We start from the raw sequence: 72,089 nt of genomic DNA, 5'->3' as shown, positions 1-72,089 counted from the left end.
ACTGCTGTTCCCCAAACACTAAAGCACTAATAAGTGGACATAATAAGAAACTGCTAGAAAAACCACAAATAGAACCGAAGCTATGCAACTGCAGAAACAGAGAGCAATGTCCAGTAATGAATAAATGTAAATTAGAAAATGTTATATACGAAGCAATCGTCTCATCTGAGAAAAATAAGAGAATGTCATATATTGGATCCACCCGAAGAGCATTCAAAAACAGATTGTACGAACATAGAGTATCATTTCCAAAACCAAACAAGAAGAAACCCGCCAACTGTACACAACTCGCCAACTACATGTGGAAATTATATGAAAAAGGCGAGAAACCCACTATTGAATGGAAAATTCTCCGACAGACAAAAAGCAGATTTAAACCAAACTTCATGTGCTCGATATGTAACCTTGAAAGACTGTTTATAGCAAATGCTAACCAGAGAAAAATACTTAATAAAAGAAATGAACTAGTCACGCAATGTCCTCATTACCCTAAGGAATACTTTTAGTTTATTTTGTATCGCATTAACTTAGTTTATTTAGTTTATTTCATTCTATTTAATTATATTGTTACTTTGTATTTGTGTTTGTATTGTGTAAAGATTTTGTTTTAAAGTTACAACATTCCCGTAAAAAAAGACCATTTCTGTTTTCTAAAAATCCCCTACAAATCTTAGTATTTACATTTTTTCAAAATCCTAATATATTAAATGCTTAGTAAATAAATAAATTTTCTAAATATATAAAATCTATAGTTAATAAATTATTTAAACTAAACTTACCTATATTTCATTTTAATTTAACTTAACTTTAAAATTTAACTTTTGTAAACCACATATTATTTAAAACTCATATTTCAAATGTAAATATTATTTTCATTTATATATTATGTGTGTATTTTTATTTTCCAATTCATCGCCCTGTATACTTTTGTTTTCAGCTTTTTTTAGCGTCTGATGAACTGCTCTGCAGGGAAACGGCGTAACGCAATAAAAGTTTAACAATAAGTTTATATAACTTAACAACTATTTTAAGTAAACATTAAAACTTTTGAAAAAATATATATAACTGTTACATTAACTTAAATTACATTATTTAATCAGTACAGCCGTTGACAACCTTAAATTCAAATTCGACGAATTTAATTAAAATTTAATCGCGGGCATATTTTATTTAAAGTATTTTAAAACATTTATAAAGCGATTTTGGAAAATATGTTATTAAAATTACCTTTGTTACATGAATAATCTGCGTTAAAAACTTAGTGCTGTATTAAAAAGAATTTGTTCAAGAACTAAACACTGTCCTTGCCATTATCATAACTTCCACAGTTATACTTGAAATCTTGTTAAACTATGTAAAATTGTTCTTAAATGTTACCTAACTTTACCAAAGAAGCAAAATGTTTTCATATGTTGTACTTAAATATAGTTATAGTCTTTTTAAAATTACCTTTTTTACATGAATGATCTGCTATTAAACTTAGCGCTGTAACAAAAAGCATATATTTAAGAACTTAACACTTTTTTTCTAGGGTTCATAACTTCTATGTTTTTACGTGAAATCTTGTCAAACTTAGTAAAATTGTTTTTAAATGTTAACAAAACATCCCATTTAAACAAAATTTGTATATATATTGTACTTAAGTTGTAGTCTTTTTAAAATTACCTTTTTTACATGAATGATCTGCTATTAAACTTAGCGCTGTAACAAAAAGCATATATTTAAGAACTTAACACTTTTTTTCTTTCAGTATAAACATAGAAGTTATGAACCCTAGAAAAAAAGTGTTAAGTTCTTAAATATATGCTTTTTGTTACAGCGCTAAGTTTTAAACGCAGATCATTCACGTAAAAAAGGTAATTTTAAAATGACTATAACTTTTTAAGTACAATATATATATACAAATTTTGTTTAAATGGGATGTTTTGTTAACATTTAAAAACAATTTTACAAAATTTGACAAGATTTCAAGTAAAAACATAGAAGTTATGAACCCTAGAAAAAAAAGTGTTAAGTTCTTAAATATATGCTTTTTGTTACAGCGCTAAGTTTAATAGCAGATCATTCATGTAAAAAAGGTAATTTTAAAAAGACTATAACTTTTTAAGTACAATATATATACAAATTTTGTTTAAATGGGATGTTTTGTTAGCATTTAAAAACTATTTTACAAAGTTTGACAAGATTTCAAGTAAAAACATAGAAGTTATGAACCCTAGAAAAAAAGTGTTAAGTTCTTAAATATATGCTTTTTGTTACAGCGCTAAGTTTAATAGCAGATCATTCACGTAAAAAAGGTAATTTTAAAAAGACTATAACTATATTAAAGTACAATACATATACAAATTTTGTTCAAATGGGATGTTTTGTTAACATTTAAAAACAATTTTACAAAGTTTGACAAGATTTCAAGTAAAAACATAGAAGTTATGAACCCTAGAAAAAAAATGTTAAGTTCTTAAATATATGCTTTTTGTTACAGCGCTAAGTTTAATAGCAGATCATTCACGTAAAAAAGGTAATTTAAAAAAGACTATAACTTTTTAAGTACAATATATATATATATAAATTTTGTGTAAATGGGATGTTTTGTTAACATTTAAAAACAATTTTACAAAGTTTGACAAGATTTCAAGTAAAAACATAGAAGTTATGAACCCTAGAAAAAAAATGTTAAGTTCTTAAATATATGCTTTTTGTTACAGCGCTAAGTTTAATAGCAGATCATTCACGTAAAATAGGTAATTTTAAAAAGACTATAACTTTTTAAGTACAATACATATACAAATTTTGTTTAAATGGGATGTTTTGTTAACATTTAAAAACAATTTTACAAAGTTTGACAAGATTTCAAGTAAAAACATAGAAGTTATGAACCCTAGAAAAAAAGTGTTAAGTTCTTAAATATATGCTTTTTGTTACAGCGCTAAGTTTAATAGCAGATCATTCATGTAAAAAAGGTAATTTTAAAAAGACTATAACTTTTTAAGTACAATATATATACAAATTTTGTTTAAATGGGATGTTTTGTTAACATTTAAAAACAATTTTACAAAGTTTGACAAGATTTCAAGTAAAAACATAGAAGTTATGAACCCTAGAAAAAAAGTGTTAAGTTCTTAAATATATGCTTTTTGTTACAGCGCTAAGTTTAATAGCAGATCATTCATGTAAAAAAGGTAATTTTAAAATGACTATAACTTTTTAAGTACAATATATTTACAAATTTTGTTTAAATGGGATGTTTTGTTAACATTTAAATACTATTTTATTAAGTTTGACAAGATTTCACGTAAAAACATAGAAGTTATGAACCCTAGAAAAAAAGTGTTAAGTTCTTAAATATATGCTTTTTGTTACAGCGCTAAGTTTAATAGCAGATCATTCACGTAAAAAAGGTAATTTTAAAAAGACTATAACTTTTTAAGTACAATATATATACAAATTTTGTTTAAATGGGATGTTTTGTTAACATTTAAAAACAATTTTACTAAGTTTGACAAGATTTCAAGTAAAAACATAGAAGTTATGAACCCTAGAAAAAAAAGTGTTAAGTTCTTAAATATATGCTTTTTGTTACAGCGCTAAGTTTAATAGCAGATCATTCATTTAAAAAAGGTAATTTTAAAAAGACTATAACTATATTTAAGTACAACATATGAAAACATTTTGCTTCTTTGGTAAAGTTAGGTAACATTTAAGAACGATTTTACATAGTTTAACAAGATTTCAAGTATAACTGTGGAAGTTATGATAATGGCAAGGACAGTGTTTAGTTCTTGAACAAATTCTTTTTAATACAGCACTAAGTTTTTAACGCAGATTATTCATGTAACAAAGGTAATTTTAATAACATATTTTCCAAAATCGCTTTATAAATGTTTTAAAATACTTTAAATAAAATATGCCCGCGATTAAATTTTAATTAAATTCGTCGAATTTGAATTTAAGGTTGTCAACGGCTGTACTGATTAAATAATGTAATTTAAGTTAATGTAACAGTTATACATATTTTTTCAAAAGTTTTAATGTTTACTTGAAATAGTTGTTAAGTTGTTTAGAAACTAAATTATGTGTTCAGTTATACAAGATATAAAGAGATTTAAAACCTTAACTTATAAAAGTTAGGTAATAAACGTTTATATCAATCAAAGGACACAAGTATATGTAGCTTAATTAATAAAAAATGTCGTATAGAAACACAATATTTTTATTATTTTTACTTTGATATAATCAACCTATTAAATTTTAGAAAAAAATAACTTTATTATCTTAAAATAGTAGTTTGTATAAAGTTCTTACTTTTTAAACTCTACATGCAAGAACAGTTTTATGCTCTAAAACATATACTTTTACAGATATCGCGAAGTTTTAATATTAGATTTTTCATGTATAAGAGGTAATTTGTAAAGTACTTTACTTTTTTTAATACTATTTTAAAATTCATCAATAGTGTATGACTCGATTGCCTAATATGCAAGGTTCTTAAAACAATTACTTAAAACAAAGGTACTTCGTAAAATACTTTACTTTTTTTATTACTATTTTTAAAATCGTCAATAGTGATATGACTTTTCTCAAAGCTTTTTTTAGTTTAATAAATAATAACCATCAACAGTATTTATATTTTATAAGGTTTAAAAACTTAAGTTTTTTTGTTTAGACTTTTTTTTAAATTGTTATGATTTAATTTTTTTAGTTCGAGTTTTAAATTAGTTAAAACTGAGTTTTTTTATTTATGTTTTTTGCTTTAATTTTTTCATCAGTTTGTAAGCCTTTTTATTGTTACTTTAGCTTTTTATTAATTTTTTTGAATCTTAACCAGAAAAAAATCTTAGCCAAGTTTTTACTTTAGATAACTTTTACTTTAGCCAACATTAGCCAGTTTTTACTTTAGCCAACATTATCCGCGATGAAGTTATTTAAGCAGAACGTTTTCAGTCTTTTTTTGAATCTTAGCCAGAAAAAATCTTAGCCAGAAAAAATCTTAGCCGATTAAGATCTCAATCAATGAATGTTTACATGCATTGTGTGATGACTGAATTTATGATATTGTGAAATATAGACCGAATAAATTTGAAGACTGAATTTATAAAAACTGTACGCATGAACGGTTTTTGCCTAACATTGCTTAAAATTATACCAGCAAACATGAATGAAATTTGTAATAATTATTAATAACTTAAAATTATTGTTATATGTAATCTTTAAAAAGTTACAAAGATGAAAAAGAGAAAGAAGGTATTGACATTGTATTTTAAATTGAAACTTTCTAACATGTATACTGATTATTGATTAAAACTTAATTGTTTACAAATTAATAAAACAGTTAGACAAATATTTGATAATTGTAAATTTTTACCTGCCTACAAGCATATATACCAAGAAATTAAAGACATAATTTAAGACACTATTTAAAAATACACGATGCTCTTACAGTATCATGATTATACTATATACTATACTTATAGTGACATTACCAATTTTTCACTTTTATTTAGTGTTTTATTTTTTGTGGATGCTATTTTAAAAAGGGCGACAAGAAAATGTGAATGTAAATTAACATAAAAATAAAAATCTAGGGGAGGAGGCGGTGTGGAAACCTTGGTAGACTGTGGTTAAAAAACAGTTATGGTTAAAAAAATATTGACAGTAATAGGTCAGATAATGGTGCTTACAATATTTTTTTTATTATCAAAAAAATAAAAAAAAACAATGTATCTATAATTACTTTTAAAATTTTTAAAATTATTGTTTTAAGTTAGCCTGAAGAATTAATTACAAGCAAATGGTGCATAGTTCAATGACCAGTAGGTCTTTCTCCACTCCAATATATTGACCTTAGTTGTGAGTGTTACTTCCTGCATAATTGAATTTTTATTTGAACAGCCTCTGCCAACTTTTTACTTTTATTTTATTTTTATATATAAACTAGTTTTCAGTTAAATAGTTAAACAGCTTACAAGGTTAAACTTTAAATACCTTAAATTAAGTTTAATACAATTTTTTATTTTTGTTTTTCACCACAATAATTATAACTTAAAAATCATTGTTCAACTTTGATTTCAATGTATTTTTTACTGAAAATTTTTTCTGATTGAGGCTAATGTAATTGTTGATGGGTTACTCTAGTGGCAGTGATTATATCGTTGTTTATTGAACAACAAAAAAAGACACTCAAAGTATTTGGTCTTAGGACCAGGTGCACAAAGAAGTATTAGTATTATCAAGTTGCACACCACAAATATCTTTTAACTTCTTGTCCATGGGGTTGACAATATGACAATTAACATGATTATGATCAATTAACATGTGGATTGTTGTTGTGATTTTTTTATAGCACTTGCTTGGGGATTTGAGCATCAAGATTTTCTCACACTTTATGTTTTTTGTTTTAGTAATATTTTTTTTAGTTTATGCAAGGAAAGCCAAAAAACCTGAACTTAGATAAATCAGGATAAAAAAGCTAGAATTTGAAAAAAAAAACTGAAATTTTACCTGGAATTTTTAACAATTTAAACATATTAAGTAGTAAAGTTTCAAGTTGACTCAAAAATCTATAATATAGATTACATTTCATGTCATCATTAAATTTTTTTATTATTAACAGGTTTGCCACTTTACCTGGAAACCTGGAAAACCCTGGAATTTGACAATTTAGGCTAAAATAACCTGAAAAACCTGGAATTTGAGAAGTTTTGAAAAAACCTGGAAAAACATGGAATTTTGTTTGAAAAACCTGAAATTTTTAATAATTTTAACATTTTCAGTTGTAAAATTTTGATTTGACACAAAAAGCTATCATATAATTAAGATTTTTTGTCATCGTCAAAAAATTTTTTATTAAAAAACACATTTAAAGTAACTTTACAGTATCTTTTTAATATTTTTATACTATTTAACACAGTTTCCTAAAAAGAAATTAACTTAAAACTAAAAACAGACCCAAAAATGTGTACTTTTAAAAACCTGGAAAAAAAATTGAAAAAACGAGTGGCAACCCTGTATTGAAAAACCCATTCAAAGTAGCTTTAGAGTACCTTTTCTATGTTTTTATACTTTATAGCGCAATTTCTTATCTTAAACTTAACTTTAAACTAAAAATAGACGCAATAATGTGTATAATTAAAAACATGTAGACAATTTGCAAAGAACATTTGAAAACCCTGTTAAAAGTCAAATATTAATAGGTCAGTTAAATTAACACATGATGTAACACACTTGCTTTCCCAAGAAAACATTTATCATTGCAAGGAGTAAAGTTGGAAAGTGATGTATTTTTTATCTTAAAAATAGTTTATTGCAGTGTTGCTTTGCACTCAGACTTCCTAGATAGTTCTGGTTTGAACTTTTTTTTTAACTCAGGCTAGTTTTGATATACTTTATAAATTTCAGACTTTATGACTTTAAATTTATTTTCTTAAAGGTAATTTTTTCTATGAAGTACTGATTTGTTCAAAGAAAAAGTATACAAGTCCTTTGGTTATTATTTTGGTATTATAAGGTATATATTTTTTTGTTAGATTTTGTCTCAATACAACTTTTTATTTTAGTTTTTCATAGACTCTAGCTAATGTAAGCTAGTTTAATGTAACTTTCGATAAATTTTGGTCATTTATGCTTATTTTTTTGCCTCAAAAAGATTGGCAACCCTGGTTAAAAATATTGCTTAGTTTTAAGACCTTGAGGATTCCTACAAGAAATGTTCCTTGTAATATTTAAAACAGTTTCTTTGAAATTTTTTATCAATTTTTTTTTTTTTGAAAAATATTTGTTTCATGTTTGATAACTGAATTCCCAATTTTTCAAAATTTGTATATTTGACTGAAATACTTTTAAATCTTTTGCATTAAAACTCTATAAAAAGATATATTTTTAATAAAATAATCCTTTAAAACTTGTGCTTTCCATAATAAACAAATCTCCAAAACTTATTGCTTATTTCTCAAACTTACTTTTAAATTATTTAAAGCTCTATGAACAAACTGATGGATTAGTTATATGTGTAAAAAATCAGAAAACCAGTACATAATCTATAAGAATATTCACGATAAACTATAAGTTAGCTATTTTTACCACAATTATAGTTTAATTAGTTTTTTTACACTTTTATCCCCATCTACTAAAACCCTAAACTTATATTAGATTTAAGGTGCTGGCGAAATAGCTTAGGATAAGAGGTGATAAAAAAAGGTAGTTTTATTAAGAAATTAAGTTTTAATTAATATCAAAGAAAATAAATAGTTTTACCAGTACAATATACTTCCAGTTATTTTTTGTTCATGTAGTAAGTAAGTAAATTTCATACAGTTTAAACTTAAATAACTATTAACTTGAAGTTTTAGCTTTATAAAAAGTATTTAATTAAATAAATTAGTATCATTTTGTCCCTGGTCAAAAGTATGCGTTAAAAGTCTCAGTGAAACTGCTATTTTTCTATCTAAAAATGAGCTTTGTTTAATGAAGACCTAAAATTGTAAAATTTAAAAGTATTCAATAGAAAAGTAAGGAAGTATACTTTTTTACCTATTAAAAGTAGTGTAATAACTTTTTTATTACTAAATTATAATCAATTTTTAAAACAAAATATTTTAAATGTATAGCAACTTTTTATAAAAAACAAACTTTAAACTTGAAAAATGTTTTATATGTTTTATTTACTAAAGATACATTTCATAAAAAATGATTACCCTCTTTCATTTTAAGCTCACAAAACAACAATAAAATTGAATAAAGTTATATAATAATTAAATCAGTTAAAACGTATGTATCTCAGAATAGTTTTTAATTTATTACTTTTTAAAAGGAAGTTTTAAATTTATGTCTATTTTTAATTTATAAAATGAGAATTTATTGCACTTTAATTTGATTTTATGCATACCATATATCTGCATATAAATTAGAAACAAGTTTTTATTTTGAGTGATAAAGTTTAATTTTTTTTTGAATTTTGCAATAAACAAGAGTAGTTTTGTACACATATAAATAATATTAGTCATGAACTTTAAATGTTTGAAAAACAATACAACATAAAAATATAATATTACAGGATATAACAAAAATATATTTTTGTAACTGAACACTTGTTTGACAGTAAATGATAATGCATTTCGAACAGTACTTACAATTGTGAGTTACTAACCATTTATTTAAAATTTATTATTAAAAAATAAAACTAAATTATAAAATTTCAACAGAAAAATAATTAAGTATGATAAACACTGTAAAGTTAATCTCTGGTTTATCTACACGTTTTCAAAAGTTGTCTTTCTCATCCACATCATACTGTTGCAGAAGATTCAACAGAAACAATAATTTTTCTACCAATAATAAGTGAGTACTTTATTATTATAATTTATTACTTTATTATACAAGGAAAACATTTTCAGCTGTTAAACTGAAATTCTTTTTCAGATGAATTTTAGTAATTTAAATGTTAAAAAAAACAACTTTTAAAAAACTTAACAGTAAACTTTTTTAGTTTTGAATATTAATTCTTAAAAAAGAGAAGAATTTTTTAGTATTGCTATATAGTTTTTAAAAAAAGTTTAAAATATTGTAATGTTTCTAAATTCAAGTATGGTTGCTAAAAGTTTTTGATTAGTCTGGAAATAACTTGTTACATGACAAACTGAACTTTTATCACAGTGCTCCCACTGACAAACCCATGGAAAGAAAGTTCACGTTCGTACAGATGAAGCAAATAAAACACATGTATTACGAAGACCCTGAAGCTTGGAACTATGATAATCTTGCAGCACAGTTTGACACTGATTCTGAGGTAATTTAATTTTTACTAAAAACAACATATTTTTTTTAATGATTTCATCAAAATTTAATAAAAAAACCTTATAGTATCCTTGTCCATAAACTTTTTAAATGCGTCATTTTCAAAATATATAATTTACTTAAAAACTGTTGACCTAATTTAAAATTATCATTATCAATTTAGATTCAATTTTAATCGGCAATACAATAGAATTAACAGAAAAGCCTGCTTAACTTTGAATAACTAAATATAGTTATTTAATTTACTGATTTTTTGTCATAGTTTATAACTAGACCAAATTAGTATGCTTGGTCTGAAAAATAAAGTGCAAAGTTACCTACTATGAGAAAAAATTAAATTCAAATAATTAAAGTTGTATTAGCTTTCTTGTTTATGAATAAGTTTTATCTCACAATATAACTTTTGCAATTTAAGTAGAAATTAAAAGTAATATTAATTTATTATATAGAAACAATTATTTTAGTAAAAGCTCATAAAAACTTTTTATTTATTTGATTTTTCATTTATAAGAGCTGAGTTTTGAAAGTAAAATATTTTGAAACTATCATTACTTTGTAAATATAAGACAATAAGGAGAACAGTTTAAAACTATTATATAGTTTATAACTTATTATTTTAGTTAATTCAGACAATCAGGAGGATAGTTAAAACTTAAATATAGTTTATAACTTATTATTTTAGTTAATTCAGACAATCAGGGGGATAATTAAAACTATTATATAGTCTATAACTTATTATTTTAACTAATTCAGACACTCAGGAGGATAGTTAAAACTATTATATAGTTTATAACTAGTGATGTACCCGACTCACTATCCGGGTCCGGCCGGATATTGCCATTTTTTGTCTGATATCTGGATCCGGCCAGCTCTAGATATGAAAAAAAATAATTTGGATCCAGTTCCGGTCAGATTCTAATTTAAATAAAAAGTCCAGATCCAGGTCAGGCCGGATCCTAACAGAGATCCGGCCAATTTGGATCTAGTTAGTCAAAAAGAGCATACAGAAAAGTATTTTTTCAAAAAAAAACTTTGTGTAAATTAAAAAGAGTCATTCTTGTCAGAATATACGTTAGAAAATTAAACACCTACGGTGATTGGCTCATTTTGTACATGTGACTAATTTACATTTATTTACGTTTAAACTATGAAACAAACATTTAAGAAATGCAACTCTTTACCTATGTTGTAAAATTAAAAACTTTACTACCAGGTTGTCAACCTTATGGCTAGCTGTTCTACTGATTATTAGATTCAAGTAATTTTAGACTCAGACTAGTTTATACTCACTCTAGCTAGTTTTTTTTTTGACTTAAACAGTGGCAACCCTGCTAGTTTGAAAATATTTGGGAATTTTTGAAAATCTAAGGCTGCATCAGGCTAGTTTAGTTTTTTATAAAAACTCAATCTAGTTTTAAGATTTTTTGAAAAACTCAGGCTAGTTTTCTTTTAGATTTTGAATGATTTTGAGATGATCTAGTTTTCAATATTTTCTGATTTTCTAGTTAGTTTTGTTCAAGAACTTGATTTTAATTGATTTTAGATTGGTAAGGCTATAGGGGGGTCCACCTTGATTTTTACAAGTTGATTTTATTTGAGTTACCAGCTATTCTTAGCTACCAGATACTTTTTACAGCATAACAAAACTCAAAGTAGTTTTCGAGATACAAGGGGTCAAAGCCGGCCAGCTCAATAGCTTCTTAATAGAAGGTGCAAACTAAAAAGGCAAAAAAAACCATTTCATTAAAAATCTATATCCTCCTACAGTTTTTAAGCAACTTTATTCAAATTTTCACAGTTTACTCTTTACTAAATTTTAAATCATTTGAGTTTAGGAAATTTTTTTATTTTGAGAAAAAGTCCCCTTTTTTCAAAAAAAGGTGTTTTTTTGAATTTTAGACCTTAAATTTGTAAATTTCAATTATTTGAAATTCCAACACTCAAAAGCTTTTAAACTATGTAAGGAATATTTTTTTGAAAATTTGAGGTACCTAGCTTAAAAAACCTAGGAGGAAATAGATTTTTAGTTAAAAGGATATTTCTGCGTTTTTAGCTTGCGCCTTCCGTTAGGTCCCTATAGAACTCTCCAGCTTTGACCACTTATATCTCAAAAACTACTTTGAATTTTGTAGAGCTATAAAAAGCATCTGGTAGCTAAGATAGTATTCTATTAAATAAGATCAACTTGTAAAAAAAGTGTTTAACCCCATTATAGCCTTAATTGTAAACATTACTTAAAATGTTCAACCTTGTGGCTAGCTGTTCTACTGATTATCAGCTTAAGTAATTAATTTTTTGGTTTTTCAAAACCTCATTCTGACTCAGGAAAGTTTATAATCACTCAGGTTAGTTTTTTGAATCAAAGAGTGGCAACCCTGATATTAGCTAAAATTAGGTGATATTCTGGTTGTCAAAAATCATGGAAAGTTTATTAGTTTAGCAAAAAAGATATTTTAGTGTTTTTTATTGTTCTTTCAATTTGAAGTTTTTTTTACTGTTCTTTCAATTTCAAGTTTTTCTTTTGTTCTTTCAATTTGAATAAAATTTAAAAAGTAAATATTGTTCAGAAAATTAGCAAACATACCAGCTCCTATTTTTAACTGTTAATATTAACATATAATAAACTTTCTTATTTTTTAATTATTTTATCAGGACATTAATATTTTTTAGTCTAAATTTTTTTAAACTATAATTTTTCAAAATTCAAAAGTATATAGTTTGATATAACACATAAAAGATAAACTTCACACAATTTTACTTAGTTAGTAGTTAGTTATATAAAATTGCATTATTGTACATCGTAGTTTTTATGCTACTTACATTACAAATAACTTAGAGTATTAAGAATCCGGTTCCGGCCGGATCTTGATATAAAAAAAAATCCAGATCCGAACTGGCCGGATTCTAATTTGAAAAAATAGCTCGGATCCTGGTCCGGTACATCACTATTTCTAACTTAATATTTTAATTAATTCAGACAATCAGTAGAATAGTCAAAACTATTATGTAGTTAAAAACATTTTATTTTAATTAATTCATCAGACGATCAGGAGGATAGTAAAGAAGAAGAACATTCCGAGCATCAACGTTCAGAGGGAACTGGACTCGCAAGTTCTCGGAGCTAAGAGGGTGAGGAGTCTGGAGGAAAACCTGGCAGAAGCCGGTTACTACAAGAAGGAGGTGGTGCCTGTTGAACCAATGGAGACTTCATCGCAGTCTGCCGGTTTGTTTATTTAAATTTATATTAAAGTTGTTTATTTAACCTGGTGCATCCTGCTAGTCCTATTAATAACTTAAAGTATATTTTGAAGTGTTTGTGCATTGTTATATTTTAATGGGTGGAAAAATTAGTTACTTTAAATTTAGTTGTAATTTTAAAATTTAACAATTGAAAACAAATTAAGTTTTAATTGTTTAAATAAGAACACTAAGTCGCATATAAAATCTAGTAATGCCAAAAGTATTATTTTATGTTACAATTTTTTAATTTACATAAAAGAATTGTTATTTACTTGATTGTTTAAATCTTTTGAAACATGTTTTGCTTAATTTACTTCTTTGCTTGTAAACTGAATTATTTAATTATTTTTAGTAAAACACATAATATTTTGTTAAACCTTAATTTCATCTGAGTAGACTTGCAGTGTATTTTTTTACATGGTGTATTAAATAACTTGCATTTATTATAAATTATTTGTATAATTATTGGTTTGTAAATTTTAGTAGCTTAAAATGATCTTTTTAATTATTTCAGGGTTGCCACTAAACTTTGAAGCCTGGAATTTGAGAAGTAAAAAAAAAAAACTGGAAAAACCTAGAATTTTAAACAATTTTTACATGTTAAGAAGAAAAATTTTGATTTGACACAAAAAATTATAGATGAAAAAAATTTGTCATCATCAAATTGTTTTTTTATTAAAATGCACATTTGTAGTAGCTTTACAGTATCTTTTCAATGTTTCAATACTATTAACACAGTTTTTTATCTTAAACTTAACCTTAAATTAAAATAGACCCAAAAATGTGTTCTTTTACAAACCTGGAGTAAATTTTGAAAAATTGAAGAAATTTTGCCAAAAACATTTGGTTTACCCTGTTGTTTATAAAGTTATTTTTAATTAGAACTTTGAGCAATTTCGAACATTGTTTAAAAGTAAAGATGCAACAAATAATCAATAAAATTTTTAGTAAAGTTTTAAAAAAAGAAAGTTAAAATGTAAAGCATTGATTTATACAAGCTGTTGGTAATTTTTTAATCAATATTTTTTTATTATCTAACATGTTAAAATTGTTTTTTAATTATTAGTAAAAGTGTAGAAGGTAGACAAACAAATAAAATTAAAAAAATATTTTACTACTGTTTTATAAAAAAGTTCTGTCATTCTTGTGTCTTTTCAGTTGTGATGACTAAGGAACTTATTAACAACAGGCGAATTCAAAGCCAACTGGTTCAGCAACTACACAAAATCGCCACACGATGGCGGCAACAAGCCGAAATACAAATCAGTCGAGGAGTTTACCACCTTGGAGGAGTACCTGCCCGATCAGGAGCTTGAAGCCGACGAGATATTCGGTGAGGACGACCACCACGAGTTGTTTGTGGATGAGGAAGAACTGGACGAAGAATTAGATGAAGATCTGATCGAAGAATTTGAAGACAAGGAGCTTGATGAGGATGAAAAAGAGTTTTACCGCCAAAACTTGATGGAGCTTGATGAGGAAGAGCAAAAACTTTACCGCCGAAACGAAGGTTTTGAAGAAGGGGAAATTCCTGAAATAGAACTTGATGATGAGGATGATGTAACAAGGGAAAGTCAGGCTTTCAGGACAGTGACTCAGGATGGTTTTAATTATTACGATGAGCAAGGAAGGTTCCTGTATAAAATTGCATGAAAGATTTAAATTTACACGCTGACTCAAATTGTAAGTTGAACTGTGAGATGTAAACTGATTGATAAATTTTTTAATGACTTTTAAGTATAGGTAATTAATTTTTACTGATAAACTTTAGTTTGATATCGTATTTTTGCTTTCTCAAACTTGTGTTAATTGTACGTGGGTGTTTGAAGATTCTAAGGAAAGGTGTTCAGAACTTTTAGTGACTCACTGATGTAAGTGTATACAGTGCCAAAAAATTTGGCACTAAAAGATTGTTTAAAACCAAGTTATCTTTATATATTAAGAGGTTAATAATTTTTTAAAATTTAAATTACAACATTTTGTTAGAAGTATTAACATAGAGTATATAAGTTAATTGATATGTTAATATTTTTAGAAAAATTGAAATTCATATAACTTGATAAAATAAATTTTTAGTGTTTAAATAGTTATGTATCAGTTTTGTTTTCTTTGAACTTTTAATTCTTAATTTACTGTAAAAGTTCATCAATTAAATTAAAACTATGCATAAGCCAAGTAATTATCACCATAAAGCAAATTAGAGATAAAATTATTTATGAAAACATATATCAAGTAATAAAAAATAGCAATTGGCTACATATATGTTTTTTTTAAACTTCAAAGAGAATGTATTTATTATTTTTTTAATTTAAATATAACTATGATTTGATAATATTTCAAATGTATAGTAGTTTCTAAATCTTTTTATTATGCTTAATTGTTTATTTTACAAAAGCTGTTATAAATTTTTAGCATTAGGATATTTTTGCTTTATAACCTTCAATTCTTTTGTTTTATTTTTAAACTAAAGAATTTAGTAACTTCCTTGACCTTTATATATATTGTCTTAAAGCTCTGTAAAGTTTATCTTTTTTAGTAACAAAAGTTAGTAGATTTGTATTTTATAGTAGATAACTTTAAGTATAGATATTAAGTTTATTAGGCTTGAATTATTATTAGTTTTAAAAGTAGAGCAAAAGTAATTTTTTACTTTTTTTTTTGTTTCATTTATACAATTAAAAAGTTAAATATAAAAATACATAGAAACAAATAAAAAAGTTTTAACTGAATTTTGTTTGAAACATCTTAACTTTAATATAAGTAAGAAACTATTTCAATTATTGTTTCTATAAATAAATCTAATGTATATTTTTATTATAATCTTTGATAGTCTATTTAAACCTTTTTTTTTCATTATTTAACAATAATTTTATTTTCAGAATCTATAAATAGTATAAAATTTAAATAGAATCACATAATTTTCGAAAACAAAGGAAAACATCTACAAACAACGAGGTTATTTATGTTTTTAATTAAATAGTTTTTGTTTTACAAAATTAGTTTTTTATTATGAAAAAGCATATTAATTCAACAGTATATGTAATTTAAGTATTTTTTTACTTAAAGTAAAAGATCCTGTTCTACTTATTTAGTTAGAAAATTATTTATTAATAACATATAATAAATATCATAACAACATATTTATTAGAATTTTAAGCAAGTGTTTTTTTGGAATTCTGTAATATTTGCCAATCAGTAGCTCAGGCTGTTTTATTTTTATTTTGAGAAAAGATAAGTTTGTAGTAGTTTTCAAATGTTCAAATTGTTGAATATTACCGTCATGACAAGTGAATACAAATGTAGTTTCTTTTGATGTAAAAAACTACTCTTACAGTTTCTTTAGCGTATTATCTTCAGATTATGTTTCACTACTTTATTGTTCAAACTCTTGTTTATTTTTAAGAGTCTTTACATAAATTTTCAATGTATAATGATGAAGGTATTTAACATACTTTTTAAAATGTACTTAATTTTGTCAGTAGTTTATTCATCTTTAATTTTTTACTAATGGACAAAAATTTTAAGCATGTATGTTTACTCAATTTATAAAATTTAACATTGAATAATATGTGAAATAAGTATTAAAATTTTGAGTCTAATCTCTTCCTATAACTCTTATGACCTAACTACAATCCTTGAAACTAACCTATACTGTTTAAGTTCCTTATCGTTACAATTGAACACAAAGCAAAAATGTAATGACTAATAGCGGCAGTATATATAAATTGTCTTTTTATTCACCTCTTACGAGCTTAATAAATAAATTCTTAAGGATGTTTTGTATGCTATAAGAAAAAAAAAATATCAGGTTTACATGATGTGGTACTTTGTACAGATAAGTCTAACTTTACAAACTTACTCTTTCTAAACTTATTTGTAACTATAATTTTAAAAAAATTTTGCTCAAATCTTACTTCGAGACTAATATAAATTGACTCACTTAAACATTGTAATGAAAATTAAGATTAAATGTAAGAACCTACAAATGCTAGTTGAGAATGAAGAAGATTATTTATGGGTATTATTTATAATTTAAACGAAAATAAATATAACAGTTTATGTTAATTAAGTTTAAAAAAATCAGATACCGATGGAGGATGATGAAGAATACTTGTGGAGGAACCTCTCTGGAGCTTCGGACTACGAAGATTCGGACGAGATAGATTCCGAAACCGAGTACATGCTCTACTCGCAAATTCACTACGGCGACAACTCTGCTGTAAAAGATACTAACAAGGAAAAACCCCAGTTTGTCACGACCAAGAAAACCCCCCTGAGCAAAACCGACGTGATCGAGATATCCAGCGCCACCTCGGAAAAAACCCCCACGACCGACACCGAGCTGAGCTCCAACGTCATAGAGATCGTGTCGAGCTCGGACGACGAGATCCAGCCGTACCAGATAGTGGACCCGGTCGACGTGTTCAAAGCGGGGGAAGTCCGAAAGTCGAAACTGTCGAGGTTTTTCAGCGAGGACTCGGACAAGCAGTGCCGGAACTGCCGCAAGCTCGGGCACACTCAGAAGGTGAATTTTCTAATAAATTTAAATACAAATAACTAATACAGGTATAAAAAACAATGTTTCCTTGTTTTAATTAAAGTATGATAATTTTATACAATAACAAATTGATTTGTTCCACCTGTGTTAATAAATAGTAATTTTAATCTATTTTCTATTTTTAACTTAAGAAAATTTTGTATTGTTTTAATGGCATAAGTAAATCATTAGCTATAAACTTACATTTTAAAATCAACAGAACTGCCCGTAACTACGCTTTATAATTTTGTGCATACTTTCAATAAAAAATAGTAAATACAATTTAAATAACCAACAAAATTTACAGAACTGCCCGGAACCGATCAGAATGCCACCGTGCTACGCTTGCGCGTCAAGATCCCACCAGTACAGGTAAGTGAACATATTTCTTCTGTATAAAGTTTACAATCATTCTTATAAATCAACATAATAATATTAATGTTTTTCTATACTTTTGCACAATGCTTTTGACTTATATATATTCTAATGATCTCACCAGTACAAGTAAGTGAACATATTTCTTTAGTATTATGTTTACAATCATACTTATAAATTAACATAATAACATAATAATAGTGTAATATTAATGTTTTGGCATATTCACCAGTACAGGTAACTAAACTTCTTCTGTATTAAGTTTACAGTCATACTCATACAACCTGATTTAATATACAAAGTATGGCAACATTTTTTCACAACAGGGACTGTCCCTACAAGATAAACATGGGGAAGCCCCGTTGGAACATGGAGTGCGCCAGGTGCAGGAGGAGGGGTCACATGACGTCACAATGCCCAGATAGTTGGAGGCAGTTCAGGTATTTGATAATAAATTGTGTATGGAATATGTAGTAAGTATGCATTTTTGTATATGTTTGAGTTTGTTGAGGAACAGTTTGTTCTATGTTTTATACTTATATATATATATATATATAAATATATAAATTATACTTGAAAGTACACAATTCCCTGATTTTTGAGGCAATTCAAGTGAGATTTGTTGGTCTATATATACATATATTATATTATTATATATATATATATAAGTTGGTATATAAAATAAGGTTAATGTTTAAACTTAAACACTTTCAACTGAGCCCACTTGAAGGGCTTTTAAATAATTTATTGAAATGGCGATTTTAAAAATTCTGGAACATATGTTTCATAAAGCTTTAATTTTTCATAAAGCTTTAATCATCAGCCAGTTAAATTCAAAATAAAAAGCACTGTACTAAACAAAGATACAAAAGTTATGCAAAAAAACAAAAAACAGTATGACGTAATATTGTACATTACAAATATTCAGTACAAAAATCGATCTACCTTCTAACTAATCAAACAACTAAAATTAACGAAAAAAACAATTAATTGACTATAAAATGCTTCAAAATTTGTTGTGTTTTAAGAGAAGCTTTTTTATATGTCGACAAGACGATATAAATTCGCTCCTCTTATTTAAACAACCTTCCTTTTTTAACGCATACATAACGGCTGTTGATTCTTTTAAGCACAGCCTACAAACAGGGTTGTTACCATCTGCTATTGGCTGTGCTCTTTTTATCACCTCCTAAGTTAATTTAAAATCAATGTTTTTGCGCTTAAGGCCGCAAACATACTTGGAAAGCTCAGTTACATTTTCGTATACACCACCTTTAAAGGATTTTTTATGGTTGGCATACCGAAATCTGAATTGAGTGGAGCATAAGCCGATGTAGAACTTCTTTTCAAGGTCAGAGTTAACTGTTGCCTTGTAAATGATGTTCTCTGACCGGCAATTGCCCCCTTCAAATTGTATTTACAGCCACCGGCGCAATTACACTGATTTTTGATTGAATTACTTTTGTTTAAAATCCTTTGATTATGTGACTTAATTAATCTCTCCAAATTCGCCATACATGAATAACTGATTCGCATATTATGTTTGTTAAATATCTTTGATGATGGGTTTTTTTTGTTGAAATGTTTTTTTACTAGATTTATAAATTCTCTGCCGATGTTTGTTTTAAATGAAGTACAGAATGGGGGATTATACCAAATTATATTTCGCTTTCTTTTACTTTTATTGGTCGTTTTGTTTTTTTGCTCCGTTGTTTCAAAATTAAGTTTATCATTGTAACCGCATTTTTTCATTATTAGTTCGTAATCTTGTTTTGTCTTTAAAAAGTTTTCTTCGTTGCTTGATCTTTTATTTAAACGTTTATTAATTATTTTTGGTATTTGGTTTATAATATTTTTTGGGTGGCTAGAATATTTATTTATATACATAATTTTTGCGTTTTGCTTTTTATAAGGCATATAGGAGAGATCATGCAAGTTGAGCTTCACATCCAGGTAGTCAGTCGTCAACATTGGTGATTCAATAGTGACTCTTAACCCCATAGACTTGAAGAAGGCGTGCGTTTGTTTTTTTTAGCCTTTCAACTATAAAGCCAGAAGAATTGGGCACTATTGGGCCAGAGTCACTATTGAATCACCAATGTTGACGACTGACTACCTGGATGTGAAGCTCAACTTGCATGATCTCTCCTATACGCCTTATAAAAAGCAAAACGCAAAAATTATGTATATAAATAAATATTCTAGCCACCCAAAAAATATTATAAACCAAATACCAAAAATAATTAATAAACGTTTAAATAAAAGATCAAGCAACGAAGAAAACTTTTTAAAGACAAAACAAGATTACGAACTAATAATGAAAAAATGCGGTTACAATGATAAACTTAATTTTGAAACAACGGAGCAAAAAAACAAAACGACCAATAAAAGTAAAAGAAAGCGAAATATAATTTGGTATAATCCCCCATTCTGTACTTCAGTTAAAACAAACATCGGCAGAGAATTTATAAATCTAGTAAAAAAACATTTCAACAAAAATAACCCATTATCAAAGATATTTAACAAACATAATATGCGAATCAGTTATTCATGTATGGCGAATTTGGAGAGATTAATTAAGTCACATAATCAAAGGATTTTAAACAAAAGTATTTCAATCAAAAATCAGTGTAATTGCGCCGGTGGCTGTAAATACAATTTGAAGGGGGGCAATTGCCGGTCAGAGAACATCATTTACAAGGCAACAGTTAACTCTGACCTTGAAAAGAAGTTCTACATCGGCTTATGCTCCACTCAATTCAGATTTCGGTATGCCAACCATAAAAAATCCTTTAAAGGTGGTGTATACGAAAATGAAACTGAGCTTTCGAAGTATGTTTGCGGCCTTAAGCGCAAAAACATTGATTTTAAATTAACTTGGGAGGTGATAAAAAGAGCACAGCCAATAGCAGATGGTAACAACCCTGTTTGTAGGCTGTGCTTAAAAGAATCAACAGCCGTTATGTATGCGTTAAAAAAGGAAGGTTGTTTAAATAAGAGGAGCGAATTTATATCGTCTTGTCGACATATAAAAAAGCTTCTCTTAAAACACAACAAATTTTGAAGCATTTTATAGTCAATTAACTGTTGTTTTCGTTAATTTTAGTTGTTTGATTAGTTAGAAGGTAGATCGATTTTTGTACTGAATATTTGTAATGTACAATATTACGTCATACTGTTTTTTGTTTTTTTGCATAACTTTTGTATCGTTGTTTAGTACAGTGCTTTTTATTTTGAATTTTAATTGGCTGATGATTAAATCTTTATGAAAAATTAAAGCTTTATGAAACATATGTTCCACAATTTTTAAAATCGTTATTTCAATAAATTATAAGTAGATATATATATATATATATATATACAGAACATAAGTATTTGTTGCAGGGTTTATTGTTTTGGGTTGACCAATGTATTACATATTTACATGTATGTGTTAAAAATGTTGTTTTTCAAAGTGTGTACAGTTATTTTTAATGTTTTTATATAAACATGTTTCTTGAGTGTATAGTTAATTTTTATAAATGATAAGCAATCTGAAAGTAAATGAAACAAAAATAGCTTACACGAGCGTAATATTTAGTAGATACAGTTATGCCAAAGCTTATAAAGCTAACCAGTGCATTTCAAACAGTCAAAGAGATAGACAATCATACATGATTATAACTTTTGATAACCTCTTAGTATTGAATTTGATAAACTTTATATAAAACCTTGGATTTTGGACAAAAAACCTGCAGTTTTAAAAAACTTTTACAAGTTAGTAGTAAAACTTTGATTTGACACAAAAAAATTATCATTAAGATGAAAAAAGATTTGTGATCATCAAAATTTGATTAAATGATTTAAAATTTATACCAATTAATCTTTTTCACGATAGATGGACAACCACACCATTATTGATTGTAATACCAACAACCCAAACTAATATTAATAATTAAATACTTTAATTTAATATAAAAAATTATTTAATAACAACTACACGCCAGAACTGATGGTACCAACCAACATTTAATTAAATAATAAATATATGAATAGTACTAGATACATAAACATTTTTTACTTTTTTAAGTTATATAGTTATTTGTCTTAACTAAAAAAGATTGCTCAATTTACTAAAATGTAAAGAGCTTATCTAAATAAATAACAGTTTATGTTTTATTTTACTTGAAGAGGTCGCAATTTTTTGTCACCGAAACTTAGTTGAAATAAAATATTTAATTTGAACATATTTATATACTTGACTAAACTTTATAACTTTATAACTTTTTTCAATATTCAATAGATGGACAACTACCCCAGGACAAATGGTCATACCAACCACCAACATTGGTGATAATGAAAAAATATTTTAAACTTAATAAAAATATATTAATTTAATTTAGACGGACAACAACTTTAGCATTGATGGTGATGCTAATAACTATCACTCACGATAATAAATTATTTAGAATAAATATTCAACAGATGGACCACCACCCCAGGACAAATGGTCATCCCAACCACCAACACGCAACCACCCACTAATGAGAGGTGTTGCTGCAATTGCGGCAGGATGGGTCACCTCGCGCACGATTGCAGGCAGAGGACCATGTACAACAAGATCATCGCCAACCCGTTCGTCAGGACTTTTGACAAGCACACTGACGATGTTAGGGACTATGAGAGGCCACAAGGTATTTTTTTTTTTTAAATAATTTATTTAATATTATTTTGTAAAAACTTTTGATAAGCATACACATGATGTTAGGGACTATGAGAGGCCACAAGGTAGAAATTTTGACATGTTATATATGTTTTGATACTATTAGTTTGCCAAGACTGAAAAACCCTAATACTTGTATATATTTTAAATGTCTATTTTTAATATATTAGGTTGTCAGGAATTTTGATAAACATACTGACGGTGTTAGGGATTATGAGAGGCCACGAGGTGATATTTTGATATAATGTATAAGTTTATTATTTATACGTTTGTTTTTGATTTGTCAAAACTTTTGATAAACACACAAAAGATGTTAGGGATTATGAGGCCCCAGGGTTGCCACTCGGTCAGGAAAAGTCAGGAAAAATTTAAAAAATGACAAAAGTCAGGAAAAAATGGGGGGTTTTGAAAAAAAGTCAGGAAAAGTCAGGAAATTTGATAAAATTTAGAAAAAGGTCCGATTTTGTTAGTTTAAATTTACAAAATTCCTTGTTTTCCAAAGCCTTCAAATGGTAAAAGTTAGTTAAAAGTCCTTTAAAGTCAGAAAAAAATTCCAACATTTTCCTAGAAATTTGCAAAAATATATAATTTAATTTCCAATGACTTCACCTGGTATAAATTAGTAAAATATCCTTTATAACACTGCAAAAATTTTCTATTATCATATTGAACAAGCACCCTACTTTAACAAGCAGATTTTGTAAGCTTTTTAGTATTGATGATCTGTAGCAAGGATACTTCCATAGTGAAACTGATATATACTCAAAAGTTTGTTTAGCATAATTTTAGAATCAAAGTGTTTTTTGTTTAAATAATTGAGTTTTTTATAACTAAGCAGTTGTTTTAGTACTTGATGTAACAAGTTAATGTGTATACTTTACCTCTTTATAATTTTTTCAAAGTTGTTTAAATTTATGAATTAAGTTATAAGAGAGGTATATGCGCCAAGATTAAGTTTACTTATTGTTTGTATTTTTTGTAGAGTAACTTAAGTTTTTAAAGTAAATAAGAGTATATTTATTTGTTACAAATTGTATACTAAATGATAAGAGGAAATATTTTACACAACAGATATATAGTTTACTTTTTTATGTCTTTTTTTTACAGTAACTTGAGTATATTATTTTTTTAATTGAATTTTAATTTTTAGAATTTTATATTAAATAGTTTGGGTAGTATTTTATTAAACTAAGTGAACAATTTATATAAGTAAAACTAATTTAGAAAAGTCCGGAAAATTTTGGTAAAAAGTCAGGAAAAGTCACGAAATTTTCTCAGCATTATCAGTGGCAACCATGGAGGCCACAAGGTAAAAATTTTGTTGTAATATATATACATTTATTTATTTAATATTAGTTTGTCAAGACTATGAAAAACCCTAAGATTTGTAATACTTTATATTAATATGTTATTTTATATAAATATTTATTTACAATATATTGGTTTGTCAAGGTTTTGATAAACACATCGATGACTACGAGAAACCACAAAGTATTTTTTTTCTATTTAACAATAACTATAATAATTTGTTAAGTAAAAGTTGAAAATAATTAGTAAAAACTTTCGGTTATGATAAACCTCAAATTACAAAATTTTTTATTATGATAATTTTGAATTTATTACCTAGTAGTAATTTGTGTGGTATATTTATTTTAACTTATTTATTTCCACAGATCTGAGAAATGAACTCTCTTCTTCTGGAAGGAAGAATAAAAAAGGTATTATCATATTTGTAAACTCATTATATTAAAGTTAAATAAAATAATATGTACTTGCTACTAGAGCTGGCATATTTTGTATTCATTTTTATTGCATAATTTAATCAAAAAGGAAGCATAAAAAAGATACTATTATATTTGATAACTCTATTATATTAAAGTTAAAAAAATAATATGTACTTGCTACTAGAGCTGGTATATTTTTATTCAATTTTATTGCATTTGTAAATTATAAAGGAAGAATAAAAAAAATATTATTATATTTCTTAACTCTATGATCAATAAGTTGTGAATCAAAGCTTACTTTTTTTTTTATATATATTTGCCAAATAGACCTGGCATATATATTTTTTATTATATTGAACTTGTTAATTTTATATTTTGAAGACAAACACCAAAGGAAATTGTTTTATGCATTTCACTTTAATACTTTGTCTCTATAACAAAAATTATATTTAAAATTTAATAGCATTAGTTCATATGTTTTACCATTCAATTTTTATCTTACGTATTTGTTATTAAGTATTTTATTTTAGAAAATAAAAAGTTGAAGTAAAGTTAATATATATTGTAGACGTAATATTTATTTATGCAATATTTATGATGATTAAAATCGTTTTTAAAAACTTTTTTGAATTTTTTTTTTGCTGTAACAAATATATATCCTCACTAGTTTAATCAACATAATTTAACATATTTCGAGCAAAGTTTATTCACAAAACACTCAAAGTTTAATTTACTAAAATTAAACAGATCTTAGAAAGGAGATTTATCCTAGTAGTAAGAATGGAGAAGTCATAGGTTCGTTGTTTGTACTTGTTTATTTATCTGTTTTTAGTAAAAATTTTATTTGTATAACCTATGCAAAACTTCATTTTATCAGTAATTTTTGTTTTTTCATTTTGTTAAATAATTAGTAACTTTTTTTTGTAGTTAACTACCAGTTCAATTATAAATTAGTTTCATATATAAAGTAAAAACAGAAGTATAATTTAAGCGCAAGGTTGCCACAAAGTCTAGAAAAATGACAAAAGTCAGGAAAAAATTGGGGTTTTGGAAAAAGTATCAGGAATTTTTAAATAAACATGTTCTTATTATGAAAGTTTACTATTATATAAACTTTGCTAATGTCATGTAGAAAAAATAAATTGATTTTGCAATTACTAAATTTTTTAGGGTCAAATAGATTTTTTAGAATAAAGTAAAATATTCTATCATTTCATGTATTTACTATGTGGTAGATATACTATTATTTTCCTTATAGAGCTGTTTATTTAATATATATACGTCGATCATACACAATTGGTTTAAATAACGCAATGGAAGTTTTATGATTGAATCCAGGAAAAGAACTTTTATTTTAACTTGTTTAAAATTAAGATTAAAAACTTTAAGTAATATTTAAGTCTATGTTTATGTACTTTTGAATCGGTTTTGATTAAGAATTCGATCAAAAACTCAGGAAATTTTTTTCAGCTCGATCTGTGGCAACCCCGTAAGCGTTGCTTTCTAAGAAATACATATTTTCTAAACACCTTGTTTAGATATACACTAAATAAGTTTCTTTCATAACTTAATCAGGGTTGCCACTCGGTCAGGAAATCAGGAAAAGTCAGGAAAAATTTAAAAAAATGACAAAAGTCAGGAAAAAATGGGGGGTTTTGAAAAAAGTCAGGAAAAGTCAGGAAATTTCATAAAATTAAAAAAAAGTCAGATTTTGTCAGTTTAAATTTACAAAATTCCTTGTTTTCCAAAGCCTTCAAATGGTAAAAATTAATTAAAAGTCCTTTAAAGTCAGAAAAAAAATTCAAAGTTTACAAAAATATTTAGTATTTCCAATGCCTTCATCTGGTATAAATAAGTAAAATATCCTTTATAAAACTGCAAAAATTTTCTAACAACATATTGAACAAGTACCCTACTTGAACAAACAGGTTTTGTAAGCTTTTTAGTATAGATGATCTGTAGCAAGGACACTTCCAAAGTGAAACTGTGATATATACACAAAAGTTTATCTAGCATAATTTTAGAATTAAAGTGTTTTTTGTTTAAGTAAATAATTGAGTTCTTTATAACTAAGCAGTTAGTTTAGTATTTTATGTAACAAGTTAATGTGTATACTGAAGCGGAATTAAGACCAGATGAAGGAAACCATATCTTCATTAGATGAAGAGGTTGAAGTGCTAATAAAAAACGGAGAAAATAGATTTTAGTACATACATTTAAAAAAACAGTATTTGATTTAGTTCTTTTTTGTTTTAATGTTTTCACTGTAAAAGTTCGTTATTGTTTTAAGGTTTAAGTTGTGAAAGTTCCTTATTGATTTAAGGTTTTAATTGTAAAAGTTCCTTATATGTCGTTTGTTTATCTAGATACATTTATGCTAGGAAATGCTAAAGAATTGTGCCTATTTTCAGACAAGCTGTGTTTATAAGGTGATAATACAAGTATTTTTCTGATAGAGCTGTTTATTACAAACATCAATCATACACAGATGGTTTAAGTGATGTACTGAAAGTTTGATGATAGAATTCAGCAAAAAACTGTTGTTTTTAACCTGTATTAAAATTAGATTTAAAGCTTTATATAGTTTCAAGTGATAGGTTATGTATTTAAAATAAGTTTAATTTAAGAGTTTGATTTAGAAAAGTCAGGAAAATTTTTGTAAAAAGTCAGGAAAAAGTCAGGAAATTTTTATCAGCTTGATCAGTGGCAACCATGTTTAATACACTTTTTATATTTTTTCATATAACGAAAGTACAAGTTTATAAACTTACAGTTCTAAAAACCTATTTGAATATTGTTTTGTCCCATCAAAGTTGTTCTATTTATTAATTTGAAAAACTCCTCTAATTATTGTGTTAACAATTGTTTAAAATATTGTTTTACAAGCTTTTTATGTCATACAACAATTGTACAAGTTTTCACAATTTTACTTCAAAGTTTTTAGTTATTATGTATAAGCGTTCTACACTTAAGAGTCTTAATATATTATTTATCAACTTATTATTTTCACAGATCTCAGAGACGCGATAAGTCCCAAATCGAAGAAAAACAAACATCGTAACAGCGACATCACAGCCCAATTCAACAAGAAGTTCAACAAGGAAAAGAGCAAGATCCAGCAGAAGTCCAAGTTCAATTTCGCGCCTAAATCCAAGTACGATTTCGCGCCAAATGACGTCAAGAGGAGTTTCGCGCCAAAAGACGGTAAGGTTAAGAAGAAGAAGTTTAAGAACAGGAAGAGCAATGGTGGTAGTAATATGGATCAATTTTTCGGCGAGAACAGTTATCAGGGTTATCATGTTACTGACTTTTAATCTTACTACAAAACTCCTTTATATAAATTGTTTAAATGATTTAATTAAAATGCTGAAACAAAAACAAAATATTTCCCTATATAAGTTATTTATTTCCCTTTAAAAAAATTTACTTTTTCTAAAAAGTATGTACTAGTAGCATTTCGTTTTTGCTACGAAAATGTCCACTCTAACTGTTATTTGAACTATAATACTTTGAGTTTACTTATTTTTAGTTAAATATTTATAAGTTTTAAAAGGAACTAGATTGCTTTTGCTTTAGACCAATTTGATTATGTTTATTATAATTAAGTTGTTTGAATTATCAAAAAAAAAACTTTTTAAAATAAGGTTCTGCTAAATGCATCAGTGTTTATAAACATCCTTAAATTTTTGCATCCTTTATTTATATTGTACTTTCCTAAATATATCTATATAATTCTAAAACAATTAAGTACCTCTACTTTTACGTATTAGTTTTATTTAATTATTAGGTGAAGTTTAAACGTAGATAATTTTGTTTGTAAATTTATGTTTGTAAAAAGTTTAGGCAAAATTTATTGTAAATAGTAATAAATTATGCAAAAAACATTATTTTGTTAATTTATTTATTAACTTTATATTCATTTTACTTACTGCCACTGAAGGAATATGCAGCTTTTATTTTAACCTTAAATATTTTTACTGAAAGTTAATTAAACTTGAAAATTTAAAAGAAAACTTAGTTTCTGATACAAGTCAGTTGTTCTGAAAGTTTTTAAAATTATTTTAAGTTTAGCTCTTTTAGTCTGAGTAATATATTTTAGCTTAACCTTAAACATAGTTGTCTGATATCAGTCTAGTTTTTTGATCAAAAAACTCATGATATATTTTTTTTAAATATTAACAAGATTAAGTTGATTAAATGTTATCATACGGTGTACAGTTAAACTTATATTAATTCTGCAGTGTTTATAATTTTTTTCCCCAATACTTTCAGCCTTGCGGGTAGTTTTACAAAAAAAATATATGTGCTTAAAAATTAAGTTTATGATGATATTATAGTAGTTAGGTTTGAGTTAGATAAGTTGTTAGTATAAACAACAAAACCTCATGTATAAAGACAAGCTCTTTTTGATTTCGTAAAATAAATTTTGCAACAATGGCTAAAAATAATGTTAAGGTATGATAGTGTCAAAAAGAATAGTAAACCTAATTTTAACTGAATAAGTGTTTGTTTTGGTATAGTTTATATAAATTGAGTTTCTTAAAATAACAATAATAATGTAACCATCAAAAGATAAAATTGTTTAAAACTCGAAGAAAGTATAGAAATGGAACTGACTCAAGAGGAACTTTATTTTCAAAGTTTATAAAAACCATATCAATTTGTGGTGTATTTTTTATCTTTCAACAAAACTGAAAAGCTAAACTGTTTTTATAGGTTTCTATTAAAGCTAAGTTATAAGGTAAGATAGTAATTTTTCCTAAATATAAATGAATATAAATAATTTACTTTAAAGTTACCACCTGTAAGCTAAATAAAAACCAAAAGCCTTATACTACTCTTCTTACTTTACGCTTAGATTTAAGTTATACTCTAGATTATCAGTTGTTTACAAAATAGTTGTAACTAGTATAATTTTCATTTCAGTCTTATTTATGTACAGAATTTTAACAGGGTTGACACACACTTCGGCTAGTTTAAATTTCTTACACTAACTTTAGCTACTATTTTTTTTTCCTATATCTTAGTTTTTTTGACTGAAGTTTTTTTTCTTAAATTTATTTTTTTCTCATTTGGTTATTTTTATGATCTTTTTTAATATTTAAGGTTGATTACCAGTAAACTTTTATTTAGTTTCTAGCTCTTTTTACATTTGTTTTTAAACAAGCTAAGGCTTATCATTTTTTGCTTCTAAGAGTGGCAACTCCTTTTTAGTAAAAAATAAATCCAAACTGCTATGAGCGTGAAGAAAAATTATCAACAAAATTTTTTGTACTGTTTACAGATAATAAATTTTTGTGCAAATAGTCATAAGAGGATTTTAACACTTTTATGATTTTAGTTATTTCATAACTGGCGCGTTTTGCATAGAGATTTCGTTCTAATATTTCTATGTAGATTAAAACTATTATTAATCAACTTTTAATTTTTCATCATAATTTCATGACAACCGATACTATTCAAAAATTTTAAGGGACCATACCTCAAAAACTATTCTAAAACTTTAAAAGTATACATGAAGATCTTTCCATTAAAATAACGATATTAAATATTTGAAAAAAATTGTTGGAATAAAATTCAAAGTAACTCAAAGTTATTAGGATTTTAACTTTAAAACTTAAACTGTCGTGCTTCCCTTAATGATGTTTACTGGTGTGAGCACTTTATTTATTCTAGTTCACAAATAGTTGCTTACTAGTAGAAGTTTTAAAACTAGTATAACCTTTTATTTCAGTGAACTTACAAGTAAAAATGCTTAAGCGGCAAACTATAACAAATTTTTGAGTTTTTTGACTAAAAAATCTGAACTAGACGACTCAGTGTAACTATATTCGTTTGTTTAATAATAATGTATTATTTCATAAACTTGATTAACACGAGTTTAAACTTAATTAATATTCTAAACTAACACTTTTTATCAAGTTGTAGGAAGAAAGGTTCAAAAATATTTAAAAATAAGTTTGATAATTTTAAATAAATTGTTTTCGCTAGAGGTTAGATACAATGTTAAACGTTTGATATATCAAACACGCTCAATGATTATATTTATAAGCTTTATGATTTTCTTCTAAAGCTACAATCAATGCTGCAAATGTCTTTATTGCACTACTATCTTAGTAAAAATGTGCTATTTTTAATGCAATAATTGTTATATATTTATTTAATACTTATCATTAACAAAAATACGATAAAACTTGTATAACAACATGCTCTACTTTTTTTTTTGATCATTTGTTATTTTTTTGAGAAAATCAAGAAAGTGCCTTAATTTTTTCAAATCATCTGAATACGCATAGAATACGTTTTATGATTTTTATTACATATGCAAAACAATTCAGCTAAAAATTAAATTTGTAAGATCCCATACAAATTACATGGGGATGTTATAATAAAATGTAAATACCGCAATGGTGGTAAAAGCTAGAGAAGCTGTTTATTTTTGTTTAGTTTATCTATGTAATTTGCCACGCTAAAAAAATCAAACTAAGCTATTATCGTTTATTTTTTCATGGGCAACAGATCCACCCTATTGTGCATTACTGCTAAAATTTTTGAAATAACGCTTAAGAGTCTTTGAAAACTATTTTACAAATATTAGAATATATAATCTATAAAAGCTATCTTAAAAATTTTCTCTACTTCTACAACCCGGAAAAGCTAAAACTTTATTCAAGTTATTTTTCAAAAATATTTGTTTGTTGAACGACAAAAAAAATACGCTCTAAAGTTTGGTCCAACGACCTGGTGTACGAAAAAACCTTTCGGTTGTCTAGTCGCACACCATGGATACCTTTTAATGCCGTGTCCAGAACTAAATATAAAGGTAAAGGAATAAGCTAAAACTTAACATTTATGTACGTATTTATAAACTAAATCAAAAATATTTTGTATTTAAAATAAATTTATTAAACCTTTTAGTTGCTATAATTATCACAGTTTTGAATTATTTTTGAAACAAACATTTTATGAATTGTTATATCAAGTTTATATTAAGATAATAATATACGGCTACAGGCAATACATTTTTTTTTGCTAAATAAGTAGGAGGTAAAAGTAGAGTTAGTTCTATGTTAATATAAAAAGTCCTAATCTATTATCATATTTAAAGTTTTTAGTCTATTCTTGTGTTCTTAGAATACATTTTTTTCAGTAAAACTATTAGCTTTATAATACAAGTAAAAAAATGTTTTGTTTAAGTTAAGCACCAAACACTTTTCTGATATTTTTTTTAATTTTGGTTTAAAGTCACTATATTTTATTAAATTTAGCTTATAACTATACATTTTAAAAATAGTTACAACCTTAACTAATCAAACGAAGAAAAGAAAGACTACTTTTAGTAACAGCGAACATTTTTCTTAAAATATCTAATTTTTAGTTTTATAAAGTTATACGTGTTGTTCTAAGTTTAGTTTCAAGAACTATGTAAGTCAGATTTTTTATTTGTTAGGTACCAGCGAACTAATGAAAAAAAAACTAACTCATTTAAAAATATTTCTATAAAGAACAATGTTTTTATAAAGTAAAAAATAACTTAAACAGAAGTCCAGAAAGTTTAATCAACTAAAAAAACTTAAGTTCTACTTAAGTACATAATTACTATCAAGATTTATGTTTCATTTATTTTTTAATTTTAACTCAAGTTAAATCATATTAGTCTTGTGCTGCTGACAAAGCTTATATTAAATCTAGTTGTGAAGAAAAAAGTTTTACAGTTACTTTAAAATTTATAGTTAATGCATATTTTTTAAAACAAAACTAAAATAACTTACTTTATATTTATGATTAGAAAAATAGTTAAACTTTAATTTTTATACATTTAATGAGTATTTTCGGCAAACTTAATTGATATTTTTGGTGTGGTATTGAAAAGTTTGAAGTTTACTAAAAACCTTCAAAATTAACTCTATAATATTATTGTTAAAAAATTAATAACAAAGTTTTCGAGATTTAAAAAAATATCTTATATCATTAAACTTCTAGTAACTTAGAGCATGTTTCTGTTACGTCTTACAAACTAATCTTAGGAAGAAATTTGATAGTTAGTATTAACAAACATAGCTATTAAATACTTCTGGTAAATAGATATAAAACCGTAAGTAAAAAAAGTTCACAAAACTTGGAAAAAATAAACGATAATCTTTACTATGATTAGTTTATAAATTTTATAAACTATATATAAATACAAATATGCAAGGTTGATAATATAAAGACATATTAATGTCCTGGACATTACATTAAACTGTATCCTGGTGTATGATTCGATAACTAAAAGGTTTTTTATACTCCAGGTCTTTGGATCAAATTTTTGAGTGCTTTATTTTTGTTCAACAAACAATTTATTTACATACCCAAAATCTCCGACAAACAAGGTCTAACTATTTAATGAAAAGTATATATTTAAATTTATTGTATAGCATAAAATATCGACGGATAAAAATGTTTGAATTTTTAAGTGTTAGATATAATTTTGCCTAGAATAATACAGTTATGTCTGTTAACTTGTTTAAAACTATAAAGTATTTAAGATCATATTGTTTTATACTTTCGCAGCAAATACATCAAAGGATTTGTAATTCTACCTGAAAATATTGTTGAAATTTTTAGTAAAATTTTTGTAACAGTCTATATATTTTAAACACTATTCGATACAATCAAGACTGAAGTAATACCATAATCAAGATATTTATGCTCGTTTTTACTATAACTTGGTAAGAAAAGTTTATTTGAGCTGATGTTGAGTGGTTTTATTCCTTATTTACATTCTTAAAATAACTCTTGAAAACATAAACTAAAAAGCCATAACTATGCTTACACATAAAGACACCTAGGTCCTATTAAAACAAATTTAAAAAAATTAGTATACATTTTTTGGAGTTTAGTTTTTTTACACTGTTGTTATAATTTTTTTTTAATACTTCTAATAGCTTTATTATGAGTACAAAGACTTCATTAGTCTAGCTTTGTTTGCTCTGCCCCAGCAAAACAGACCATATCTATAAATTATAGTTTATCGAACGACAAACAAAAAACATACTTAAAATATTTTCTCGTAGATCTGGTGAAGGAAAAACCCTTTCGGTTATAAAGTCTCACACCACGGATACCTTTTAACTTCTTGTCCAGGATATCTAATGTGAGTTATAAGGAGTGACATTAAAGATAAGTACATAAACTTTTCACTTAAAAAGTATCTCATTTTATATAAAAGACTAAATGTTTTTGTTAACTTAGTTTTCAATATGTTTGCATCTTCTGTCCATTTAAGATTACTTATCACTATAAAAATAAAATATTTATAACTCTTTTACCTATCTTAATGTTGATATTTGTGTCTTATGTACTTGAACATATTTTTTTTTAAATGTATCCAATTCAAGTTAATTGCTAATTAAATATATTTATTAGTATTTAATACTTTATCATTTAATTTTTATTTTACATATTTAGTATAAAACCCACTTACAAAAATTATTTCATAATTTGTTTTGCGATTTCAGCCCCAATTTATATGATAACATATGTTTAACAACCGGTATTTGTAATTTAAAACAAATATTTAGTTATTCAAATCCTACTATTTGGTAAAGTATATAAAATTTAATTACTTCAATTTCAAAGTTGTGTTATATAGTTAGTGTGATTAGAAAAGTTTCAACCACTTTTCTTTTGTAATAATCGTAGTAATCGTCTTTAAATTGCGTTATTTTTCGGTCTAAATTACTTTTATATAATGTCAATAATTTCTAAATGTTCATTTATACGTTTTTAAAACTTACAAGGATGCATGACTTATTTCTAACTTAAAAAAATCTTTACAGTAATTAGCTACTTAAATTGGTACGAATAAACTTTTATCAGCTCTAAAAATAACATTTGGTTCGTCTACTACTTCAAACAATGTTATTAAAAAGTTGCCTTACAATAAATAAATCCTTATTTTTTTCAAAATACTATTTTACAAATAATGACTCACAAACTTTTAAAAGTGTAGATTGAATATTTTTGTACTAGTTGCAGATAATTTTTAAATATCATTTTCGTATGTTGTCAAAAATGACAAGTTCAAATTAATAACACATTTACCAGAAGACACTTTTTTCCCACAACCTTTTTTTTCAAAAAACTACATTATAGTGTCGTTTTATAAGTCACATATGCAACAAATAAAAAACTATTAAAACTTGTGAATTAAACTTAATGAACAAAATAAATAGAAAAAATAAATATTAACTGTTTTATTTCCTTGTTATATATAACCTGTTGTATTTATATGTTTTTACAACAATTATTTGTCTTTAAATAAACTCTGACAATGTTTTTTATTCAGTCTCTATTTATACTTAAAGTCGTAGTTATTAATTTCCGACTCCTAGTTTTTTGAAGTTTCTTTGCTATTGCAATTTAATTATTATGTAGCAAAAAGTTTGTATTACAATTAAAAACACACTTTAATTAAAGCATTATAAGACGTTAAAATATATCCAAATGGTGTACGACTTGATAACCGAAAGATTCTTCCTGCACCAGATCCTAGGACCAAGTATGTTAATTGTCATTTTTTGTTGTTCAATAAACTATAATAATATTTATGTAACAATTTACTAAATTAATGGCAAACTGATATCTAAAAAAGATATATTAAACAAAATTGCTTTTTTAAAGCTTAAATAGTTTAAAAGAAAAAGTTCTAATAAATTTCGATTTTTTACAAAATAATTATAACTACCCTAACTATTTTAAAATTGAAGATATTTTTTTTTAATGAACCATAGTCAAACAACCTATACTTTTATAAGAATACAAGTATGTATCAATCGAAGTTCAAAAAAGATATTTCAAAACTTTTATTGTTTGATATTTTCTTTTTTCTATCAAGTCTCCCGTATGATTTCATGAAACAAAAAGTTTTAAGGGTGTTGGTGAAATAGTTTGTAGACTTAATAGTTGAAAGATTAGAGCTTAAAGTTATGACTTAATTAAACACGAGCTTTTCAGTCTAATGTTTAGTATGGAAACGTTTTGAGAAATTGCTTAAGTGTATAATTGTTTCTTTATCATTCGACCTTAGTCTTCATAAATGTTTTTAATTTAATTGGACAGAAAAACGTCTTAAATTTTTTAAAGTAATTGAGACTGTTCTAATTTTCGTATTACACGCCTGATTAAAAAAGTTTAAACTAATGTATAATTTAGTTTATGGTTTACTGAAACCTTTTTTAAATACAAACTGTAATCAGGTTTCAACATTTGCTTTAAAAAAGTTTAGACTTCGTGTAGAAGTTGTCATTTCAACAAAGTATAAACAAGAAATTAGTAATTTAAGAAAAAGATTTGAAAAGAACATAGATTAAACTAAAAGAAAGTAGCTTTAAAACTCAAACTAATTTTAGAGCATGTTTTATTAACATAGAAAATAGTTTGTTATGGCTATCTTAAACATAAATGTTTAAATTGATCAAAAAAAATTTAAACGTTGTCAAGTCTATCATATCTTTATACTTGAGTAGCTGGTGATAATACACTTTAGTTTACAAAACACCTTCTTTGCCAGTATTTGCATTTTACAATACAATTATTTTTTATACCAAAGAATAAAATATCAATACAAACAAGTGCATAAATATAAGAATCAAGCTCTTATAACTTTCCTAACTCTTTGAAGAAGTTTCTTGTATAAAATTTAATTTAGGCAAAATTACAATTCACTTCTGTAAAAACTTATTTAAAAACGCAGAGTTGGTAATGAATAAAATAATACAAAATACACTTTTTTGTTTTACAGAATTAAATATAAGGATATAAAAGCACTTATTAATTAGTAATGTTATAGATATAAAATATTTATTTGTTGTAGATAAGAAAAGTAAGAAAAACAAAATGTAAGAGCTTATTCTGTTTATAAAAACGTTAGTAAATAGTTATTAAAAGTTTGAAAAGTTTTTTGTTCACAAAATTCTTTGTAAGTTTGTAGTAGATATTTTTGAATTAATTAAAATAAATGTATTTATATTTAAATAGTTTGTAAAAAATAGACTATTAATATAATATTTTTGTTAACAACAGTAAAATTGTTAAATTAATACTGCATGAAGTCTAGTTAACTCTTGAAAAGTTTTGTCTGCATACTAATTTTGTGATGAAGTCTTGAAAAAAATAAAATTATTTGAGTGAAATACTTACATATCTACTAAGAAAGTAACCTTGTTTTTAAATTCATGTGATTGAGTAAGTACTCTGTGTGTGGGTAAAATTTTTGTATTGTCATTTTTATTTTTTTTTTTTATATGACATAATATAAACAACGATGTTTTTACCTTGCACAATTTCCATGAAAAACTAATTTTAAATATCAGTTTTTTAAACTAGAAATAATATGCTGAAAAGTATTAACTTTTGCAGAGGTTACTAAGAGTATTTTGCAGGTTTTCTACATAACTTCAAGGTTTTTGAAAGTACAAGTTTTTTTGTCCACATTTCGTATAAAACCGAGTATAAGTTATAAAAATTGTACTAATTAGTAAAAAAATACTTAAAATGAACTGTGATGCTAATTAAAATGTGTTTTATATAAAAATAAAATTTTAACGATGCAAGCTTTTTTAGTATATGATAAATTTTTTGTACTCAATCAAAGTATTGTCAAGTATATAAATTTTAATTTGTTTTAAAATCCATTTTTTGAATGTCTTTTTTTATAATTTGGAGATTTTTAAAAATTTCTCAAATTACAGATTTATTGCCTTAGATATTTTATTTAAAATAATTAGTTTACTAACTTTAAAATATTACCAAGTTATTATGTTTGTTTATTTTTTGTCGTCTTAATATAAACCAGCTTTGGGTTTTGAAATCTTAATACTATATTAATATAATGAGATTCAAATGAAACTTAACATTTCCAAAAGTTTAAATATTTTTAATGTAATTAGAACAACGTATTTTATATCAATTTTAACTGAAAATATTTTTTAGATACAATTTCAATAAATTTTAATTGTTTGTTTCTTATTAAAAAAATCATATGACAAAAATATACACTTTTATATTTTCAAAGATTCGTATTATATTTTTTATTGTATTTATTTACTAAGAACAATGCTTTACACTCATTTTTACTTAAATGTTAGTTATTTGTTGTTATTATAAAACTTTTATATGAAAAATGAACAACTTCCTGAATTGTCATGGACTTCAATTAATACAATTAAAATTAAAGAAGCATAAAACACAGCTTGAAATACTGTTAGAAATTTGAATTATTTTGTAAAGTAAGCTTGTTTAGCTTGTGGAGTTAAATTCTTAAAAATAGAAAAAAAAGTGTTTATTAAACAAAAGTTGTCAAACAAAACATCTTTAATTACTTTTATATAAGGTTTTTTTCAGATAATTTGCATATAGAGTGATGTAGTAGTACAATGAAAAAATTTATTTATAACAACTACCGGTCCATTAAAAATCTTATAATTTACTAAGTTATTGCAAAAATTGCAATTTGTACAAAGTTAAAACGTATAGTTTGAGAATTAAAAAACAATTATGTCATACTTATTTAAAAGAATTTACAACAATATACAAAGATTCAGCTCAAAAAAAAAGTACAAAAATAATGTATCGTAATTAAATCAACACATAACATAAAAAAAGTTATAAAGGGACTTTATCATATGTTTATCACCAAGAAATGAAAATTAAAATCTAAAATTACTATAAAACTTTAATATTTTGATTTAGCCATTAGAAAAAAAAAGCTTTTTTGGTCGGTATTCAGGTTTCTTAAGTGTTGAAAGACATGCAAATCTAAACAATTCTATAGAAATTTTCAAGTAAATACCGATAAAAATTAAAAAATATCTGTGTATCGAAGTAAAAGTTTTGGAAAATTATAGCAAAAATTAAATAAAACTAAGCTTTTAGTATTTTATTGCACAGTAGTAATTAAATTAACTAAAGTTATCAAGCAAGTTATTTAAAGTAAAGTTAAGTCATTATAAAAAATTTAAATTAATTAGTATTCAACTTAAGAAACAACTAATATAACTATATAAGGCAGTAATGCAGATTTCTATAAAACCATAGTATCAACAAAAGACAGCAAAAATGTAAACGGACTTGAAAAGACTACAAAGTAATTTTTATTTTCATTGAAAAATATTTGGATTTCAAGATTCACTAAAAATTTGCTACTCGTACCGAAATGAAAGCAATTAAACTGCGCATACGAAGTTTTCTACGTAAAATAATCGATATAGTTACACTAAAAGTTATTTTTGTACAAATATAAATTTAACGATAAGTCTTATCTTCTTTTTGTTTAACTTTGTGTTTTTGAAAACACCTAAAGCTACTGATTTTTCAAATATGTCGTATACATATGCTAACTTTATTTAATTTTCAAATTAGCTAAAATAGCTAACATTTAATACTCCTAGCTTCTATAAAAACTTTTCTCACAATGACAAAAAACTTTCTAAATAGACAGCAAATAAAACTTATATACTTCAGATCCATATATGTTTTTTTAACCTATTCTTAATTAGTTTACAAAATTATACTTCACCTTAGCAAAGTATTTTTCCTTTGCTCACTAATACCGAGCAAAGACAGTTTTCAAACTAGGCAGCAGTAAATTTACGATTTTTTATCAAATTGTTTATATTAAACTTGTCATTTTATACTCGCTTGTGACCTGGTGAGGCGTGAACAATAAAACTCTCTCGGAGTCTCGACAGTTTTGTGAAAAAATGTTCACCATCTAATATTTTTCACACAGCTATCAAATGTTGCCCGTAATCAAGCTGGTCCTGGCCAAGCAAGTTCAGCCTGGTGAACAAATTGAAATACCTCACTAGAACGAACATCGCGACAACCAGAACCACTAAAAACAGTTGGGCCATCACAACCGGTCTCAAACTGTTCTGGGGTCTTGGGGTTTCTCTAGTGGGTTGCTGTGTTGATGTTGATGGGTTCAAAGTAGGACACCGCGTGGCAGAATCTTCATTGTCCCCCGTACTAGAACTCGTAGAAGGCACGTTAGGAGGATTATTTTGCTCCTCTCTGGCGCTGCTGGTGGAAGCACCCTCATTGTCGCCTCCGCCCTGGTGCCTCGGAGAAGGTCTGTTTTGCGGGTTTCCCCTATTTTGAAATACATTTTTATTAGATTTATAAAATACGTTACTTATTGTATTACTGATATGTACACATGATGGCTAGTATAGCATACTATTAATAAAGCAAAACATTATAAACTTAAAAAAAAACAGGGTGCAAAACTTACAAAACCTATCTAAAATTTAATTAACTTAATAATTAAATCTTACGTACGCACCACAGTTTTATAACGGTTTTATGAACAATGTGCAATCTAACATTTTTATCTAATATGTTTCAGTTTTAACGCTTACATAAACTTAACAATCACGCCTATTTCTGTCTCTTGTTCATTAACAAACCTGTTTCCCGAATTTCTACTATTTTGTTGTGGTTGCAGCAACCTCAACTGTCTCTGTATACTCGGTAATTCGTAGTGGTGTAGGAAGTAAATCATGCTGTGAAGTGTGAACAACCATGAAGCAAGTAGTGCAAGTTTGTTGAATCTGCCGCTGAAGCGATGGTGGTACAAGTAGAACGCAAAGTGGTACATGTAGAAGAATCTGATCCAATGGTGTTTGCTAACTGTGATTGAACATAAATATGTTATATTAAGATTATAATTATAAATGTAATATTATTTTTTCTATTTTTAATACGAGTTGAATGCGAAATGGTACATGTAGAAAAACCGGATTCAATGGTGCTTTAATACTGTTGATTGAATCATGTTAAAATTACATATAATACTATAATTAATTTATTTGTGTTTAATACTTATTACTAGTTTAACTTAATTTTGTGTTGTTTACACTACAACTTATAAAGGTTACATGACTATTTAAATTCGGACAACTTAAATTCCGACAACTCAAATTCTAAAAACATTTTTATAAAGATTACATCTCAGTAAAGAATATATAATTTGAAAATATAAAAAATACATATGTAGATCTTATTGATATCTACAAGCCATTTTTTCTTTTTTTCATAATCTAAAATACTTTTCAAGATATTTAAAAACTACTAAAAATAACCAGGATTTTTACTTTATTTAAATCATACCTCAAAAAATATTTAATGTCTTGCAAAAAGAAAAAATGGCTTACAGATATTAATATGACCTACATATGTATTTTTTATAATTGACAAATATACGTTGCTTTTTTATTTGTGGCTGTTTCAACTTATTTTAAAGAAATTGAATTGTCCGAATTTAAACAGTCGTGCACCCCGTATAAAAGAATCTAATCCAATGGTGTTTGCTAACTGTTGAAAATTTATAGTTATGGTAGTTAAATAAAAAATTCACAATTTAAACACAATGATTTCAACTATTATTATCACGTTATTATCATCATTACTAACTATAAAATATATATATAGAAACTGTTGTACTATTATGTTTTAAATGTGAAGTTTTGAAAGTTTAATTTTTAAATAAAGACTTTAAACAACAGTTAGTATATAGACACAAGCTTGAAAATATCATCAGTATAAATAATTTCAAAAACATTGAAGCACTTATCTATGCCAACTTAAGTAGAAAATGCTAAGCTAATATTTACATAAGCAAAAGATAGTGTTTTAAGTGTCACTTGAATAAACTAAAATACTATTTATACAAAAACTTCATTACTTTCGATTATTCTTTTTTTTAATTTCGATTGCACAACCAATAATAAAATATATTGCATATTTTTTCTAACTCGGTTAAATGATTTACCAATTAGTAGTGTTGGTAATCATACATTATAGTGGAATTTAAAGAAAATAAACTGAAAGTAAAATAAAAAGCTTAAATTACACCTTAAGAGTTTAATATACTTTTTAAGATTAATGTAATTGTTTTAGTATACTCAGTTGTAAAACTATTCATACAATATGCAGAACAACTTTTTATTTTTCAAATGCTGGCCATAGTAGTTATTTTAAAGGACCAAACATTAAACCTTTTTTTTGTTTAACTTTAACTACAAAATTTGATCATAATATTTCGAATTTCATACAGTTTATCAAAACTTAACTAGAATTTAACAAATATGTGGTTTTTATGCTTTAAAAAATAACATTTTCAAAAACAAAGTGAATAAATTTACATGTCAATATTTTTAAAATATTATCTTTTGACTCTTAATAATCATAGAATTTATTTTTCTAGACAAAACATAAAGCGTTAATTAGCCTGCTAAATTTAGTGATACAAAATAGAATTGTTTAGCAACTCAAACAACAATAGTAACTTAAAAATTTAATAAAATTAAATTGTAATAAAATAAATTTTCAACCTGCTGAATTCAAGCAAACAAGATCAAATTGGTCAGCAACCCATATAATTATTATAACATAGAATGCCACTGATGAATCTCTGAAAAATTCCAGCATTATTTCTTCCATACCGACTAGTGCTAGTATTATTGTGAATAGTGGACCTAAAAAATAAAGGTTGTTTTTACTAACAACTTGCAAACAACTTAATTACTTTTTCTACATATTAAACTTATCTTATGTTTCAATGGCATTGTAAAATGTGGTAAAAAATACTCCGAAAAACTTTTTTTTTTAAAGTCTCGTAAGCTTAAAACAGTAAAAATACTGATAGTTTAAAAAAAAATTGCAATAAATATAAGATTCTTTAACAACTTTTCTATATGAAATTATACTTTATTGTTTCATAAATCAAAAACTATATTACAATATAAATCAGTAAAAAAATTTAGCTATAATCTTATTTTTATTCAGGTTGTTTATTTATCTATAAAAACTAATATTTTACACGTTTATTTATTAGCACAAAAAATGTTTATTTATTAAATTGTTTAGAAAATTAGGATTGCCACTGGTTTTCTGAATTTCTTCCAGGTTTTTGAAACACACGTTTTTGGGTTTATTTTTAGTTTGAAATGAAGTATAAGGTTAAAAAATGTGTTAAATAGTATAAAAATGTTAAAAAGATACTTTATATCTTTTTTTAATTTTTTAGATGATGACAAAATTTTTTTAACCTATATGATAGATTTTTCATGTCAATTTAAAATTTGACTTCTTAACATGTAAATATTGTTTAAAATTCCGGTTTTTTTTCAAAATTTCTCAAACTCAAGGTTTTTAATCCAAAACTTCTCAAATTCCAGATTGTTTTAGCCCAATTTGTCAAATTCCCGTTTTTTCCAGAATTCCAAGTTCTGTGGCAACCCTGGCAAATTTACTATACCACAAATAACACCGGGTTTAAAACTTGGCAGCTATTTATATTATTATCTGTTCTTATCTAACATTCACAAACACTTACTTTTCACCAAATTTAGCAACAATGTACCTGGGCCGATGGGAAACACGAAATTGTGCTGGTTCTGGTCGACCATGCGCATAACCTCCACCATGGCAACGAATATCTGCCTGTACGCGTATCTTAGCAACATGGTTATGCCAACGGTGAACGCCACCATGGTGATGAAGCTTATCAGGGTTGATAAGTATTTGTTGTATGTCGGTTCGAATCTGTAAATATTTTTACTTCTGTTATTTTATGGTGATAAATGATATCAGGATTGTTTTTTGTAAGTTGGTTCAAATCTTTATATAAAAATTTTGTTTATTTATACAAGTATTTAGAAATACTTGTCAAGCGTTGGTTAAAATCCAAAATCAACAGTTAGGTTTATTTTCAAACAACATAATTATTGTCTAAATATGTTAGCTGGACTTTATTTAGTATGTTTTCAAATTTTATCACAATAACCTGAAATAATCCCCTGTTACGAGATTTCTGAGAAATCCATGGGTATTTCCCTTTTCTGCAAGTCTTTTGATGTTAGACATTATAAAGTCGTCGTAACCTGAATTGAAAACTTATAACTAATACTTTGTATGTTTTTTAGTTTAGAATATATTCTTAACATTTAAAAAAAACAGATTTATCCTTATTATTTTGGTCAATTTCATTTTAGTTGTTACTGGAAAGTACATAAAAACTAATGGGCAAAGGAAAAAATATTTTTTTTAACACTTTAAGTACAAAAATACTATAATATATGAATATAATTCTACATTCATATCACATACCGAGAAAACTATCTAGCAGCCACGCCTTCACACCGTTCCCGCCAAAACACTTGTTCTCGTTAACGTCCAGGTTGACCACCAAAGTGGGTATTTTCAATCTGGACCTGGCAGTCTGCGACAACCTCAAGTAACCGAACTCCAAACTGAACTCTACACCGTAGTAATTACGTAGCTCCGATACCTTTGAAAAATATATGATAACTTAAAAAGAATTAATATTGTTTGGTTGATGTTATAAATTTGTATATTTAATATTTTTTCACAATAAACCTTTGTTAGTATTTGGTGAAAGTTTAGTAAATCAATCTATTTAATCAATAAAAATAAACAGTTTTAGATTTTATTCGGTTACAGAGTAAACAATACAACCCCTTGAAACTACTTATAACAATGAAATTATGTAACAATTGTTTCGGGGTTGTCAAAGATTTTTTGAAACTTCTTCCAAGTTTTTTGGTCCAGTTTTAGTATAAAACTTAACTTAGGGTAAACAAACTGTCTTAAATAGTATAACAACATTAAAAAGATACTGTTAAGCTGCTTTAAATATGTTTTTTATGAAAAGAAAGTTAAAACATACATAAACATTTTTATTCTTATGAAAGATTTTTTGTACTTAATATTAATTGGTTTTATCTGATTGAAATTTTGTTACTTTACATGAAGAAATAACTGATTCCGGGTTTTTTTAGTTATTTCTGTTCGAAATCTCAAGCTTTTTTTGTTAATTTCAGGTTTTTTCAAGATTATAGGTTTTTTGGCAACCCTGTTGTCAAAACTATCAACAGTTCTATCAGGATGTAAACAAACCTCGAAATTAAGACTGCCACTGTTGGCTTCGTACTCGTAATACTGCTTGTTCAAATCAAAAAACTCGGGAATCCTGGATCTCTTGTCGTGCATCTGCACCGCGAAACTGTCCATGGATTCCATCATTCTCAGCTTGACCAGCTTCCTTATGTTTGCGCCGAACGCTGGCGTTTGGTTGGCGAACATGTGAAGCGACCATCTTGCAAATTGGTTTCTGTGGTTTAACAAAAAATTTTAAACAAATGCTTGTTTTATTTATTCCTTATATAGGTAGCAAGGTTTTCAGATGGTATAGTGTAAACCAAAGTTAAATATATATTATGATTTTGAATAAACAATAGGAGTGTTAGTTTGGTTTATTTATTACTTATAACTGGGAAGTCATATGGCATGCTGAAAAATTGTGTTAAACAAACAAGTTAGCGTTAAAAGTTTAGAACAGATAAATTTTAATAACTTTTTTTTTAAACTTAAAAATAACAGATAAATAAATAGAAATAGTATCAGTAACGAATAAAAACAAGCAAAATACCTGTCCTCAATTTTTACACAACTTTTTTTTTTAATAGTGACTAAAGCAAACAACAGCACATACTTGTCGTAGCGAGTAACTCCATCTTTTTCATTTTGAGGAGATTCCCACATTTTAATGAGATCTTTCAAGTTGTATGGCATGGAATGTTGGACCAGCAAGTCGCTTTTCGATTGCTCGTATTTGGTGTATGTTGTTTTGAATGGTTTCTCAGCGAAAAACATTCTGTTGTTGTGATTTTTATCATTTTTGACTTGATTTAACTAGGGTTAAACTTAAATTGAACAGCTTAACTTTTATTGCAAAAATTGTTCAGAACTTGTATATTTAGTTCACTAATTAAACACAGTACTCTACAATAGCATTAAGAGACCAGCTAAAAAATTATTTTATAACACTATAATACATATTAACGTTGTGAAGAAAGCAGTTCTTCTTAGGAGCTTAACGCTTAGTTACGTTACAAGAGTATATTTATATACAATATTATTTCTGAGACTGAACAATTTTTGATTACCTGTACTTAGGCAGGGTAGTGTTCCTCGTAACTTGAACCCTCAGAATACCGCTCTTGGGCCAAATACTCTCAACATTACCCAGACAGTAACTGTCCGTACTGACAAACGATTGGTGTATGTACACAAGCAGGAAGAACATCAACACTGCGTTCACAAGCACGAAGAACTCTATCAACCTGCGTATGTTGGGTTTGAAAAACCTCAGGTATTTCATCGCCATGTTGATGAACAAGTAGTGCATGAACATGCCTTCGTAACTGCCTAGGTTTCCACCTAGCAGATAAAAAATGTTTAAATTTCTAATAATTGTATATATATTAATAACCCCATTTGCTGAGTTGTATGAATTGTTTAAGACTATTACTCACATAGTGGTAAAATATTTTATAACATAATATTAATAAAAATGTTTATTAAAAAGTTAGTGCACGAACATGCCTTCATAAATACCTAGATTTCCACCTAGCGGATAAAATAATAACAACATTATAATGTTAATCTGTTTTTGAACTACACAGCAACAGTGATTCATCACAAATTTCAAAAAAAAACAGTACATTAAATTACTAGGGTTCTTGTTACTTGTACAAAATTTATAATTTGTAGTTAAGTATTTTTCTACCAGAATCAAGTAAGAAATTTTATACCTTTTTATGCATTTTTACAAAAGTTTGCTTAAACATTTCTTAAATACCTTCTGAAAAAATTAATATTAAAGCAAAACATTGAAGATTTAGTATGTACATTATAAGTAACATACCCAATTAATTTATTTACAATAACGCTTTGCCTTTCTTTTTAAATTTTTACTGTAAAAGCTTTTACTTATAAACGTTTTCAGTAAATATGAAAATCACAAACCAATTGGACCATTGTTATTCAGGTTGGCCAGCAAATTGAGCCTCTGATTCACCCTCTGATTTCCCGTGTTAAAACGTCTCCTTGGTTGCTGGGGTCTGTTGCTATTGGCAACCGGAGGGGAGTTTTGCTGAGGGGTATTTTCATTTTGATCTGTGGTTGGCTCGTTAGAGCTCATGTTAAAACTGCTGTGTTTTCATTTAACACTCTGTGGGATTATAAATAAAATGATGTACTCTTACACGTTAATTTATTTAAATAGAAAAAGTTGTTACAACGCTTTTGAAAGAAAAAAGTAAGTAATGTGTAAAATACAAGGAATTTTATTGAGAAACTAAAATAAGATGATGAAAGAATGTTCTGGAAAATAGTTAGTTATCTTTCAAAAAGCTGAAAATGTAGAGAAAAATAACATAAATTACTTTAAAACACCAATACTAATAAATATTCAATAAGGAAAATTAACTTAACAAAGATAAAGTGATAGACTACGGTCTAGGTACTTGTTTAAGCCTAATAAACAAAAAAGTCAACTGTTAAATCAAGTTTTTATACTTAAAAATAATTTAATTTGCTACATTAACCAATACGTATAAACGAAAACATAAAAAAATTATTAAATAAAAGCAACATCATTCAAAAATTTACAAAAATTGATCAGAAATAAACAAGAATGTCAGTGAAAAAAATAAAAATTGTCCACCAAGCTCAAATAATGTCCAAATTTACTGGGTTCAAATAAGAAGATAATTCTGGACAATTTGATTGCAGGACTGCTCATTTTTAACTCAAATAAAGTTATCTAACAGGTGTGAGAAGTTTTAATAAGTTTTTTTCTCTTCTTAACCAATAAACATCCATAAATTGGTATCAAAATGGTGTAAGTAGTAAGGGTAATGGTATTTTACTGGATGCTATCCGTTTTCTCAATAAGAATTTTCATCAACTGACTTAACAAGTATTGATATGAAGGTAAGACATAAATATTGCAGAGAACATCCAAACAACGGATATCAGAAAAAGAAGAATCCAAAACTCATTGTGACGTCACGATCTATTCCCTCACAATGCTGTCAATGCTCTCGTGAACCAATGGAATCAGTTGAAGATGGCGGCACTTGTAAGCCATGTTGTACTGGTTGCCCATTGGTGATGGGGTGACCTGTGAAAAAATTGATGAAAATTAGTAATTAAACGACTGTAAATTAAGTTTGTATTACAAAGGGAAAATTTTGAATGTTTTAGTTGAAAAAGTAGAGGACTTTCAGTAAAACTATTCTTTTAAGAGCAAATGAATATTTTTCTAATAATGCTACTTAAAAAAAATAAGGACGTGGGTCACCTTGAGTTCCATCAGTACCCACAGTTCCCTTGGCAACAGAAGACTCATGTAAACCATGTCCTTGTTTTCGACGTTCCTCTGAGCTATCACAAACACGTTGTTTCTGTGAAAATGTGATTGGCTAAATTAAGTTAGAAACAACATCATTAGTTGCTCCTGTGAAATATGATTAAATTTACTGATTATGCATTTTTTAACAGTAAAAACAATTTAGTGTTGAATTATTACCTCGAAACTACTTTAAGTGATCTAAATTGTAACATTTTAGAGAAATTTCAATTTAACGATTAAAACAGCAGTAACATTAAACAAAAATTAAATCATATAAGTCATTACTTATCAAAACAAAATTCAAACCTCTTAAACTTTTCAACGAGCGAGTCTGTAGTCGGGTTGTTAAGACCTTCCAGCGGAACGGATTTTTCGTGGGAACTCGGGATGTCCTTCCACGTTGACAGGAACATTCTCTTCTCCATCTCGCCGTTTGACAGGAACATCACTTTCATGGGAACCAGGCAGCTGAAGTAGTAAACACCCAACTGGTTCTTCACTGCCACCTGCGGTTCATTTAGCATTTTATTAAGTTATTTGACTGCTAAGTACAAATTGATGGTGTGTTTGGCTAATAAAAGTGTACAACATTTTAAACTTGTAGTTGGCAAAAAAAAAAGAACCTTTTGCCGTTTACATTAAAATGTTCATAAAAAAGTTCTAATTACAATACTTCAGAAATCAAAACAAGACTTGTAAGAATCATATTTATTTTGCCAACAACCAGACCTGTAATTAAATAAATGCACGAATATGTATGAACTGTTTAAAAATTTCAAACAACAAATACCTGCAAGTTGTTCAGAGGTTCCATCTTTTGCACCGCCCCGTCCAAGCTGAGCGGAAGCACGACCTCTTGCGACTGGTTGGGGCTCAACTGGGGCACGTTCAACGAGGTTTTGGGGGCCAGACCGAACGAGTTCTTGTTGAACTGGATGGCGAACCCGCTGAGGTTCTGCATGGTTCGGTTGGTGAACGTCAGTACCATCTGGACCTGAAGAATGATTAGTTTGTTGAGTTTATTTAGTTGAAAAAAAATTAAGATTTATTTGTATAAATTTGAATTTATAACGAGCTTTTCAAAGATCAACCTTTTGTTTAACTTGTTTAGTCAACTTGATCTCAAATGATTAGAGAATAACTCGTTGTTTAATTTCTTAAGCTTAATTGCAGATAACTGAATTCATAAGGAGATAATTGAGAATAATATTTGAGATTTGTACCTCGTTGTTATGGCGACGGAAGCCTCCCTTGAGTTCCATACCTCTCGCCTTGTCAGAAGTGAGGAATACTTGCTGAGCAGTTGTTACCTGAGGCTGGCTTGCAAATGATAAGTCGAGTCCTGTAAAATAACATAGATAATAAACAAACTTATGATAAAAGGTTTGAAAAAATAAATTAAAAGTTTAAGTTGATGATTTAAGGTGTTTAGTAAACTATGTAGCAGTTTATAAACTAATTAAAATGATAGTATATTATCTACAGGTAAAACCCTAAAAAGTAATAGCATTATTTGTCAATTTAACTTTACAATCAATTTATATAATTTCTTTGGTCGCTTTAATAATATCGAAACTTTGACAAATAATACATAAAAAACTTCACGTATTACAGCTCATCCTTGTGATATAACTGTTTGATTAGAAACTTATTAAAGCATACAAACCTAACAAATTGTCCATGGGGGCCTGTTGCACTTGTGGGGTGGGTTTGGCCAGCAAATCGTCAATATTTCCAATGTCCAACAAAGATGGTTGGTTCGACTGCATCAAGTCCTGACCGGTTGGCTGCACCAATGATGGACCCAAGTCGAGACCTGAGAAATAAAAACTAACTATTAATATAATATAACTTTTGAGTTTTAGCATCATTGTTGTTACAATCAAATCAAATGCACATCGTATACTTATTAAGAACTAAAAATTGAAAAGCTATAATTATGTACAAACATCAAGTATGAGTGTACATAAATATAAATCTAAACCAATTCCAACAAAACGCGAAATACCATTAGATGCAGTTAAACAAAAGTTTGAAAGAAAAAAATTGATTTATTTCATATCAAAAATTACTATTTCAAAAAATTAATTACACTAAATAAAAAATAATATTTACAATAAATACTTAAACACATTTAACAAACAAACTCACCCAACAGATCGTTGACAATCGCGTCCTGGGTCGGAATGACCTGAGCCACGGGTTCCTCCGCCTGGGGTGTTTCCCCTTTATCGGAACTTTCCTCTTTGCTGTCCAGCGTGTGCAGGGTCTTTCTCATCACCTGATAAAAAGGATGATTTTTTAATAAAACAAAATTTAAATGAAATTTCTAAGGATCTTTCTCACCATCTGCACCTTTTTTAAATGGGCTTTCTCAAAACTAACATTAAAATTCAAATGTGTTTGTTTAAAAACATAAAGTATAAGTTATTAGTACAAGTTAATTTACAGTAACACAAATAAAAACTTAAAAATTGTTGAGAAATTATTTAATTAAAAATTTGAAGTAAAATTATAAACCTGGGCGCCCTTTTCTCCTTCTATAAAGGAATTTGGAGGCTTGTGGTAAACCGAGGCCAGTGAAGCGATGTGACATATTAACTCGTCCAATAACGTAGGTTCTATCAAGTCTGTCTCCTCACTGAGATAAAAATAATTTCTTGAATTTATTAAAATCTTTAAATTATTTAGAATTTGTTGGTGAATTGATTTTTATTTTTATATCAAAAGAAAGAAAAAAGTGTTACAGGTAGTAAATAACAGAAAAACAACTAATTTGAAAGCAACTTTGTGCAATACAAGTGTAACTTTTTTTCAAAGTTTTATTTCAAACAACAAATACTATTCAAATTCGCAAAATTTTAAAGTCTTTTTAGTATTAACTACTTTTCTACCAACCTGATCAAGGGCTTTTCGGCCAACACGACGTCCTTTGCGGCGGCGGGGTCGGTCGATAGGAGGCGCCAGTAGATGTATCCGCGGTCCCTCAGATCGGGGTTGTCTGAATCCTGGGTTGCCAGGGACAGACAAGTTTGGACGAGGTCTTGGGTTTCCGTGGGCTTTTTGAGGAACAGCTTGACAATTGCCGTGAGGACCTATGGAATTTAGAATAAATAAAAGACTTGAAATTAGGTTTTTACTTTTAGTCGTTTTAGTTTTGATCAAATTATGTTTAGAAACACATTCTAAAAGCTTAACAATATCACTATAAAGATTTATTATAAGACTATCTAATTTGTATTAGGCGATATCTCATTGCAAAGACATGTTGCTAAATGCTGTTTCTAGCTTTTACAATCAAATAATCTAATGAACTTCTTTGAAACGTTTTTTTGTTAAAAATAAGTTGTTTATGTTATTAGTTTCAAATTAATAATAATAACAAACCAAAAAGCAGATTGGAACTTTACTTCAAACTTTTTCTATGAAATAATTTTATATTTAAATATCTAAACAACTACCAACTTGCAATTGTACTTGAGTGCTTTCATCTCTGAAACCATCCAAGAAACTTTCGAGTAATTCGTCGGCGTTATCTATTCTCTCAGCATACTCACCTGTACAATTTTTAAAACCAATCAAATCAATTTGTAATTATCAAGTTTATGTTAACAGACATTAAAATAGTTTAAAACACTTGTTCGATGCTTTATAAGTATTTTTCACCATACAAGTAAAGCTTTGTATCTGCATAAATATATCAAGTTCTAAAATAACTGTTATTGTATATCTTTTTATCCGGACTACACTAATAAGCAGTTTCGTCTTAACCATAAGATACAAATGAATGAAATGATATTCTTAAATTACGCTCAATTCTAAAAATATTTCATTCATACCAACCGATGATCCATATCATGGAAGCTCTAGCTTCGGGTTCATCCAGCGTGTTCAAGTTGTCACACAGATTAGCAATGATCGACTCGTACTTGTTGGGATATTTTCTGAAGATGTCCTTGATCACGACAATCGCTTCCTGCACAACGTAGTTCACCTTGGTCTGAATCAAGTCAAGAAGGGTTGATACGCATCTGTGAAAAAAAAATATCTTTTATTGCTGCTACTAAAACTATTTTTGTCACAATTTTTAGTGGAAGTTTTAAATGCATAGTTGTGGCACAAATTTAGTTAGAAAACAGTATATTTTTAATTTGCAAACTAAGAACTTAAAAAGTAAAACAAGTTTTTTTCTTAAGCGTGATGTAGTACTAGATATTATCTAGTCTAAAATATCTCTTTTAAAATATTGTTATACCAAAACACTTTGATCGGTTATGTTTTCTTATTAGTGAAAATTTTTAATTAATAGAAGCTGGAGACTTGCTTCAATTGTATTATACTATAGAAGAAATTCTAAAATTTAAAAAAGCAACAGCTTTCTAAAGGAAAAAAGCAATTATCAGGTTACTCTTAAAATGAAATGAGCACATCAAAGTTTTATTTCTTCCTACATAATTTTCACAGAAACCAACCTCTCCGAAGATTGTTCAACTTTGATGGTTTAAGTTAATTATTAATCTTAATAGCTTTAATCTTGATTAATTATTTTTCAACACCAGCTAAATCAATGAAAAAAATTATTTATTCTAGTATATTTTCCATGTGTACTAAGTATGACTTACACTGTTTAATGAAACTAAAATCTAATCAAAAAACTCAACCTTTCGCTGGATTGTTCAACTTTGATGGCGCACCTTCCAATAGCCCTCACCGATTTCCTGACGAAATCAACATCTACTTCCTGGGCGTATTCCTTCAGTTCGGCCAACACTTGAGCGATGTTGGACTGGCTGGCTAATCTGATCATTATGTCCAGTTTCTCCAGCTTCACGTAGATAGGATCGTTGTATTTCACGAAGAACACCTTGAAAAATAAAGGTTTTTTAAATAAATTGTCTAAATATACTTAAAATACAAGAAAAAACGTAAACTATTAAACAGCAGTTAGGATTATGTATGTAGTTTTTTACTTTTTCAAATCATATAAAACACATATTTTCAACAACATCTAAAATTTATAAAGTATATATGTCTTTTTTTTGGCTGTATAAAGTTTTTAAATTCTATAACCACAGAAAAATAATCAACGATAAATCTTCATTTCATGTGTCAGTAGTATACTGGATTAAAATGATTTAAATTAAAACTCTTCAAACAATGGTATCTTTTTTTGCTTTAAACATTAATAAAAATATTTTGATAATTACAAAAAAACTACCTTCATTTCGTGTTTGAGTATGCTGGGTCGCTTCTGCACGATCAGGTTGATGTTTCTCAACGCGACGTACTGAATTTCGGGTTCAGCACTCAGCAAAGTCACCAGTGGGGGAGCCATCTTCTTTTCCAAGTTCTCCTGTGCCGCCTTGTCGCTGTGAAGCATCTCCAAGATTTTCATGCATACCTGAGAAGATTTGGTGTATAACTTTATTGTTTTCTACAAGTTATTTTTAATACTGTTTAAAAAAAAATTATAACATAAATTTGCAAATGAAAGGTCTTTGATATTTCCATACAAACCTTGTAAACTTAAATTTAGAGTAAATTATTATATATCACTTAGCACTGTATAGTGCGTAAGATGTTACAAAATACTTTAGCTTACAGCATAACAATAATATAAGTGTTTAATAAAAGGAAAATAATTTTAAAAACCTCAGTGAAGATAGACACTAGTCAGATACAAACCTTCACAAAAACAATAAAGAGAACTTTACTATAAAGCAAAAAAATGATAACTAAGTTATATATTAATAGTGTTTAACAAAATTTCCAACATCAAATATTAGCTTATCACTTAAAAACTTTTATTTAGAGTAATTTATTGTTACTTTGCACTGTATAAAGCGTAAGTTGCTAGAAATAATTTTAGCTTACAGCTGAGAACATAACAATAGTATAAGTGTTTAACGACAGAAAAATATTATAAAAAACTATTAGATGCTAACATAGATAAAAGTCAGATAAAAAACCTTCAAAAACAGTAAGGAGAACTTTACTATAAGCAAAAAAGATAATTAAGTTTTATACTAAATGTGTTCATCAAAAATTCCAACATCAAGTATTAGCATATCATTTAAAAATTCATTAAGAAATAATAAAAAATCAAACCTTAACAGCAGACAGAACGACTGCACTGTTGGCGTGCTGCAGCCTGGGAGTCACTCTCTCGGCAATGCTCTGAGCTTCCCTCGCGTCCTCAGGCACGTAGTTGCTTATGGCGTCCAAGATGAATATCTGTCCCCACTCTGTGCACTCGTTCAGCGCTGTCAATAGTTTGTTCACGTTGGGAGAGTTCATAAAGTTGACCAGGTCGGCAGCGCGCGAGGAAGACTCGCCGATCTCGGATAAGGACTTCACTGCGTTTGCCACTACCTGGAAGTTGAGAATAATTTCATATAAATCAGTAATACTAGTAGAAAAAATAACTTTTTTTGTTATAAGTTACAGCTACAAGTTGCTACGAAAGCTATGTTTATAATTCTAATACTATTTTAATTAACTAAAATACTATCTGAGAAAGATTTTACTGCGTTTGCAACTACCTGAAAGTTGAGATTGAGTTATTAAAATCAATAATACAGAATCCATGATTAACTAAAATTGTCAAAATCTATAATTTACACATACATAAGTTAGTATTATAGCTATTCTTATAACTTTATTATTATTTATTATTTTGACCAATTAAAATATTTGTTTATACCAGATAAGGACTTTACTACGTTTGCTACCACCTACATAACAAAGTTATAAGTTTGTATAAAAAAATTATGATTATGTCAATATATCAATGATTGTTTATAAATTCTAAAAGATAGTGATTTAAAATTGAAAACTAGTCAAATATATAAACACAAGCTATAGCATTAAAAAAAGAGTAGTATTAAACAAATATAATTAAACTTGTTATAGTATAAAACTAACTTTACATTAATCTAAATATGTAAGAAAATAAATAATCGCAAACCATGGGATTAGAATCAGATAGCAGGTCTTTCAAAGCATCGAGGAAGCCTTGTTCTTCAACCAACGTGTTGTTAATATCGAACAATTTTGCCACACAAATAGCTGCCGTCTTCCTTACATAAGGATCCTCATCCTAATTGTATATCAAATAAAAATAATTAATCACAATACTAATAAAATAATAAATACAAAAATACAAACATAATCAAATACAAAAAAATAACAATTTTGTCGCACAAATAGCTGCTATCTTGTGTACATAGAATAAATCCTCATCCTAATAAATATAACAAATAAAAATAAATATTGTGATTACATGGGAATTATTTATTAAAATATAAGGGTCCTTACCCTAATAAGTTATATAAAAATAGATACTTAAAAAGAACTTATTCAGATAAGTAAATGCTTTATTTCATAATTAAGGGCCCTCATCCTAACAGATTATACAAAATTATTTCAGTAAGAAATTATGCACAGTGATTAAAACATAAACAACTTAAGGTTAATCTTAATGTTGTGAAGTAACAAGTTGTTCACTTTGTTAATTAACCAAAACTACAGAAAAACATATAACTTTATATTAATTTTATTAAGGTTCCAATGGTTTATTGAAAAAGAATTCTAAATCTGAAAACATTTTAAACTTATGTAATGTGCAATAAAAATTTGTACATTTTTCAAAACTATGATTTGATTTTTTTAATTATTGATGTTGAGAAAATTAACAAACAAAATATTGACTCTGTCCTAGACTGATTTAAGCATTTTTATACAAATCTTGTCTATTTATTTAAGATAGTTATTTATCAATAATTTGTCCAATTTTAGTGAAGTTTAAACTTTAAAAAAAAAGTTCATCATAGAAATACATTTGTATAACAAAATCATAAGAGTTGTATAAAAACTTAAGTTAGTTTTACATACATTACTAAAATTTTATTTAAATGTAGTTCAGTTTATCAAATTATATTTTTAAGTTTTATTAGCATTTTGTTTAACTTGAATGTTGTTTGCTTTTCGTCAAGACTAAATTTTTATATATAAAAACAGCTATATTTTAATACATAATGATAGCGACTAATTTTGATAGATATAGGTTTAATTTCTAGGTTTTCAAGTGAACAATATTCAAGTATTAATTCTACAGCTCAAAATTAGCCGTCTTAAATAATATTTAATTATTTATTTTTTTAAACGTTTTCTCACATTTGTACTAACAGTTGTTGTTTATAAAAATTTTAAGCTGAATAAGAAAATAATAAAATATCGATTTTTTTTTACTGACACAATCAATAATTTGTATAACGGCATTGTGTTTTAAAACTCAATTTACCGTAAACTATAAAAATAAACACAGAACAATTAAAAGATAAATTATGCATTGACAAGAAACCATTAAATTTTTACTAGAATCAATAACACAACTCAGATTAAAACATTTAAAAAATTACACATGTGTGAAAATCAATATTTTAAAAGGCCACTCTATACAATCTTGACATTATAAAACATTTTGATAATTTTAAAAACATATTATTTATAAAAACTTTTGTAATGAAAGTAACAAAGTTTTAAAATCATTAAACTACGATCTTTAAAACAATGTGTTATTAAAAATAATTTCAGTAAATGGTTATAAAGGAAATTTAATTGTTTTGAATAAATCAAAACTTCATAAATTTAAATAACTACGCTTTAAAGGGTTTCACAGGTACCATAGTTTTTAGATAAAAAAAAATACTAAGCAACTAAAAAATACATTGTATAGTGTTATAACTGTACTACTTTTAACAAAAAAGATAAAATACAATGTTACATGTATACAACTTGGTATATTAGTTACTTTATTAAGTATGAATAGTTTGATTATTTAACTATACATAATTTTTATTTTACGAAAACTACGACAACAACTTGGTATTGAAAACAATTTTTTTTACTTAAGTTCATTGAGAACCATGTATAATAAAATTAGTAAGTTTTTAAAATTATATAAGTTTATTATCAAATTAAACTAAGACATAAGATTGCACTAAAACAACTTATAAAAAAACATAATTTAATAACAAGTAAGAGCAGTTTGGTTTTAACTGTTATTATTACCAACAAAAATATTAAATATTTTTAATTATATTTTTATACAAACATTTAAACACTTTCTCAAGGGTTCAAAAAGAAATTGCGACTTTTATTATAAAACTTCATTAATTTCTATACAAACCTTTAAACTTTTTCACGAATATTAACTTTTTCAAGGAGGCTAATACAAATATTGCATAATTTTTTATATAAAATATTTTCAAATTTGAATACATACCAACCTTTAAACTTTTTTTCAGTGGTTCACAAAGGTATTTTGTAATTTATTTATATTAAAATATTAAACACAATACAAACACTCTCTCATTGATTCATACAAATCATCGATAATTTTCATTATAAAATGTAATACAACGATGTACTAATTCAACACAAACCTTTAAACACTTCCTCAATGGTTCGCACAAATATTCAGTAATTTTCTCAACTCTGATGCAGCCCATGGTTCTTACTGCGAGCGCCCTTATGAGCGGGTTAGGGTCATCACAATCCTGTGCAGAAATAAAGTCTATAAAACTCACAAGCAATTTAATAAATTTATAAAAAATTTAATCACAGTGTATATTAAGAGCAATTACAATAAAAAAACACTTTTGGTGCTCTAATATGTTGTTTGTCACAATTCTGTGAAAACATAAATAAAATATATTTTAAAACAAAACTATAAAATGTACAATATAGTAAGTTTGAGTTAGTATTATTACCGCATATGAGAGGTTTAGAAGTGAGTACAGATTGTAACAACCATAAAGTAAATGATAAAACTTCAGCTTAAAAGTTATTTCTCAAAACAAACCACAAACCTTGACTAAGGTGTTAACAGGTGATTGCCATATTATGTCTTAAATTAAACAAAACTAAAAACCAACTAAAACATTTCTCAATGTGACTTGTATTGGCAAAATATTTAAAAAACTTTAAAAATAAATTATATTTTTTTCAATTCCAGATATCACAAACCTTGACAAAGGTGTTAACTGCCATGATGGCCATGTCGGGTTGCGACTTGGCGTAGTTCATGAGGTACAAGTACACCAGCTTCTTCAGCTCCTGGTTGTCCGTTTGCATGCAGTTGATCACATCGGGGAACAACGACGAAACGTCCTTGCCCACCGTCATGCTGGCAATTACCTGTTGGAGGAGAATGATAAAATGTACAATAGATTTTATAACATTGCAATTAACTGTGGAAAGAACAATAAAAACGTATAACAATGTATATTAAATTTAAATTTGTATACTTAGCTTGATACACTTACCTGAAAAAAGCGTAAGTTGTAATTTTTAGTTTGGAAAAAAACATAAGAGTTAGTATAATGAACAAACCTAGTTATTAAAACTAAGTTTCTAGTTTAAATTTTGTAGGTTATGATGTGTAGTTTATATTAAGCTGGTTTAAAATATTGTACACAAAAATGTTCGAAATGAGACCATACAGGCCCTTTTTGTTTTCACAAGAACTTGTAGAGCTTCATTTTAGCTATTAGACATTTTTGCTACTTGAAAAACTTAAAGTGTGTAAAATAAATGTTTTGACCACCTAAATGCAATGTTAAAATTTATATTTGTTTATTTAAAAGATAAATTTGCTCATAACATTTTTTTACCTTACTTACTATAATAAATTATTCATGATTACATTAGTTCAACAAAAAAATATCTATACATTGTTATAGAAAAAATTAAGTATTCACTCACCTTTTTGACAGCTTCTTTTTTCTTATCTTTCTTGTCACTGTTCAAATCTGCTTTCAACTCAAATATTTCACCCTTTTTCTGGGTTGAAAAATATCTGGCATCAGTCATGGTGTTTTATTTATTTAAAATAGAAGAATTAAACTCTGCAATTGTTATAATTTGAAATTATATCTACATTACTACAATAAATATGTTTATCTTAAAAAATAACTTAGTTCAAACTACTTACTAAAAGATAAAAATGCAATGTTAAATACATACAAATAACAAAAACCAAAATATCTACAATACTTTGCAGATGTACCCTTTTATTTTAAAATTTTGCAAGAACTGAAAAAAATAAAACCGTTATCTTTGAGGTATTATAATAACTTTTTTACAGATGGTGTTAAATAAATCAAATAACAAATAGTTTTTAGCATGATTACAAACAGAGAACAAAACTAATAATTTTCAATTACTGCACATAAATAAATTATTATCAATTAAGTAACACAATTAATGAATATATGATTTGATTTAAATAGTTATCCTAAAATAATAATAAAAAACTACAATTAAAAACAATTTTAATCAATATTTACATGTTGTTAAAAATGCTGCAAATACTTCCAAATCTAGGCAGGCCATACTTGTGAAGAGAGTAAGCAGCGCCTGCAAGTGAAGCCACAATCAACACGCATGAAATCTTAACTTCATTGTTGATTCTCACTGCCAACGGGTCCTTCTTGAAAAAATCTTTCACGAGCGTGGCGTTCTTGTTCTTGTGAGGGAAAGGCGTGTCGGGCACTGGGAGGTTCAAAAACTTGCACAGAGGATCCCAACCTTGGTCGAGGCTGAACACGAGCAGCTGATCTTTGGGAGCGTTGTGCAACACATTAGCATTGTGCATCCTGTAAGCTTTCTTCAACAAATGCTCAGGGATGTCACCAGGTCCGAACCACGGCTCAACTATCTGCCAGCCTTCTATCACAACGTGCATCTTCCATGCGAAATCCAGCATTCCTTTCAAAGATGGCGACAGCATCTGCATGACTCTGAACTTTAAATTCTGCCTGGATTCCATCTGCTTCTTGTAACTCCACCACCAATCATCCTCACTTCTCATGCAGAAAACTATCTTTGCGTCAGGGAACGCTTTCAGTATCTCGTCCCAGAAGTAAAAGGAAGGCATGTCCGTGCAAGAGTCCACGCCCTTGTACATCTCTTGAAAGTCTTCTGCGGTGCCACCACTCTTGAATATTTTCAACCATCTGTCCTTCTGGTACCTGTAGTTCTCCTGAAAGTCGTAGTTGTTGTAGCCTAATAGTGTGAAGGCCTCTTTCATTGTCTTGGTGCCATTCTTTGAGTAGCCAGCAAATATCACTTTCATTTTTAACTTTTCTTAACTCTAAAAATATATCTAATTTTTTCTACTATGTAACATGATGGTTTAGATAAAAAACCAAATTGTCTAATAATTGGTTCATATCTAGCAAATATTACACTCATCTTGTGTTTTAAAAATGTCTAATTTTTTTTTGAATTTTTGATAATAGTTTTTAACAATTAAAATTTTAAAACTTTAAACCAAACTTTTACTATGTTCAGGGTTGTTTAAAAATGTGCTAATAAACTAATTTTAAATAGAAAAATAGTATACTTTTTAGTGTTAAAATTCTAATTCAATGTAAACATTAAAACATAAAAACAAACCTAGGAAACTTGACTATAATTTTATAAAGTAAGTTCTTGATAGTTTACTATTTGATTAACAAAAATCAAATAACATTTTAACAAGCATTAGCAGCAACAACAACAACACAAAAATCTTTTAGAAGTAGTAAGTCTATTGTAAACATATTAGAACTTATCTGCACTAAAATAATACCATATAATAATATCAGAAAACCTATTTTATGTAATTGATCAACTGTTGACAAATTGTATATGGCATAGAAGATTGTTTTAAAAGTTTTTGTTTTTGTTCTAGAAATGTCCTATCAAAACGATTACCTAACAAATGCTTTTCAAGAGAACACATAGTACTGTTTGAGATAAGAACTGACTTATGATTTATTGAAGATATAACACCTTTCTTAATTTCGAAACTTACTGACAAATCCTCACTGTTTTCTGAAGAAACTTTCACACTTAAATCAAACTTAGGCGTTCTCCCATACACCCAGTCCCAATCTAAATGATTTTCTTGCAACTTTGAGACTCCTGGCAGTAATTTCTCATCGCCAGTGTCAATTTCAAACACCTGAGATTCTTGATGAAGCTGGCTGTAATTGCTTGATATGCAGTCAATCACGTCTTCCACTGTGACATCACTAACCGCATCTGACAGGTTGGCAACAGGCGACACCACGCTGTTAGTTGCCTTGCAGGTGAGGTCTTCAATATTTTCGCGGTTGATGTACTCAAAAATGTCCCTTTTGTCGGAATTCACCAACAAAGTACAGTGGTGGTAGGCACACTCCCTGCCCAGTTTGGAAGAAGTTCCGGATATCTTGTGCTTTTTGTTCAAAATTATATCGTCTCTTTTGTTTATCTCAATGTCCAAGGAAGGCCACTTTTGCTTCAAGGCGTCAACAATGACATTCAAGTTGTGCTTTCTGTCATAAGACTGCTTGTCTGTGAAGAAGGTTATGTTCAAGTTTCCCATGTCGTGGTAGACAGTGCCACCACCGCTGCTCCTTCTGCACAGATTCACCCCGTTTTCCTTCAACTTTTCCACCCTGCACTCCTTCCATGGGTTTTGAAACTTGCCCATGACCATGGTGGGTTTGTTCTGCCATAGGAACAAGCAGTGGCGCTTTGAAAAGTTCACATTTTTGTACATCCAGTCTTCAAAGGCAAGGTTTTTATAAGGGCAGGTTGTTTTTGTTTTGTACACGTAACAAGACTTGGCTTGTCTCAAAAGCCTCAATGAAATGTGCATTATGAGAGTAAAGTTTTTTGATTTTACAAGCAAATTTCTACAAGTGTTAAAAAATTATAATGTTTGTACAAATTTTATTTTAATTTCATCTATTTTGTTAAATGATAAAGTGCATGCTTACAACAAGTTAACATAATAAAATTATGTAATTGAGATAAAATTCTTAAAGATATTCATTAAAGTTGTTTTATTCATGTATAATCAGGCCTTATAAAATATTTTGAAATGGAAAAGGTAAAACCAGATAACAGTAATAGAAAAAGTAATAATAAACTGATAGACACATTACAACTTGAAAAATAACAGACAAGATAACAAAAAAACACAAACAAAAGGAATCCTTACAAAAAAAATAAAATTTTCTAAAATCAATAAAAATCAAGTTCTTCAACTAAATTGATTTTGAAATAAGAAAATATTAAAACTAAATCAACTACACTTCATTTGAAGTTTAGAAAAAAATGGCCGGAGTCATCTTGAGTATTAAAAACTTCAACTTAAGGGCATAGGGGGGGAGTAAACACCTTTTTTGGTTTTTTATCTTATTTTATATAGTTTTTACTAAGCTACAAGATGCTTTTTACTGATTTTAAAAATTCAAAATAATTTTTGAGATATAGCCGGTCAAAGTCGGAGCCAACAATAGGTTCCTTATGGGAGGCGCAAACTAAAACGGCAAAAATAGACTATTTTACTAAAAATCTATCTTCTCCTACATTTTTTGAGATAACTACCTCAAACTTTCAGGAAATGTTCCTTGATATATTTAGAAAATTCTGTCAGAACAGAATTTAAAAAAAATAAAAAATAAAAATTTTATATAAAAAATAAACAAAAAAACAGTTTTTTTTTTGTTTTTTTGTTATAAAATTTTTTTTTTTAATTTTTTTAAATTCTGTTCCGACAGAATTTTTTAAATACTGCAAGGAACATTTCCTGAAAATTTGAGGTAGTTATCTCAAAAAACGTAGGAGGAGATAGATTTTTAGTGATTTCTAGTTATTTGTGGTTTTAGTTTGCGCCTCCCATAAGGATCCTATTGTTGCCTCCGACTTTGACCGGCTATATCTCAAAAAATATTTTGAATTTTTTAAATCTGTAAAAAGCATCTTGTAGCTTAGTAAAAACTATATAAAATAAGATCAAAAACCAAAAAAGGGTGTTTACCCCCCCCCCCCCCCCCTATGCCCTTAACCTAAGTTTTGAGTTTATAAACTTTTTATTGTCTAACTATTTCAATTACCATCATATTTTAAACTTATTTGAGACTATAGTAGATTCTTTACTTTCTTTCTGAACAATATGTTTTTTATATATGGTCTGATGAAATTTTAGACTTTACTAACATGTGGCTATTTTTAAAGATACAAATTATCTATTATGTTCTATTACCATACCAATCTTTGTTTATTGGACAATCAGATGCCTTCATTTGAAACTTTTATTTCCTATATTAAATTATTTTTTCATGATATGATTTCTTTAAAATATCTCGGGTATTTAAATTTTTGGTAATCAAATTATCCTGATTTGAACTGTTATACTTACTTTTATACCTAAGAAAGAGAAATAGGATTTTTAACTCTACTTTTATCTTTTTTTTTACCTATTTTTAACATGTTTTATTTCTAAAAAATCAGCAAATAAAATGTGGGATATAGGTTGGTTTTATTGTAAAACTTATACTAAAGAAATTATATCTCAGAAAACAATTAAAAGTTTTATGTTCTATAAAACTGACTTATAGCTCATACTTTTAACTTGCACTTAAAATAAACTTTAATGTTTAAAAAAAACTAGACAAAAATCTAGACTAAAGGGCTAAGGGTGGTCCAGAGTAATTGTTATTAAATTATCACAAGCTCTAATATGAAAGTTCTAAGTATAAACTACAAAACACTAAGTATAACTTAATTAAGGCCATAGGGGGGTCCACTTTGTTTTTTACAACTTGATCTTATTTTGTAGAATTTAATCTGAGCTATCAGACACTTTTAACCGCTTAAAAAAACTCAAAGTAACTTTTAAGATATAAGCAATCAAAGAAAGGGCGTTCAATAGGTTCCTTATGGAAGGCGAAAACTAAAAATGCGAAAAAAGACTATTTCACTGAAAATCTATCTCCTCCTTCATTTTTTGAATAATCTTTCTCAAATTTTTACAGAATGTGTATCATTAAACTTTAAAGAGATCTATTGAAGGATTTTTTTTTAATTTTAAGTAAAAAAAAAATTATTGTCAAAAAACTACCTTTTTTTTTAGTATTTTGTGGATAAAATTTTAATTTTTCAAAATTTCAAAAATTCCAACATTCAGATTCGTCAAAATATTAAAAGGAACATTTTCTGAAAATTTGAAGTCTCTAGGTCAAAAAATGAAGGGGAAGATAGATTTTTAGTGAATTTTAAAATTTCTGAGAAAATTGAACCCAAAAAATTTGCGGTCCATACGTTTGTATCGGAAACTTTTTAAAAAAAAAAAATATCTCAAAAGTTAAATGATATTTTTGAATTCTATAAAAACAGGCTTGTAGTTTGTATTTAAGGCTTTCATATAAAAGCCAAAGTCATTTTTTGTAAAAAAAAAAGTCGGACCCCCCCCCCTATGGCCTTAAATATATTATTAGAGATTATTAAAAACTTTGCTTAAAATTAAGTTAGAGCCAACTTTGTAAATGGTTTCCAATACAATTGTATAGACCACAATTTTTCAACATTATTTTTCAGTTAATTTCAAAAATTACAAAACTTTTTTTTTGAGCTAGAGATTTAAAACTTTGTGAATTTTTTTTTTGTAGTTTACAATAAAACTTGTTATCAAAATTAAAAAAAAAAAATTAATATTTCAAAAGAAAAAAATTATTTATTATAAATCTTTCATAATTTATTTTTTCTTTTATTTTTTAAGAAAGAACTGCAATTAATTGAAGGAAAACAATTGAAAATTACTGAGAAGATAGATTTTAAGTAAAATATATTTTTTAGTTTGGGCATTTTGAACATATTTTTAACTTGTTAATTTTGATACTCAATTTTAATATTCATTCTGAATAAGAGTAGAAAGTGTCTTATATAAAAACCTTAGTGGTGGACACTTTTATGTAATAAACAGAATTGCTACAGATCAAATAAAAATATCTATTGACTTTTCCTGACTTTTCTTTTTGACTTTACCTAATTTTAAGATCAAATTTTTAATAAAAGCCAATCCAAGAACACACAAACAAAGACTTAAAAGTATGTAAAGTTTTAAATCTTAATTACCTACAGGTTAAAACAACAGTTCTTTTGCTGCTGGATTCAGTAATATAACTTTCATTGCATTTCATTAAACCATCTGTGCATAATCGATGTATATGCAATAAACAGCTTTATAAACAAAATACTTGTAATTCTATTACACCTGTGAGATCGTAGAAGATTTTAATTTGATTAAATCCAAAAACTCAACTAGAACTTGATAAAAAAGTTGCAAAAGCAATTTTTTTTGAAAATGACATTAGCAAAAAAGAGTTTATAGTGAGGATAAACTTTCTTATTAAGAGCATGTTTATATCAAATTTCCTGAGTTTTCCTGACATTTTTTCAAAAACCCCCATCTTTTCCTGTTGTTTTTTTTTTCATAGTATTTCCTGACTTTGTGGCAACCCTGAATAGAATACTTTTCTTAAAATATAGCAATCTCATGTTTAAAATAACCTAAACTCACCTTATCAATTTTTAAACTAATTGGGTAGGGTAGGGTAGGATAAAGATAAAGGTTTAAATAGTTTAACTATATAAACTGAAGTTGATATAATCATAGCATATTTAAGTACATATGAAAATTACACATAATGTGATACATTTTCTTTTGCCTAGGAAACTGTATAAAGTTAAGGGCATAGGGGGAGACTTTTGGGTATAGGGGGCACTTTTTATACCCCTGTAGTTACATTTTTTCAATGACAGAAGACATAAGTATCAAATTTAAGGGCATAGGGGGAGGGGAGGGGGTAAAATACTTTTTTCACAATATGTACTTAGTTGCCACTTTTGTTTGCTCCTCCCATAAGGAACCTGTTGTTGCCTCCAACTTTGACTGGCTATATCTCAAAAAATATTTTGAATTCTTAAAATCTGTAAAAAGCATCTAGTAGCTTAGTAACAACTATATAAAATAAGATCAAATTGTGAAAAAAGTGTTTTACCCCCTCCTCTCCCCCTATGTCCTTAAATTTGATACCTATGTCTTCTATCATTGAAAAAATGTAACTACAGGGGTATAAAAAGTTCAATCAAAAATAATATTTTGTTCAGTAGTTCTGTTCACTTACATAACACAAAGTTTTCAAAGAAAATGAATTTTATACCCAAATTTAATACCTTGAACAAGACTTGGCCTAAATGCTTTAGGTATTTGGGTTAAAAGTTTGGGTCAAGTGTCCCTATAACTTTAAAAAAAAATTTAATATAGTTATGGAAACTTTTTGTTAAATAACTAAAAGGAGTAGATCTAGAGTGCTTTTATGTTTGTTTTATTTGTATTGAAATTTGAAACATGTTATATGTGCAGTAGGTTGTGATGGATCTTTTATTTTATTTTATGATTATCTTGCTAATGAAAGAAAGATTGTGAAAAATTATTGAAATAAATTAAAATTATAGCTAAATTATTTTATTTGTTATCTTTTTTTTACTGTGTTAGAATAAAGACAGTTCATTTTATTATTTATTTTTATTACAAACTAGATTTAAAAGTTAAAGGTTTATAAACATTTTATTTTTATTAATATCATTTAATTTTTCTGAGTTTTATGTCAAGTTAATACTAAAAAACTTATATAATACTTATTATTTTATTGATTTTACTATTTTCATACATTTTTTTTAAACACAAACAATTTTTTTCCTACTTAAAGTTTTTATTTTCTTTTTTTTATAGAACTTGTTACTTTCAGTTACATATTGGTTTATTGAGTTTGCAACAGCTCATTATGAGTTCACACTGGTGGCACATGATTGGATTTTTGATGTGTTTTTTGTTGTAGCCTTGGCAGATACTTGCTTAGAGGTTTGAGCTTCATGATTTTTGAACACTTAGTGATTTTTAGTGCTGACGTTTTAACCTTGTGAATGTTTGTCAAATTATTTTTGGTTGGTGTAGTGTTAATTTTTAAGTGAGGTAGATTTACAGGTAATAACAAATTGCTTGCTTGACCTTATAAAAAGTTTATTGTTGTAGAGGGAAGAGTAAGTCAGATAAATTTCTACCATAAGAAAATAATAATTAATTACACATATTTAATTAATTCTTTAATTTACCTAGATTTGTATACAAATACTATTGTAAGTAAAATCTAAAAATATTGATCTTGGAAAAGCCATGGACCAGAAATACCAGAAGTTTTTCAATTTACAAATGTGTATATACATTATAAGTGACATTAAGCTGATTAAAACCAGCCTCCTTTGCCATGGACTACTGAGTTTAAGGTGTTCATGGTTAAGGGCATAGGGGTAACACTTTTTTCATAATTTGATTTTATTTTGTATAGTTTTTACTTAGCTACAAAATACTTTTTACAGATTTCTAAAATTCAAAATAATTTTTGAAATAAAGCAGAGGCAACAATAGGTTCCTTATGGAAGGCGCAAACTAAAACAGCAAAAATAGACTATTTAAATAAAAATATATCTTCTCCTATGTTTTTTGAGATAACTTCCTCAAATTTTCAGGAAATGTTCCTTGCAATATTTAGAAAATTCTGATGATTTTTTTTTTAATTTTATATAGAAAATAAAAAAAAAAACAGTAGTTATCTCAAAAAATGTATGAGGTGATAGATTATTAGTGATTTTTAGTTGCTTGCTGTTTTAGCTTTTGCCTCCAATAAGGAATTTATTGTTGCCTCCAACTTTGACCGGCTATATCTCAAAAACTGTTTAGATATTTTAAAATCTGTAGAAAGCATCTTGTAGCTTAGTAAAAACAATATAAAATATGATCAAATTGTAAAAAAAGTGTTTTACCCCCCCCCCCCCCCCCCCTATGCTATTAATGCTTATATTTGTCAGAAGTTTTTTCAAAATATCAATTAATTTTTAAAAAATCAGTTTACACATCTTGATTTTTTAGTCAACAAGTTTAAAACCCATGGGACAGAACCTTTATCATAAAATTTCTAACCTGAAAAGCCAAAATTAACATCATTTTTGCAGTGCAAAGAACATCAATTTGAGCAAATTTTTGAAGCTCTTATAAAAACCAGTTTTAGTGTACATATTAATTTTTAGGACTTAGAACATAGCATCAGGGTTGCAACTCTTTGTAGCAAAAAAATCTGTGACGTAGGAGTCCAAATGATGACTCTTAAAACTCTCTAAGTTGAACATTGCAAGATCAAAACATGGTCTACAAAAAAAGGTCTTAAAAAAAGTTTGTTACACATCTCACTTTAAAGTTTTAATAAAATTGTTTTTAGGTTTATTATCGTGTAACTAAAGCTATTAAACCTGGTTTTTTAAGTTTTCTTAAATAAATATTATGTTCGTAATTTAAATAATGCTTTTTTATTGAAATTTAATACAATTTACTTTATTTTTAGTAGTCTAGCAAATTTGTTTATAACTCGAGCTAAACATTCAACATTAAAAATTGTTATAGTACACATACAAAAAGTTTGGGAGGAGTCTTGGTAGCAGGGTCATTTAGAACTTTTGTACAAATTTTGTTATTTGCTAATGTAAGAACTAATCAAAGACATCTTTCTGTAAAAAAAGCTTTATCATACCAATTAAAATGTTTATAAAAACTTTTAAAATTTAAAAAAAATCGATGAGTAACAAAACATTTATATTTTTTACATCAGATCAAAAATATAAAAATGTTGCTATTAATCAGTTGTTTTTATAATTTTAGATCACGATTATCGAATATCAATATCTATTGTGATATAAAAACTTTTTTTTAACTTCACTACTTGTTACAAGCTAAACTTCAAGTAAATTAAGATAAAAAAAAAACATAAATTTAACACCTAATCAGGGTCATTAAGAACAGCATAAATATTTAAGAAAAGTTAAACCACATTAATGTTATAAACATAATCTAATTTATAATCATAAGGTATTAGACAATTTTTTTACAACTACTTTGTTATTTACTTAAAAACTTTTAATAAAGTATAAAAAATTTAAACAAATTTTACCAATGTAATTTGTTTTGTTTACATTATAAGACTTCGTTTTTTCAATTTAGTATTTAGTAGGGTAAATTTATCTTTTTACGAAAATTATTAATGGTTATTTTATTATAAAAAGTATTGTTAAATAAGCAGACTTGTTTTTTTATCCACTAAAGTGTTCTTTAGTTATAATTTTTAAAAACTTGAGTAGTTTTTTTTACACGGCAGCTTACAAAAACTTTTAATTAAAACCTACCGTTGACAAATAAAACCTTACTCGATATTTTTATTGGTATTGTGTATTTCTTAAACCCGTTATTAAAAATTTATTATCCACTAAAAATATAAAACAATAACTTTTATGATTTACTATTGATAAAACTACTTACTACATTAACACTTTTTTAGTTTGATATAAAAACTTTTAAATTTAATTTAATTTCTTTAAAAGTTAATCTAGCATCTTAAATTAAACTTTAGTTCCTTAATCCTTACGTTTATCAAAATTTCTCAAAGTTGCAAGTAACCTTTAAAAACTTAGACTAAACAAAATTATTCATATAAAACATTTAAAGCTTACAAAAACGAATAAGTAATTTTTTATTAAAGTTTAGTGTTAAATTAAAAATAGTCAAAAAGTGTAAATCAAATAGAATTAATCGGATTACATCAAAACAAATTTTTCTTATTTATTTTTTTTTTATAAAGTTTACTTAATTTTCTACATTTTGTGAGGATTTTTCAAGTTTATTTTAAATAATATTTTGTTTTACAAGCAACAGTTAATTAACTCTAAGCGAAAAATTAAACTTTTTAAACACTTTTTTGTACTCGTGATTCTACAGAACAACTAATATTATTGTAAGAATTAATTTTTGACTTTTAGCACCACTATAGATTAAATTCGCAATGGCAGTGGTAGTAAATCTACTTAATAAAATGTTATTGATTAGAAATAAACATTGTGAGAAAAAATATAAATAAAAAAAACTAAACTTTCTATTAATTATTTAATCAAATAAAAAAATTGAATTTTTAGTCATTTTTTTAATAACTACACCGTTTTGTTAGCATGTAAAAATTGTTAATAATATAGTATTACCTTACTAAAAAGTTAAGTACATGTAAGTTTTTTCTTTAAAACTTCTACAATTTTTTTAATTGTTAATTGTTCCAGCAAAAGTTAAGAGAAATAATGATTTAATACTGGTATAATAACTGATTATTCTATTGATCAGAGCTGATTTAGGAATGCGTCACTTTTTAGTATTTTACACAAGTCTGCAGAAAGCTTGCAATACCCATACTTGTGTATGTGGTTTTTAGTCCACACCTTTAATACTGAATCTATATGATCTAGAATCCGGATCTTAATTTATAAAATTGATGTGGCCAGATCTAAATTTAAAAAAATATTTGGATCAGCTAATTGAAACGTTTGACCGTGGACCAAGTAGATCACCACAACTGGCTTATGTTGTTCATGTTTTGACAAAAAATAAAACACCGAATTCATCGTGAAACTTACACTAGACATGAAAATATGTAGTTTTTAAAATAAGTACTTTTTTATAATTTTTATTGTCTTAATGTATATATATAAAAAGACAACATTTGTGTCATCTAAAATAGGTTCTTACCTTACTAAATTTTCTGTGCACAGTTAAAAATTTTCTATACATACTAGTGTGCACAGGTGCACACTTTGACGACCACTGCTCTAAGTTACTTTTATGTGCTATAGTTGAAAACACAAGCTTGGTAAAAAAAAAAGTTGTATAAGCATCTATTTAGACGCTGAAAAAGTTTAAACTTATCATGAAAACATTTTTGAATTACTTATTTCAAATGAAATGCTTTAAAAAAATATTTAGCTATTTAGCTAAGCTGATTAAGTGTCTTTGAGTGAGTTCATGACGTCACAATGTTACTAGAACTATCTGTTAAGTTGTTGCATTTTGAAAAGCAAACTTGAAATTTAAAGTCGAAACAAGTATTTTAATCATTATTTATTTAAATTTACTTAAAGTAGATTTTTAACAAGGTGTTTTACGTTATTTTCAAAGTACACACATGCTTAAATTGGCAAATGAATGTATTTCTTGTTAAGTTTATTTTATTTTTTTCAAATATAAAGTCAAATAAGAAAAATTTAAATTTTTCAGACTATTAATTTTAAGTTTAACTTAAATCAAAAAATTCTGACCAAGTTACTTTTAAGTTTATTTTCGGTCTTTGTTGTTGATACTGGTTAAAAACAATTAATTTACTTAGGCTAAAAAAAATTCAAAAATTGATTTTTAGTTACCAGGATAAACTATTTTAATTTATAAATTTTGATTTTTTTACTCCTACTTACTCGTTTTTTTAACTATTTGAAAATTTAAAAGATAGAAAACTTTACTAACAAAAAATCTGTCGCGTTTTTATTTTACAAAAACTAACATATAATTAAATGTCATTTGTACTTAAAACTTTGTATCAAAATAAATATGATAAAAATTACAATTATTATAAATCATAAACTTAAAACGGCAAAAAAAAATTTTGCTCCTTTTTTTTCAACTATTTGTAAAGATAAAAAATAAAGAACTTTACTAACAAAAAACCTGTCGCATTTTTTTTTTACAAAAAGTAACGTTTTTTTGAAAATTATTTATGCTCAAAACTTTATGAGTATCTAAATAAATAAGATAAAAATTACAAATTTTTATACACCATAAACATTAAAAGGCAAAAATGATAGTTTATTCTAATGAACAATGAAAACAAGACGTTAAAATTAATCTGTAGTCCTGGACAAGACATTCGAAGGTATCCAAGTGGTGTGCGACTGGATAACCGAGAGGTTTAGTCGTGCACCAGGTACTAGGACCAATTATTTCGAGCGTATTTTGTTTCCTGATAAGCTATAATAAAAACACTAAAATCAAGTTTCATAATAGTTTGAGTTTTAGTTAACAGTTGGTTACAACTAAACACCAACCTTTACATTAACACTCAAAGTTAGTAAAGTCCTGAAGAAAAAAAGTAATTTTTACTTCTAAAAATAAACTTTTATTGAGGCTTTTATAGCTAACTTTGATTGAAAAACTTCTAAAAATTGAAGACTGAACTTTAATTCAACTAACTACTAATTTACTAACAAAACTGTTCAGTAAATTTAGTAACCTAGTGACGTCATTATTACACCCACAAACACTTTATTCGCTTTGAAAAATATAGTTAAAGAAATTGTTTCAAATGTAAGCTAATAAGCTTACAATCAATGAAATTTTAACAAATTTTAACAGCACTTGTAAAAGTGCTAACAAACTTATTTTAGTAAGCTTACCTTCTTTTTGTAAAAGTTCATTACAATTTTATCATTACAAAAGTTAGTCTACAACGCAGTAAATGTGCGACATTTATCATTGCGGGTTTTTATTGACTGAGCGCAAGCACTTCATTTTACTCTGAAAAATATAACCTAAGCAGTTAATAAAAAAACTTAGCTTTTAAGTTTAAACTCAAAAAAACAAATTTTAACTACGCTTGTAAAAGTGCTAACAAATTTATTTTAGCAAACTAGCCCTCTCTTTTTGAAAATCTGCTACTA

The 72,089-nt window shown here is 26.8% G+C and overlaps 6 protein-coding genes across 7 annotated transcripts; 2 read left to right on the top strand and 4 right to left on the bottom strand.

Annotated features, from left to right (window-relative positions):
* The first annotated feature begins 9,195 nt into the window (after window positions 1-9,195).
* LOC145829904 (uncharacterized) lies at window positions 9,196-14,886 on the top strand. Its single transcript, XM_082937776.1, has 4 exons — window positions 9,196-9,333; window positions 9,649-9,781; window positions 12,832-13,012; window positions 14,219-14,886. Exons 1-4 carry the CDS (start codon window positions 9,212-9,214, stop codon window positions 14,680-14,682), a joined length of 900 nt encoding a protein of 299 aa, XP_082793902.1. The 5' UTR covers window positions 9,196-9,211; the 3' UTR covers window positions 14,683-14,886.
* A 1,020-nt stretch (window positions 14,887-15,906) lies between these two features.
* Window positions 15,907-27,842, top strand: LOC145829758 (uncharacterized). The gene is made up of 8 exons (XM_082937626.1): window positions 15,907-15,984; window positions 17,114-17,554; window positions 17,874-17,938; window positions 18,268-18,381; window positions 22,406-22,614; window positions 24,317-24,361; window positions 25,115-25,162; window positions 27,380-27,842. The coding sequence occupies exons 2-8, from the start codon at window positions 17,120-17,122 to the stop codon at window positions 27,679-27,681; spliced, it is 1,218 nt and encodes a 405-aa protein (XP_082793752.1). The 5' UTR covers window positions 15,907-15,984; window positions 17,114-17,119; the 3' UTR covers window positions 27,682-27,842.
* A 10,579-nt stretch (window positions 27,843-38,421) lies between these two features.
* On the bottom strand, window positions 38,422-46,448 carry LOC145849930 (membralin-like). 2 transcript variants are annotated; one of them, XM_082955048.1, is made up of 10 exons: window positions 46,244-46,448; window positions 45,382-45,655; window positions 44,928-45,089; window positions 44,333-44,546; window positions 43,523-43,703; window positions 43,200-43,296; window positions 42,777-42,958; window positions 41,746-41,889; window positions 39,820-40,042; window positions 38,422-39,502 (listed from the first exon to the last, which is right to left on the bottom strand). In XM_082955048.1, the coding sequence occupies exons 1-10, from the start codon at window positions 46,416-46,418 to the stop codon at window positions 39,133-39,135; spliced, it is 2,022 nt and encodes a 673-aa protein (XP_082811174.1). In that variant the 5' UTR covers window positions 46,419-46,448; the 3' UTR covers window positions 38,422-39,132. The 2 variants fall into 2 exon arrangements, with proteins under 2 accessions (XP_082811174.1, XP_082811175.1); XM_082955049.1 differs by having other exon boundaries at window positions 42,783-42,958.
* LOC145849929 (AP-1 complex subunit beta-1-like) lies at window positions 46,448-58,539 on the bottom strand. Its single transcript, XM_082955047.1, has 18 exons — window positions 58,401-58,539; window positions 57,663-57,833; window positions 57,080-57,193; window positions 54,601-54,732; window positions 53,742-54,005; window positions 52,852-53,034; window positions 52,295-52,497; window positions 51,477-51,664; window positions 51,099-51,190; window positions 50,532-50,728; window positions 50,154-50,274; window positions 49,785-49,914; window positions 49,300-49,449; window positions 48,857-48,975; window positions 48,424-48,627; window positions 47,940-48,139; window positions 47,583-47,685; window positions 46,448-47,402 (listed from the first exon to the last, which is right to left on the bottom strand). Exons 1-18 carry the CDS (start codon window positions 58,506-58,508, stop codon window positions 47,295-47,297), a joined length of 2,787 nt encoding a protein of 928 aa, XP_082811173.1. The 5' UTR covers window positions 58,509-58,539; the 3' UTR covers window positions 46,448-47,294.
* Window positions 58,540-58,720: 181 nt separating this feature from the next.
* LOC145829345 (uncharacterized) lies at window positions 58,721-59,779 on the bottom strand. The gene has a single exon (XM_082937109.1). It carries the CDS (start codon window positions 59,770-59,772, stop codon window positions 58,981-58,983), a length of 792 nt encoding a protein of 263 aa, XP_082793235.1. The 5' UTR covers window positions 59,773-59,779; the 3' UTR covers window positions 58,721-58,980.
* Window positions 59,780-60,225: 446 nt separating this feature from the next.
* Window positions 60,226-61,326, bottom strand: LOC145828907 (lipoyl amidotransferase LIPT1, mitochondrial-like). The gene has a single exon (XM_082936653.1). The coding sequence runs from the start codon at window positions 61,324-61,326 to the stop codon at window positions 60,292-60,294; it is 1,035 nt and encodes a 344-aa protein (XP_082792779.1). The 3' UTR covers window positions 60,226-60,291.
* Between the last annotated feature and the right edge of the window lie 10,763 nt (window positions 61,327-72,089).

Source organism: Thalia democratica, chromosome 2, assembly GCF_965202585.1.
Source record: "Thalia democratica chromosome 2, ktThaDemo2.hap1.1, whole genome shotgun sequence".
NCBI lineage: Eukaryota > Metazoa > Chordata > Thaliacea > Salpida > Salpidae > Thalia > Thalia democratica.
This window is presented reverse-complemented; position numbering and strand designations above follow the sequence as displayed.

Coding starts and splice junctions, on each gene's coding strand:
- LOC145829904 (XM_082937776.1), top strand. CDS start 9,212: ATGATAAACACTGTAAAGTTAATCTCTGGTTTATCTACACGTTTTCAA. Junction 9,334..9,648: donor AATTTTTCTACCAATAATAA/GTGAGTACTTTA, acceptor CTTTTATCACAG/TGCTCCCACTGACAAACCCA. Junction 9,782..12,831: donor AGTTTGACACTGATTCTGAG/GTAATTTAATTT, acceptor TTAATTCATCAG/ACGATCAGGAGGATAGTAAA.
- LOC145829758 (XM_082937626.1), top strand. CDS start 17,120: ATGGAGGATGATGAAGAATACTTGTGGAGGAACCTCTCTGGAGCTTCG. Junction 17,939..18,267: donor TCAAGATCCCACCAGTACAG/GTAAGTGAACAT, acceptor TTTTCACAACAG/GGACTGTCCCTACAAGATAA. Junction 24,362..25,114: donor TGGAAGGAAGAATAAAAAAG/GTATTATCATAT, acceptor AAAATTAAACAG/ATCTTAGAAAGGAGATTTAT.
- LOC145849930 (XM_082955048.1), bottom strand. CDS start 46,418: ATGAGCTCTAACGAGCCAACCACAGATCAAAATGAAAATACCCCTCAG. Junction 45,090..45,381: donor ACTACCCTGCCTAAGTACAG/GTAATCAAAAAT, acceptor TCACAACAACAG/AATGTTTTTCGCTGAGAAAC. Junction 42,959..43,199: donor GTAACAGGGGATTATTTCAG/GTTATTGTGATA, acceptor AAATATTTACAG/ATTCGAACCGACATACAACA.
- LOC145849929 (XM_082955047.1), bottom strand. CDS start 58,508: ATGACTGATGCCAGATATTTTTCAACCCAGAAAAAGGGTGAAATATTT. Junction 51,665..52,294: donor GTTGAACAATCCAGCGAAAG/GTTGAGTTTTTT, acceptor TTTTTTTCACAG/ATGCGTATCAACCCTTCTTG. Junction 49,915..50,153: donor AAGGAGAAAAGGGCGCCCAG/GTTTATAATTTT, acceptor CCTTTTTATCAG/GTGATGAGAAAGACCCTGCA.
- LOC145829345 (XM_082937109.1), bottom strand. CDS start 59,772: ATGAAAGTGATATTTGCTGGCTACTCAAAGAATGGCACCAAGACAATG.
- LOC145828907 (XM_082936653.1), bottom strand. CDS start 61,326: ATGCACATTTCATTGAGGCTTTTGAGACAAGCCAAGTCTTGTTACGTG.